Genomic DNA, 62,880 nt, shown 5'->3' on the forward strand with positions numbered 1-62,880 from the left:
CTCCTCCCGCACCGCCGCAGCTGTTGCTGAGAGCGAGGAGAGTACGGGATAGTTATGGCGCATGCGCGCGCAGATGCGCTCACCCGCACCGCCGCAGCTGTTGCTGAGAGCGAGGAGGGTACGGGGGAGAGACGCGCACCTGAGGAGTGAGCGTGTGGACGGCGCCGCCATCCACGATGGAGGACCAGGCGAGCCTAAGAAATGCTCCGCATTTAAAAGCTTCCCTTGTCGTCCATCTGCACCGGTTTAAATGGTTCATGATTTGTGTTAATGCTTGTCAATGTATATCGAAACATTTCGGCACCTGCCCCGTTCCAAAATCTTTTATCAGTACACTTGCTGAAACCTATAGTGGTTTATGTACACCATTTTCTTTGCTGTAGACTGACCTTATGTGCATGCATTCACTAATACATGCACCTACATCTGCCATTTTTAAACTATGAGGAACACCTAAAAAACTCCAAGGAGAGAAGCGCCTTTGCGTAAAAAGAAGTTATGAGGACGATGAGGAGACAGATGGCGAGGATGTTGTGGAGGAGGTAAGTAGCTTTAAAACAGCAAAATCATGACTGTCCATTTGCTCTCTAGCCGCCAAAACTCAAGAGGGAGACCCGGAAGGCCGAAATTCCAAGTATCATCAAAAGGAAAAAAAAGTGCCCTGGCCACCATTGTGGACCAGCCTTTACGCAAGAAACGACGTTCCGCAGAGAACACTATCGCAGAACTGAAGAGAAAGCTAGAAAAAAGGACGAAGAGATTGTTAAACTTGCAGCTCTGAATACGGGCCTGCAACGGGCTGTGATTGCCAGGTTTGGGAGCCGACGGAGCGCAGGTATCACCTTTTTTACTTCCTCAAAAGAAAACACTAGCCAAGTTTAAATGTGGAAGTTCGAATATTTTCTACTGTGATTTTTCATATGAAAAGCCTGTATATGGATAGTTTATATGAAAAATTTCCCCTGAAATTATCTTGCGGCTAACAGGGAAAATTATTTTTCTTCATTGGCTAACGGCAAAAATTGTTTGTAGCAACTCCTACATACAGAAAAACTAATACTTTTTGTTCGGCTTGAGGGCTTCATGCTTATTTTATTTTTGTTTCTATTTTATACCCCTATCACACGGCCCCTTTCAATGGCGATTGAAGTAAATCGAGATCGAATTTTCGAGCGCGCTTGAAGCATCGGCTCTGCTACACGGCACGTTTTAATCCTGATTGAGAAGTTGGTTCAGTTGCTCTCACGTACGCCATAGGCCGCCAAAAATTTATTTCGCTACCACCGCCTGGTAACTTCACGCGGTCATAGGTTTGCGTAGCTATATAAATCTGATCGCGCATTTACTTCGGTCAAGTTATTTGATACAATTTGTGGCGTTGAAGTTGTCACCTTCTGCGCCATTGCTCAGTGGAGATGAGAGCATCAAACGTTTCCCCTGATCGCGTTCGAAAATCTCAATCGCGCTTGGGTAACCGGGATTGAGTTCGAGGCGGATCGAAGTGTACCGCGATTGAAACTGCCGGGTACCATCGCCCGATCCGTATTGAGCTCGATCCGGATCCACTCAATCGCGATTGAAAGTGCCCGTGTGACAGGGGTATTATTTTGTTCGGATGGAAGGCTAAAAGAAAAGGAGCGCCCCTTCAGTGCCACACTGAGCCCTGCCACCCTGCCAGCGCAGCTATAGGGGCATCTCCACCGGCCCTTTTCTGTCCGTCTATATCCACCTGCCCTCCCCTCCACCTGCCCGTCCCTCTACCACGACTTGCACTTCCCTCCACATGCCTTCCCCTCCACCTGCCCACCCATCCACCTCAGCCTGCCCTCCCTTCAACCATATTTCCACCTACACCTGCCCTTCAATCCCTCGGCCCTTCCGTCACACGCTCCTCCACAGCCTTCTGTTCTATCAAGGAGCAGTTGGAATGTGCAACATGACACTGGTGTGCCCATGGAAGACCTGGTTAGATGGAGATGGAGGGATTACGATTTCAGAGTTGGTATTGCTGATCCCTACACTTTTAATTGCATGTTGTCCTCACAAATTGAGTGTTTTGATTGATCGATGAATTTTGTTTGTGACAGGACTGTAGGTTGCTGGTGTGTGAAGAGGCGGATAGTAGATGGGATTGGCAACCAGTTACTAAATCACACATGCCAGGCCACTGGCAAAACCGAACTGGGCTAATGTGACTGGGTACACAAGTGTGTCCGTATGCACAGCTTCAATATCACAATGTGGAAAAACACTATTCTGTAGTTTAGCATATCAAAAGTTCGGCAGTGCAGAAAAGGATATTGCATGTTGGCTTTGCAAACTGGAGCGACAAAATGCGCATAGCATAAGCGGAGGGGGGGGAATGATGGAGTGGTGTTCCCCTAGGCTCCTATGTGCCCTGGCATTCAGGTCATCCTAGTATCATCCTTCTGTTTTGGGGCTCTCAATGCTTTGTAGGGTTTAAGTTGAGGATGTACATATGTCTGAAGGCCAGGTGTTTAAATGACGTACACACTGCAAATAAGTGCTCTTTTTTAATCTTTTTGTACCAGTTGGGCATTTGATATAGACATAGCAGGATTTTTCCCAAGGTGGAAAGTGGTAGAAATGCCACCCATTCCTTCACTTCCTTGCCCCCCTGCTTTCTGTACACCACCCACTGCTCTGGCCAAACAGTTTGAAATGAGTGACCGAGGAACTAAACATAGCCACTGTTCTAGAAAAATGGCAGCTGTCTGCACTTTCTGCCACCTGGTTATGTGCAAAGGAGTCTGAACAAGTGACGTGGCAATCTGAAACATTATTCAGCTGCAGCAGATTCCAGAATGAATGCCTTGAGCTTATAGTTTTTTTAATTGCAGAGCATTTCAGTAACTCACGATGTCACCCGCGTTGACATCCGTAGTCCGCACCGCACCCCTCCCTACTATATGAAAAAAAAATACTATCCGGCGCCCGGTTTCGGTCCCTCAACCCTGCGGGCGGAACGCAATGTACATGGTGCTCTACCCACTGCGCCACAAAGCCGACACAGAATGGGACGCTACGGACGCGCCTTATATCGTTGACTCATTCAAATTACTGCTGAAGAGCGCTCTCTCGTCAGCAGTTGCCACAAGTGCAACAACATTGACGTAACGCAAACTACTTAACGTCGTGCGCCCCCGGAAATGCTCTGCATTTTTTTATTTTGATATAGCTGCCACTCTTCATTATGCTGCAGCACCACAATATACAGTATTCTACCAAAGTTTTTCAATTTGTGTGAAAAAAATAAAATATTAAGTTTCACATGTTCTCCCTCCCACCTTCACCTTGTTCTGAAAATGTCCACCCTTCCAAAATTTTGAAGAGCCATGTAAGCTACTTAACTAACAAGTTTAGTTCCAGGAAACAAGGTGGAGGGATGGGGAAGGAAATGATTGGGGCTCAGCTTACAAATGGTTGGAGCTGCCAAAAGCCTCTTAAGAGGAGTTGACGTAATGCTATCGGTATAGAACAGGTGAAATAAAGATGATCGTGTATTAGTAATGTTTTGCGAAGCACAGCTACCTTTGTGAATCACTTTTGTCTTGTGTGAATTTGTCTTGTGTCAATCCACCATCAGTTGGTTGCTTATCAGTGTAGCTTCGGAGGATTTCGTTTGAACGCATGCTGTGCACTTGTTGTGTTTGTACAGCGACAAGTTTTTTGTATTTCTTTGTAACTCTCACTTGCCTTGATTTTCGTGCAGACTTACATGTTCTTGTTGTTTGTTACACTTCTTTAGGTTGACATACAGCAGGGTGTAGAAATTCGGCAGGAAGTGTGGACCCGAATTGAATTGCAGCGAAACGACTCCCTCGATGTGAAGGAGCTTCTTGTGGCGATCTGGGAGCCATCAGCTTTGTTGAACCGGTCTCTTTTTGGTAACGGGCTTCTTGTGGTGTTCATTTTGTCACCTTGATGTGAACATTATTTATCACTTCATTTTTTTAGGCAAAGACAGCCCACGGTTCCCAGGTCGACCCAGCAAATAGGCAATCATCAAAAAAGGTGGAAGCATTGCGCTGCAAGTGCAGTTACAAGAATAAAGCACTTCTCTAACCGCTTGTGAAATACCTCACTGCTTGCTCTCGATAGTATTCATACCGCAAGATACAAGCTTCATTTGTAGCCAACCCTTCGTCCCGCTGTTAACCTAAATAGGCTGATTATGGTGATAAAGCTTCTTCACAGGGCCTAAGTTTCTCAGAAAAAAGAACGGTTTGCTCTTTCAAGAACAGGTTGCCAAATCTTTGAGGTTTACCTTTGTAGGACCATTGAAATTAAATTGGCCACAATTTTCAATGCTTCCTGCTATAAAACTTAATAAAGCTTTTGTTAATGTCAGCTAAATTAACATTTTGCCTTTTTAATGTGCAGTAGATAGAGCTACATCAACTGGCATATGAGTGGTAGGCCTGTGAGATGACTTAATTGGTACAAATTAAAATAATTTAAAAAAGCTCCAAAAGTAAGAGATAAATTTAAGAAAAATGAATACCCGTAACGACCAGACCGACCTCGGTATTCTGCACAAAAGAAAACCCTCCTAGTGACTTCTCCTAAACTAAAGGGTGTCGGAAATGTGAAAGGCGTAGCTGATATGGGAAAAAAGAAAGGCTGAAAGAAAGGAAAGCGTAAACTGCTGTTGGATCGGTTTTTATAAAAAAAGGAAGTGTCTGTAACGGTATTTCCTGTTACAGTGATCATGTAAAAACGTGACAGTGTTACAGTTGCAAGCTACAGAAAATAGTATCTAGTGGCTGGTAACGTATTACTATTAACTAGTTACCACCGCTGTGGCTCAGTGACTATGGCGTTCCACTACTGAGCACAAGGTCGCGGGATTGAATCCCGGCCGCGGCGACAGCTTTTCTGATGGAGGCATAACGCAATAATGCCTGTGTATTCGTGATTTAGGCGCACGGTAAAGATACCCAGGCGGGGAAAAATAATCCAGAGCCCTCCACTACGGCACGCCTCACTGGCTGCGTTGCTTCAATGCGTTAAACCCCACAATGAATGAAGTGCCCAAGACTGCTTCTCAGTCTCTTTAGTTTCGCCATTATGGCCACTGTTCTCAGTTTCAGCTTCGAAATGGCCGATATTTGTGGGTAGCTTGTGGTAATCGTGCAAATAATTCAGCTTTCATATTTTGTATCTTTGGAGATTTTTAAGCACACTATAGATTAAAATGGTTTCAGAGATCAATGTTTTTCTTCAGTTGACCATCAATTCTAATTTGCAGCCAAACAAGAGACTTGTGTCTGTTGGGGTGAACTCCTGTGCACATGTGAAGATGCATTGCAAGTTGCAACAAAAGGGTAGCCGTTGCTATCGTCAAATTTTACAACCATACTAGCAGTGTGCACTGTGAAATGCTACATTAGTTCAGTCACATTTTGCGGAGAATGTGTGTAATAGGAAACATCCTTGTTTGCTATATAATTGTGATTTATTTTAACTCTGTAAAATGCAGACTGCTATATGGAGCTCCTAAAGAGAAGGGAAACTCTTCCAGGGAGTGAGTTGTTCGACATGGCGATAAAAAACGTCAACGGATACGTCATTCAGAAGCTGTAAATTCAACCCTATTGAAATGGTGTGGAGCCAGGTTAGGGGTATATTGCTGCCAACACTTCATTCACTCTCGCTGCAGTTGAACGACTACTCAACGAAGCCATCGCCCTCGTGACTCGCAAAAACTGGGTCCGGGAGTGCGCTTATGTGCAGCGTCTTGCGAAAAAGGATTGGGTGCGGGATGGTGCAATTGACACCAGAATCGACAACGTCGTGATTCCGCTAGGTTCCGACTCCAGCAGCTCTAGTGACTGCAGTGACAGCGAAATGAGCGGTGTAGAGGAATTGTGATGAAATCGGTGTGCACTGACGTTTGTGGTGCTGGTCGTCTGTGGCGAGTGACAAGGTGCTTTGTTTACGGTTCTGGTGACCGGAAGCTTGGAAGTACGCTGTTTGTTTATGTGGTGCTGCTTTTGTGTGGCAACATACAGGGACCCCGTTACCTTTCCGATGCCCAGCAGCTTGGAAGTACGCTTTGTTGGTTATATGATGCTGGCCTTGTGTGGCAAGTGACGAGGTACTTTGTTTTCCTTTGTGGTGGCCAGAAGCTTGGAAGTACGCTTTGTTGGTTTATGTGGTGCTGCTTGTGTGCAACACCTTACAGGACACCTTGTTTACCTTTCTGATGCCCCGAAACTTAGGAGGTAGCTGCGCATACGGTGCTGGATTTGCGTAGAACCAGGCAATCATTACGAGTGCTTGTTTTCAGTAGGCGCATTAGTGTTCAAGTTGTCGGTTGTGGGTGGCAGCGACGATGCACTTGCTGTACCATTGTCATGCATAAAATGAAACCTGATGATGAACGCTGGTAGCAAGCAGTGAGGAGTGGCACGTCACGTATTCTGCTTCACCCAGAAGAAATGCAATGGGAAAATTTGATTACAACCGAAGAGGTTGTAAATAGCTTCTGCAAATAGCAGTTACCTGTGCATGAAATGACAAGACTTAAAGAATTCTTTTACAAGAACTGCGAGATGGTAGTGATGATGTCCAGAAATGCAGTGTTGAGTTGTCTATCATTTGTAATTGTTTCAGTCATCTGGAAAAAATATACTACCAGCAGTTGCACATTGTAAGTGAGGCAATCATTGGTACTCACTTGCTCAAGTTTTGTTGGTCTTTTCGATTACAGAGGGTAGATTGCTTAAGTAAAAGGCCATTTCCTGCTCAGATAATGTCTTTTAAATGCGTATTTGCAGGGTCAAATGGCGAGGAGCAATACGTATTGTCAATGGCTCACTTTCAAATGTCGAAACGCTGTGGATTTCCCTGATACGAGCCTTAGCTTTTGTCAAAATACTAGCTTTTCCAGGCCCTGGGATATGCGATCGAACACCCTTAAGGTGACGGCACGCTCTCATGAAAAATAATTTACAGAAATGTTAACTGCCATGGGGATGGGCACTGTCACTTTGTCATGTTTGTGGTGCAATGTCTGCTACATCTATGTTGTTTTTACATTTATTATGAAGAAATTACTGTATACCTTACTCAGTGACGGTGAATAACTGCTAACAGAGCCAGACATGCTTGTTTGGAAATACGTGGCTGCGTGGCTTTGAGTGCTCAAGTGGGCTTGAAATATTGGGCCACGGGTTTAAAGGTTTACTCCTGGGACTGGCGTTCGTGTGCATGTTTGTGCTTTTGTGACTACTTGGAGTGGCTTCCAGATTTTGGCCAGCTGATTATGCAGAAAATAAATAAATGAAACAAAACACATTCTTTCTTCTGCTTCAATTTTTCACGTAGTACACATTATTCTTGGTGACTAATGCTCACGGTGTACTGATGTCAAACTGATTGCAATTGGCGGCGGCAGCCCTGAGTGTCTGAGTTTTACTGCTGGTTTTGGAATTGTGTGTGCAAATCCTGGCCATAGCCACAAAATTGTACATTTTTTGTGAAATTGGAGCACTTTAGCGATGGTGGTGTGCCACGTCACCGCCAAAAAAAATTGGTGAATTGGACGGGGAGGACCATCACTGGTAAACCAACGTTTTGGGCTTGGGAACAAGTAGGATCAAGGTGACGCCAACATTAAATTTACAGCCATGAATACCAGTCAACTATTTTTTAATGTAAAGCCAGCCATGCTTCCACAACATTGATGTAAGTGACAAAGGAAGAAGCTTTTGCAGCCAATTTGAATGTTGAGGGGGAGTTAGCGCTGATACACAGCCAACGCGAATTCTGTCTCCTGGTTTGGAAGGCAATTGAAATTATGCAGACAGGCCCAGTTGCGGAGTTCTGGAGACGGTGCTTTTTTTGGTAATTGAGCTGAGAAATGTGCGAGTGATCATACCTTAAAAATGGAAAGGGAGTGGCTAAACCACCAATCTTAGAACGGCTCGATATATTAGCGTTTGGCAAAGTTATCCAATGAAATGTACTTTACGATGTCAGTGACCACATTACTGGCAAAATCTTCAGTGACCAATTGTTTTTAAACTTTATGAACAGCGCTATTTGTGCAGGTGTTTAGACAGCGTTACGTATTTCAGCCATCGAAGTGCTGACACGCCTTGAGGCTGTAAATAGGCCACTTAGCCAGTGCACTACTACTGCTATCCTCAGGTATGAAACCTGCGACACGCAGTATAGAGAGACACGCCACAAAAGCCTGCATGATGCTCAACAAAGATATTGGAATAGGAAGGCGTGGGGATTGAGCGCACGATTGATGGGTTCTGCAGCGCGAGCTTCCCCTATACGCTTTCCGAGCTGCGGGTCGCCGAAACATCTTGAGGCTGCCTAACTCAACACGATCAAAATGGGATTTCACTTCACGTTGTAGAGGCGAGTGGTGCCCTGACGGTATAGCAAGCCTGGGCTATGTCCGCACGCTACATGTGCCCCTTGTGCTGCCCAGTTTTCGGCTAAAGATGAGCTTAAATATCAGTGCTGCCCTCAAAACTGCGGCGCTGACAAAATTGATGGCGTTTCTGGGTGGTTCCGAATTCAACGGTTCCGTCCCCGCTATATTATATTAGGTCGGTCCGAATTCTCAAGTGAAAGCATTGGCTTTTGGTTAGAATCAAATGAAACGTAGAGAAGGACACGTCCATATGCCTGCATGAATGGTGATTGCGGTTCAGCGCACTCAACCACAGAGCTCATGCAAAGAAACGAAATGTAGCAAATGCGTATGCGTCCCGCCGAAACCAAAACCAAAACTAGTTTACTGGAAACTACTTTGGCGAAGAAACAAAACGCTGTTCACCCCCACAATCCGCCGCGTAGCTTTGTCTCCATTGCCACAGAAATTTGTCCCCGATTATAGAATACCTTTCGGTGCTGCTGCCTGTACTCAGCGATCTGACGAAAGTACCTCTGCCCCCAAATCAGCACGTCCGGACGCTCGATCATCATCGAGTTGCGTTCGCGTTTCTGGAAGACGAAGCTGGTATCACTCAGGAGGCGGAAGATGATACACGTTCGAAGGCTGTGGAGATGCTGACTTATCCGAAATTTTTCAGAAACCTGTGCAGTAGGAGGCTCGTTGCGGCGGAAGAGATTGGGCACAATGTTTCTCAGCGCGCACAAAGTGAACCCGTCATTGTGGCGTCTGCGTTTCTCGCTTCCGGGCCTTTTCTGCGAAAGTGCTGTCAGCTTCCCGCCCGTCGCCCTCGCTTTGGATTTGATTTCCAAAATCTTCCGGAAACTGACACCGGTGTACTCACTTGTTGTGCGGCAAGTTTCTTTCACGCCAACGTGCGGGTACTCCTCTCGCAGCTTCATGTAAACGTACAAAACTGTAGGCTGAACGTGGCGACAAAGAATAATGCCGCTGCAGTTCTTCCTGTACAGATGCTTCGGCTTGATGGGCTCTTTTGGGTGGGTGAACTCGCCCCAGACCGCAAACGCGAAGAAGAATCTGGAATCGAGGAAACAGTAACAAATGCGGCTGCAGGTGGCACTGCGTAGTCATGCTCCGCCAAAAAATCGACCTCGTACGAGACGTTCATGTTGGAGAATGAGATGGTGGAAAATGTGGGGACACAAATACAATGCGCGGAGCAAAAAGGCCGTTATAGGCTAATACTTCGCAATTTCAAAGCTAGTGAATAATGCATACGTGTGTAAAATACAACACGTGGGCCTTAAAAAGTAAACTGAACTTTGTTATTTTTTCCTAATAATGTTCTGTATTGTCATTTTCGAACCGGGTTTTGACTGGGAATGGCAATTTTTATGGTATTTTTCGTTTTCATACACGTTAGTTGTGGTAATGTATCTCACATTAAAGTTTTAAAATCGCAAGAACATTAAGTTTACTTGTTTTGTTTTGGGTGTTTCTTTATTTTGTGCTTCCAAAAATATTCGCAGTAACGCACTCTTTGCGTCGAGCGGAGGAACAGCAGGTTGCGGTGAGCAGGCGCAAGAGCAACTTCCGGTGCCGTTCTTAAGCTGTATAGTCTTAAGTATAGTCTCACCTCGTCATCATCATCGATACTGTCATCATCGTCTGTGACGGGCTGGGGACGAGGGGCGGGGGAACTTCCTCTAGAGCTCCTCAAGGCGGGGCTGGGGGTTCCCCATTTGCTGTATATATTTTGTAATTTTGTTATTTTCTTCGTTTTTAGAAATTTCGTTCGTCCATTTATCTCCATGTACGTTACTATAACAATATAATCAGGTGTGAGGGAATAATAACCTAACTTCCTCCGCTGAAAACTGAGGCACACTCGCCTTTGTTCATCAATCCAATTTTCGGCAAAAGTGTGATTGTAATAAACGCACGAAAATGCATTGTTTTTAAGGAACGTCAGCCGGGCATAAAAAGAAAAAAACGTGTTAGGAAGAAAAACTTATTATTCTGAATCGGCATAATACTACACTGTATATGTAATGACATGTGACAGAATTTTAACCTAACTCTCTCCTCCGAAAACTTTCGCACACTCGCCTTTGTACATCAATCCAATTTTTCGCAAAAATGTTATTGTATTAAACGCATGAAAATGCATTTTTTCTTAGGAGCGTCAGCCGGGAATAAAAATAAAAACGTATTAGGAAGAAAAACTTAATATTCCGAATCGTATCAACGAAAGGGCATAATACTACACTGTATATAATGACCCGTGGCTAAATATTAACCTAACTCTCTCCACCGAAAACTTACGCACACTGCCCCTTCTTATAAAGGCTACGCATAGCAGGCGGAAACATCGCTTTGATAGCCCAAAACAGCCCCTTATTGCGAGTATTCCGAGTGACAAATATTCCGGTAACACGAGAATTTCTTGTCCCAAATGCCCTATAATAAGTTGGAATTCCTGACCAGTTTACCCGTCACGAGTTGCTCTATAACGAGTGCCATTATGACGAGTGCGCTTAGACTGCCCCAGTGTATATAGACAGTGTGCTTAGACTTTCCAAGTGAAGTGGTCACAGCCAACATGTGATCTCGCAATTGAAAACTCCCACCTCCCCTCGCGGTAACCCCTGTGTAGATGCGACGCATAGGTGGTTCACGTTGCAGCGTAGGACAGCGGAGGAACGGCGCTGGAACGATGGAGCGGAGCGGCGCAGGCACCGCGTTTTATAGCGCGCATAACGGCGAGGGGACGCGCCGGCGCCAGTGCGTCTGCCACGGCTATGACGCAACACAATCCACTTTAATCCAATCCAATCCAAGTCAAGACAAGCCAAGCCAATCCATTCAAATCCAATCCAATGCCCCTCGCAAGAGAGTGTTCGCTATCGGAGAGGAGAGGGGGTGAGCGGCGGAGAGCGCAGCTGGCGCGGCGAGGAGAATGGGGGAGCGGCGGACGCCGACGACGCCGGATGCAGGGACAAGGCGGTTGAATGAGATGCGGTCGCATCTAAAACATGTAACCTATGGCAAATGGAGACTTGCCCCTCTGGTCAAAATTTACGTTTTTTGTCAAGCATGTTCACATGAACAAAAAATTGAGGAATTCGTATAATCCTATACTTATGCGTAAACATTTTTAAGACCGCCTTCGCTTCACCAATCATACAGTTCTTTTGGTGGCATTGGGGGAATACGCCAGAGCAGGCAGCGTACTTTGGTGTTTTCTGCGCTTTGTTCGGGAAATCGCGAGAGGCCACTAATTAGGTTCTGTTGGGTGGTTTTGCGTTTTTTATATTTTGCTTCCTTTTTTTTTCGGGTGGTGGGATAACGGGAGACGCCGCTGTATGGAGTATACCTTGGCAATTTGGTTCTGCATTTTTTGTTTTTGATATTTTCATTTTCTTTTTTTGGTTTTTGCGTTTTGCAGCCAGCGTTGACAGTCAGTTCTTAGAATTAGTACCTCAATTGGGCAACTTTCGTTCCGTTTTAGGCGCGGAATACCTTAGGACCGCAAAAATGTTCATCCGCGTCCGGGCGCTTAGCATTTCATGTCCAGCTTTCCGGCTCATGGCCATTAGTACAGGCTTTGGCCACCACGTGCCGCATTTCCTTCAGTTTTTAAAGTTCCCTGCTTCATCGTAAACGTGTGTTTATCAAGCATAAATTTTGAAATAAACGAGCCGCATTCTTTGTGCCAACGCGATAGTCGAGCCCCGCTCAGGCGACTGCGAATGATAAGGCAGCTCTAGCGCGGCACTGCCAAATAGTAGCCATTACGCGGCGTGTTGATAACGAAGCGTGGGTAGAGATGAAGTGTTGAACGGACGAAAACGGCTGCTTTGGTGGTCAAAGTTTTGCCATGTTTTGTTTATCAGGAGTAAGAGCAAAAGGGCACACAAGGGCCAACCTCGCATAGATAATGCACGCAATTTATAAAGGGCCCCAGCTTGCCTGATGCTTGGTTGAGCATAGTTGAATTGGGCTGTTCCTTCTTGCTATCGATGGGCTAAGCCTGGCGTTGCCCTTTTAGAACAAGATGGTTTTTGTTGTCCAACTTGCTACAGGTCACTGGCAGAGTCCCGGGGCACCGGTTAAACCGCGGCAAGCGCTTTCTAAGGAGCACTACGCGCTACCTCAGTTGTCTTGTATATAAGCTGTGTACAGGGTATTAAAGTTAAGTGCACAGGTATTTTTAAAATTAGACGCTTAGATTTGATTGATTGTAGGGTTTAACGCGCCGACGCAACGCAGGCGATGAGGCGCGCCGTAGTGGAGGGCTCCGGATTAATTTTGACCCCCTGGGGATCTTTATCATGCGCCGAAATCTCGTACACACGGGCGTTTTTGCTTTTCGCCTCCATCAAGACGCTTAGATGTACATGACGACCACCGCTACAGTGAGATTATGCACCAAGGGGGACACACAACGAGGTGGTAACTCTTGACCCTGGTGGCCTAATTAATAAAATATATTAAATAACTTTTTAGTGGCTGCAGTAAGCAGGCATGTTTGTATTTAAAAGTTGGAGGGAATCGTGTTTGCACGCAGCTCCATTTCGCAGAATTTTTCTAGCCCATCCGTGCTCCGAGATATCGAACTGCGAAATTTAATCGCCCTTGGCATGATTCCGCATGCAAGACAGTGAAGACCGGCCCAATGCTCCTCCCTTTTGTGACGCGCCTGCTGTCTACGGTGTTCGACAAAAGCTCGGAGGCACAAAAAAATAAAAAAAATTAATGCCAATCCACTCTGTAAATGTGTTTGGAAAGCAAAGCTGTGAACGTCACCCACAATGCTTACTAATGCGACGTCACATAATTTACTCACTTCGCTCTACAAATATTGAAACCAGAGAGAAGTGAAATTCACTTTGCATACCCTTACCCTCTACTCCTTCAAACAGATATTCTTGGTAAGGTTAAATTATTGCATGAAGCATGAACGGTGGTTGGTTGAGTTGTATTGGTATAGCACATGAGTGGAAACGGCTTTCACGAAATTAAAGCTCAAACCCGGTATTAGGCGATCTCACTTCTCCGTCTCTGCCGTCGCGAACGGAGGCGAAGAGATCAGCGGCAGAGACGGAGCAGGATCAAGAGGAGGAGTAGGAGAGGCAGAAGGGGGAAATACTTCTATTCAGATTCCTGAATGGCCCAGAGTGTGGTCCAGGGGAGTGGTTCCTCCTTCACTGTAGCCCATATTCAGTCCGCGCCACGTGTGCTCTCTCTACCAGCTGAAGTTGGGTAGGCAGAGAGGGGCTGGACAGCAGCATCTCTCATGGCTCTTGTTCGGTAGTTGACGGAAGGGGGGGAGGGTGCTCAGGGCTAAAGTCACACACCCCGATTATGTGGCAGAGTGTTCCTACTTCTCAGCAAAGTTTACATTCAGCGTCGTAGCGATTCGGGTGCATTAAGTGAAGACCCGTCGGGTGTGGGAATGAGCCGGATTGTATGAGCCGTAGGGTAGGTTGTTGTTCTATGGAAAGGTCAGGGTAAGGCGAAGGTAGGGTCTGTCTCAGAAGGCGATAATGCTGGGTTACGTCCCTGATTGAGACAAGCGGGTGACCGTCATCATGCAGCTTCATAGCCGGGGGGGGGGGGCTAAAAGTACGGCTTGGTTGACGTAATCGTTGCCTTCCATGGAAGCATGAGCGGGCACCAGATGAGCTGAATGGAACCATTTGGGGAGTGATTTTTTAGCACACGCAGTGCGGGTCGGGACACCAAACTCGACAGGTAATTCCGGTAAGGTTGTTGGGAAGTGGTGACTACCTTACGAACCCATGGTTGAGTGAAAGCCAAGGCGATGGCTGCCTCCTCTGCTGCCGTAATGTCTTCGGTCTTGAGTGAGGCACAAGCAAGGAGGTTGGTTCTGAATGTAGCCACGATGATGGCGTACTGCTGCCCTCGATGTTGGGAGGTGTCTGTGTAGCTAACTGCATGAACCCCACCGAGGGTGGTGTTGAGCGCTTGAGCCCGTGCTTTTCGGCGACCCGTGTAGTCTGAGGGGTTCATATTTCTAAGCAAAGGGAGCATCTTTGTTTCTTGTCGCCAAAAGTCCAGGAGTACATCAAGCGGAGTGACATTCTGTGCTGTCCAGCGAACCTCGTGAAAGATAAGGCGACCCGCCGCAGTTCTGCTCATTCGGAGCTTCTGGATAGAAAGATGGCCCTCTTTTATCTCTTCCACCGTGTTGTAGAGCCCCGTGCTAAGCAGGCTCTCTGTGGACGCACTCATTGGAAGACCAATGGCTTGCTCAACCACCTTTCTAATCATTATATATGGCATGTTTACGTCCTGCTTGCCGAGAATAAGACACGGGGTTGACGTAAGTGATTCTCGAGAGGACAAAAGCTTGAACTAATCGAACGGTATGGGATTCCTTGAGGCCTCGCTTCTTGGTGGCAACTCGCCTGATCATGTGTATGATTTATTGATGGTGTGTTTGAGGCGCTGCAAGGATACGTCACTCTTGGTGTTGGCCTGAAGATGGAGGCCCAGGATCTTGATGCTGGGGCTTTGAGTGATGGCCTGGCAATCAAGGAGTATTTGAATGTGTTCATTGAGGTATAGGGGGGACGACAAGGAGCTAAGATTTTTACGTGAACACTGGAAGACACAGGCCCATTGGCGTACTAGAAGTGAGATGCCTTGGATTGGTGTGAGCTTCCTTTAATCGCTTTCGCGTGGCATTTAGCAGGAATGCAGGGCTTATACCCCTAGATGTGCTTGGTGAGTGCACCACTTGTCTTGCCCGACTCCGCGTGAGCTCGTAGCTTAATCGGTAAGGCAACGGGCTCTTGCTTTGTTGCTCTGTTAGTTCCAGGTTCGATTCCTGGCGGTGCAGGAAATTCTTTTATTTCTTCTCGGGAGTTTTCTGGTGACACCAACGGTCGCGAAAGAACCCTTGGGGGGTAGAGGTAGAAAGCTTTGCTTTAAAAAAGTGATAACTGGCACCCTTTCAGTCTCGGTCGACGTTATCGCAATATGCAGTACTCAGAACCATTATAGAAACTGAACACAGGGGAGGAGCTTTGCGCTGGTCGTCACTGTCTCCCATGCGTAATTTCAAGAACGGCAATTAAACTTCGCTGTTCGATATCTTGGAGTACAGATGCGCTAGAAAAATTCTGCCAAATTGAACTGCATGAAAATATGATTGCCTCTAACTTCTCAATACAAACATGCCTGCTTACTGCAGCCATCAAAAAGTTAATTATTCAATTTTAGTTAATTAGGCAAGCGACATCAGTTGTTAGCACTTCACTTTGTGTCCCCCTGGGCGCATAACTTCACTGTAGAGGCGGGCTTCACGTAAAATTAAACGCCAAATTTAAAAGAAAACCTGCCAACCTAACCATGATCACCCTGTATATTACCGTACATAAAGTTTACATAATTTGGAGATCACCATTTGCCACATCCCTCACGGTGACACAAGAAACGGCAGCGCTTTCCTGGAGGAAGAAAAGACCTGAAATTTACTTTTATGTAGACACGATGCCGGATATATGATGGATATAGGTCTTTTCTCACTCGTCACAAGGCCACTCGTTTTAGGCCAAATCGTCATAACTAAACTGGTCGCGAAAATAATTCAGTAAAATGTGCTGTTGGGCTATTTGGTGCATTATGAATTACGAAAATTGCGCTAAATGGACAGAGGAAGGAAGACAGACAACGCGCAACTTACAACTACTTGCGCATAGATGTGAGTTGCACATTGTTGGTCTTCCTTGCTCTGTTTGTCCATTTAGCGCAATTTTCGTGATTCGGGAATACAAGGTTCTCATGAAGCATTTCGGCAGCAAGACTACTTGTGTTTCGCGAATTGTCAGCACACGGAAAACTCTCATTAAGAGCTTGTTTTCCATACTTAAAACATTGTTTGCGCCTGCTATCGCCTTTATAAAAAGGTATAGGCGAGTGTGCATCACAAACCAGGTGTCTTAGTCGCTTTATGACAGCCATAACCTGTTTACAAGAATCGGTTTCTATTTAGGAGGACTCATTCAAGAGCACACCAATGCAGGCAGGCAGTTTCCGGAAAAGTAAATGTTGTAAATTCACGAGACGTGTTCTGTTTACTTTTCACGGCACCTGTGCACATTTTCCAGACGCCTTTACTGTTCCATCGGTGAAGTGAACCCCAATTCTGCCTTCTTAACAAAGCGGTCAACCATTCCGGCATTGATAACGTAGGGTGGTAATACGTTCCAGGTTTCAATGCATTACGAAACAAATTCTTACATGTATTTTTACGGGCATTACATGGCCTTATATGTTTTCCCATGATTGGCCCTTGTCCAGTTCCGATGTGGAGGTTAGATGCAAGCACAACGACGTCACGATACGGTTACAATTCGTGCTCGAATGCGCAGTGAAGTTACACTGTCGTGTCTAGAATATTTATTGTAAATAAAAACACTGCCGAGCACGACGACACGGTTCGGTTCTCGGCCTTGGTGGATGCTTTTCTGATGGAGGCGAAAAGCAAAACCGCCGGTGTGTATGAGGTTTCGGCGCAGGTTAAAGATCCTCATGTGGTCAAACTTAATCCGGAGCATACGGCGTGCCGCAGTGCCTGCGCTGCGTCGGTGCGTTAAACCTTACAATCAATCACCCACAGTAAATAAAACGAAGTCCCTTATTCTGATATTTTCTAATTTGTGTACAATATATTGTTGCTATGGGTTCCAAACAATACTGCCATACACGAGTAAGGGTTTAGGAACGTTTTATATGCTGTTAATTTGACGTGAGGCCTTTCTGCCGAAAATTTTCTACGGAGAAAGCTCCATTGTCTGAATGCTTTGGTACGCGTGTTTTCAATTGGAGCATCCCGTTTAACATATGCGTGAAAGTTATAAGTCTTAGAAAATTTGTTCCCGACATGTCGAAGCCATTCAATGTGCAGGTAAATTCTAGGGGTGACCTTCTCTGACTTATGCTCATAAAGTTTGTTTTACTAGTGCTAATATACAGGTTCCAAGAGTATCTCTCTTCCAGCTTAGTGTTAAGACCAGGGTTTTATATTTGTCAGCACTAAGTTTCAATACCCACCCAATAATGCGCAATGAGTCAGAGCAAAAAAAATGATACACTGATTCAACCACGTTTAGAGCGTTCAAACACATTTTCAGGAGGAACCGTCGCTTGCTCACAAAGCCCTCTTCACGTTTTCCGCAAGCACAGCTGTAACCAAAGTACCATTCTTAAAGCAAGCTAGGTACCCAAACTCAATGCGCCTGTAGGATGAGCGCTTCAAACAAATGCAGGTCGCGCTGTCATAATCCACGATTCACCACCCTAAATTCCGCAATAAGAACTGTAGAAGTCCGAAGCCAGAAACTACGCCAAAGTCCACAACCAACGCGTGCGCTATGACCGCAAATGAACTGTGTATGGACCCGAGTGCGATGGTAGCGCAAACGGATAGACGCCGCTTTCATAGCACGGGCGACCCTGCTTCGATTTCGAATACGGGAGGCGTTCTTTATTCTTTCCAATTGGCTACACATGTTATTCTACCTTGCCGCTAGTAAACCCGTGCCCCTTGCGCCTCTGAGATGGACCAATGGTAAGGTTGCCGGTTTGAGGGAGCGAAGTTCCCGTGTTCGATTCCCCGGATCCCCCCAACCGCACTTTTTTCTTGAAGCGGCACTCCCAACAACTGCTCGTGGGCTCCTTGCCTCCTCGCCACATCCGCGCGAACAGAAGGATGCTGCTACAGCTCCGCTGTTGCAAAGTAGCAGCGAGCAGTTGGCATGCCAGCTTTGTACGTCTAACGGTAAATGCCTAAATCTTGCTGTGGTGAAGCAGGCCAATGAATTATTGTCAGAAACTTTGGGCGAGTGTTGTAACGTAACTGTATCGTCCTGCTGGTTTGTGACCGTATTATTAAATGAATGTGCAACGCTCGTGCGATAATCAAGCCTTACTAGAACCGCTAATGCTGCCGATGCTCGTTTGTGCTAAGAAATCAAGGAAGAGTTGCAGAAGAAATTTTGCTTCATGAGATTTATGAAGCGATAGCGGTTTTTGACGACCAGGGAGCGTTTTGGAAAGGAATTATTACTTAATTTGAGACGCGCTTCACGAGCACTGAGTCATCAAAGATAGAAAGACTAGCAGGAAGGGCTTTAGGGGCGAAGCCTCTAAGGGGTTGGTGGTGGTGGCGTCTGCAACGTCGTTTTAATCGTCGTCTTGTGTAGTCACGATACTAAAACACCGGGAAACTTGTTTACGTCTCTCTCTAGAACGCAACGCCTACTAAAAAACAGCGGGAAACTCGTTTACGCCTCGCGCTAGAGAGTTTCGTGCTTTTAAGGCAACATACACTTACAGCAAAGCTGTATACCTCTACCCCACAACGGTTTCATCTCCGTTTGCAAAAATGCCAAGGCGCCACCAAGAATACACCTATACACTGTATGCTTCGCCTCTCACCAGGTTTCGCGTTAGTGGAGATGGTCGGAGATTTCTAATCACCGCATCCAACGAGAGACTGAGGCCCTCTGAGGTTATGCGGCGGAAGGTTTGATCGTGAAAACCCCCGGGGTGGTGGTAAATGTAAAGGCAAAAAACAGGGTAATCGTCAGTTTAAGCGAGAAAGCGGCATTGTCAGTATTTTAACTTGTTATGATCAAGAGAAGGGGTGTCCCTTGATCATGTGCAATCGGCGACTGGTGTGCAAACTGTCGGTAAAGAACAGGCGCTGTGATGTGACCAGGCATTGTTTGTGATTCAGTGTAAAAGTGATAGAGCGTGTGCGAACATTGCGGTGTTTCATTCCCGTGGAATCGTGCTTGTTTGGTTGTTTTTTCGAATCATGTACATATATGCGTGCTTTTCTGTTCCCTTTTGCATAAACCCAGTTGAAGTCTAGCGTGTGTTTCGTTTTTTCTTTCTTCATCCTGTGTTAAAGTTCGCTAGAAGTATGAGTTCATTAGTCAGTAACCAGCTCGCCCAACTCTCCGCTTTAGTTGTCCGAGAGGTGATCTATGCTGCTTTATTAAGCACTGGCAGCTGGAAGAGCACCCTCTTCAGTTTCTTCGGCAGGCACGGCAACGGCAGGCACGTCTACGGCAGGCACGGCAACGGCAGGCACGCCAGGCGTTTTCAGGCGCATGAGCCTGCCCCTTTCAGCGAAGAGGTCCCGCAGGGCCTTCCGTCCCCGTGCGATCCTCTTCGCGGGTGGCTCATCACACGGATTATCGTGTACCACCTTTTGCACGGCACCTGCAAAACGGCACCAGATACTCTGTAGTTGAACCACTAGTACTGGATTTGAAAATGAACGCAGATCAAAATGTCTCACAAGCATTTGCAAAACCTTGTGGTGCTCACAACAAAACGTGAAGCATTTAGGGACTGTCCAGTTACACAGCCAGTTTGCTGACCCACTTGTGAGACTTTGCACTAACTGAGAGATTGAGGTTTAACATGCCAATGCTACACAAGCGATGAGGAGCGCCATACTTGAGGAGTCCGGATAATTTTGACCACCTGGGGATCCGTAACGTGCGCCGAAATTTCAAACACAGAGGCATTATTGCTTTTCACCTCTATCAAAAAAGCAACTGCCAAGGTCGCGAATCGCATCCATATCCTTGGGCTGAGCAGCACGTCTTAGCCGCTGAGCAACCACGGTGGTTGTTGTACTAAACTGACATTTATAGTGATAGCAGAGTCCTTAAATGCTTTTCTGGTCATGAAACTGTGCCGTCACGCTGTGGGAGAGCTCCGTGCGCTGCCCAGGGAGGCTGCACCACGGCACTGGTGTTGATCGGAGGGCAGGGCAGCAGGGGAAATGGTCAGAGTGCGTTTGGCAGGGAACGGACGCTCGACGCCTTGTCAGCAGTGCGCTTTCGCTTCATGCGTCGTGGACTGCTGAAATGGACTTGTCATTTTGTGAGTGACGAAAACATTTGGCGTAAACAGACATGCTGCTACTGCATTCCTGCCTGCCGGACTGGCTACAGAGCAGCGGCGGCCGAGCCCGATGCCCTCTGATCTGTGGTGCCCCTCGCCGATAGCATCTGTCCCCGTACAAAACTTGGCTGGAAGTTTCATGACCAAAGAAGCATTGAAGGACTCTGGTGATAGGGTAGGACACTGTCAAGACAGGCACACCCGAGGCACATACACAAAACTTTATACAAAGTCCTCAGGACATAAAATTCCCTTCGCTCTCAGAAAGCTTCATTAAAAACAGGAATTTACTCTCCCTGCACTGCCATTCCAAAAAGAGAAAGTGGTTACCAATGCCACCACTGAGCAAGCAAAAAAAACAGGGCGCAAGATAAACTGGGATGTTGCCCAGATTCTGTCCATAGAGCACAACGTATAAGCATGCCTTCATTTGGAAGTCTTGGTTATCCAGACTGAACTACAGAAAATCAATAGGACTGGTGGCTGCAAGTTCCCCAGAGATGCCAAAACTCTGACAAGATCACTGAAGGCCACACAAATCGGTGCTTTCAAGTTCATTGCGTAAAACTAGCCGCACTGCTCCCAAACATCAATTTTTATGTTGTTACTTGGTCAGTGATCTGCATTTCATATTTTCTGCAGTTCGTACCATTAGGCTTCGATAAAGCGAAACCACAAACAAACCAAATTGATTGAACGCAAACTGTATGTTGCTTGTTTTGATTTTCTTTTTCATAGTAAAGAAATGAGCAAGCAGAGCTTGTTTTTTTTTCATGTAAATTATCTCGGGTGTATAATCTCACATTTAGCACAAGGTTGTGCAAAATGTTGGAGGGCATGCTGGTGGCATGTGACACCTCCCGCAAGATCCCAAACAAGCAAGCCCCCCCCCTTCCATCAAAGCCCTTCTCCCCTTAATCAACAGCTAATTTCAAATTTCCGTGCTGTTGTGGGATTCTCCCTTTGCCCTATAGTGTCCACACCCCGAGCTACACTGCATACAGGCAACATTGGCATGTGACGTTCAGTCTATAATCCAATCCAACTGTGGTTAGCAGCCCAATAGCATATGTTCGATTTTGTTGCTGGGGCATGGGCTGCTGTACCCGAGGATACCGCGGCATGGTTTTTCAGGGGCTGTGCCATAAGAATGCACTGTATGGCCCGGGGGAAGGCGACCTGCATGGAGGACTTGCAGATGTTGGAGCCAGGACACCAGGAGAACAGGGCAGACTTCAAGCTGAATTCTGAAAACTTTTCTCTGAGACTGACTCAGAGGATTTTTTTCTATTTTTGAGATTGATGACTAACACTCGTTGGCAAAATGTTAGGTGAATGTGGATTCCGTCTTTTTCCTGGCGAGGGATCGTTGCCGCCACCATCGTGAATTTTTGTGTCGTTTTGGGATAGAGCACCCTCCGCACTCTGCCAGTGATCTCGACTTGCATGCAGGGGGGCACCTACTCGGAATGGTATGGTAGTTTTGGGCCACCTGATAGGGTCAAACCAGCTTGCTACATAACTGCACTGCCTGCATGGTAACATTTCACTGATGCAGATCAACCTTACCTCCTTCAAAATGCCCCCTTACACATTATAGCCTCCACTTTTGTTGGCGTAGCTGGCAGAGAGGCCACTCCGCCCGGCTCCTGGCGGTGGGACTGGCCAGTCAACGTCCGAGCCTGCAGCTCCTTGGCTGACCAAAAATTGCGGGCCAGCTCCCGAGCCACACGTGCCGGTGCCCGACTAGCCATGATGTAGCCGAACTTGGCTTCTTTGACTAGGTGGCCGGACCCAAGGTGAACCTGTAACAACAAAATACACACAACATAGGAACAAAGGCTATTCCCAAATTTGGGCGAAATCTACCAGGAGCTATTACCGGCAGGCTTGGAAATAGGTTGCAGGAAGTCAACAACAGAAATTGGTTAACATAGAATAAACTGAATTTAAGTAATACCGGCAGCTTTGGAGATGCAGTCTTCAAGGAACCACGCAGATAAAATACAACTTTGTTTTATTGGAAAGATTTGGTGTTTTAGTGCCTTGAGCACTTACTTGGTTAGCAGCAAATGATGCTTTATTCAACCATGAATTAATCCATGAAATCTAAAATTTTGATTCTTCTGCCCAATCACGTTTTGTGACGTCTTCAATGACGTAACAGACAGGTCTTCAAGTAAATGTTGGTATGCCATGTAGTCTGCAGTGGACTGTAGGAACATCCAGTTTACCTCAGAAGAGTTGAAGCTTGAGCTGGTTGGTACATAAATTTGAGAGTAGAGGGCGGCGCAACGAACGGGACGACGCGAAGATGAGAAACAGAAGCGCTTACTAACAAACAAAGGATTTATTGCATCGGGATACATGCTGGTCGACCACAAAAAACAAGAAAGAAAGAAGAAGGGGTAGGGGAGAAGGAACAAGGGAAAGCAGCACCAAATTGGTTGATAAAAAATGCACAGCAATGGTGACAGGAGACACGTGTCAAGTTCTGAGATAGTGAATCCCTTTTTTGATGAGCGAGATGTCCGGTGGGCTAATACAAACTTCACCGCGCTGAGAAATGCAAAACACCTCATAAATCTTGCGTGCCTTCTGCTCCCGATAACAGCCCAATACACCGCATTTTTCAAGCAAAAGTGTGCAGCCACAACTTTTGCAGTGCGCAGGAAGGTGCCCGCCAACAGACCCATTCAGTGCTTCAGCGTGTTCACGCAAGCGGTCATTAATGCAACGGCCTCTGTCTGGCCTATGTAGCACCTTTTGCAACTGAGTGGGATGCTGTACAGCACTTGAGATTCGCATTCAACATAAGGCCAAGCATGTTTCTTTTTGCAGGTCTTGGCTGGACTGGGCTTGCAACTAACTCTTCTGCACATGCGTCGATCGGCGCAGTGAAAACAACGCAAACGCCGGCTCTTCCAACTACTTTCTTGATATTGTGTGACATCTTATGTAGTATCGGCCGGAAAAGTAACCGGACCACTGCTCAGGCAGCCGGAGCGGATGCTGGGCCCTCATGCGATTGTTTGTCAAGCGTCAAGCACCCGGGCGAGGGCGAGGGGAAGTTTGGCGTCAAGCGTGGCACTCTCGTCGTGAGCGAGCGCAGCGAGATAACAGCGCCGCGGTGCACCCCAGCAGCCGCTCCGGCTGCCTGAGCAGTGGTCCGGTTACTTTTCCGGCCGATACTACATAAGATGTCACACAATATCAAGAAAGTAGTTTGAAGAGCCGCCGTTTGCGTTGTTTTCACTGCGCCGATCGACGCCTGTGCAGAAGAGTTAGTTGCAAGCCCAGTCCAGCCAAGACCTGCAAAAAGAAACATGCTTGGCCTTATGTTGAATGCGAATCTCAAGTGCTGTACAGCATCCCACTCAGTTGCAAAAGGTGCTACATAGGCCAGACAGAGGCCGTTGCATTAATGACCGCTTGCGTGAACACGCTGAAGCACTGAATGGGTCTGTTGGCGGGCACCTTCCTGCGCACTGCAAAAGTTGTGGCTGCACACTTTTGCTTGAAAAATGCGGTGTATTGGGCTGTTATCGGGAGCAGAAGGCACGCAAGATTTATGAGGTGTTTTGCATTTCTCAGCGCGGTGAAGTTTGTATTAGCCCACCGGACATCTCGCTCATCAAAAAAGGGATTCACTATCTCAGAACTTGACACGTGTCTCCTGTCACCATTGCTGTGCATTTTTTATCAACCAATTTGGTGCTGCTTTCCCTTGTTCCTTCTCCCCTACCCCTTCTTCTTTCTTTCTTGTTTTTTGTGGTCGACCAGCATGTATCCCGATGCAATAAATCCTTTGTTTGTTAGTAAGCGCTTCTGTTTCTCATCTTCGCGTCGTCCCGTTCGTTGCGCCACCCTCTACTCTCAAAATCTAGCCTACTGTGTGCTCTCATTTTGCTTATGACTGTATTTGCACCTGGCTAGTTTTTTCTACAGCTAGAAGTAATCACAGCGTAAAACGCTCGGTATGCTCAACAAACAGGGTCGCGTAAAACACCATCGCTTATACCAGTCGGCCAATGCAGTTTGAGACAACCCCAAAGTGCCAGGCTGCTGGGGAGCTATAACATAGTGCGTGCAGTACCAACAGCAGTAGCACTGGCGATTCTATGTTCGCATGTACTTTCATAAGTTCCATTGTCTGCCCCACCATTCTTACTGCTATAAGATGAGTACGCAGTACATTTAAGCACAACTAGCTCGTTCTGCAAGCTTATATTTCCCTGCCTAACTTGCATTTGCTTTTGCTGGCCTCAGCCAAACACTCAGCTGTGCATATTACATCGTATGTTCTGTTGTGGCAAATGAGCTGTGAGTCGCGCAGCCATTCCCTTTTTCCAAATTATATAGCTTACTTGAGCGAAGTGTGCGTTAAACGTGGTGTCAGCACGATTCTAACACGGCAGGCTTTCGAATGAACCAAACTTGTGTTTTCTCTGCATAGTCCTTTTAAGACAGTGCCCCACATCGCTCATTTGCATTTTCAGCACGATTAGTGGTAAGTCTGTCACAATCTTTAACGTCTCCACTGTCACCCGTTTCGCAAAAAAAAAATCCCTCCTTTCACTAACTTCTAAATTGCGTTTAAAGAAATGTCAGTAAGGTGAACTCACTTGCATATACAGCTTCAAGTTGTGCCATTTGTTGAAATAGTGTGTAGCCCCTGCACACAGAAGTGAGCTAACTTCTTTTTTATTTGGTGAGTTAGCGATGTCCCTACTTCGCAGAGTCCCTCCTTAAAAGCCAACTGCACTCAAATTTTACCTCAGCCAAATTTACTGTGAAAGTACAGTACGTACCACCATACCAACAGGGACATGACTGGTAGTCCCATGCAATGCGTAGTTAATCAGTTACAAATGTTAGTTACAAATGTTTAAAATAGCTCTGTCGCAGGCAATGCTGCATCTGCCAGCGAAACACGCAAAACAGCCATGAAATGGAAGTGACATTGCGGCCAGCCAGTAGAACTGATTGAGCTCCGCTGGGCGTGCTTCTTCTCATAGGGCTGGTGTAAGCGTGAAAAGTTGTGCACAGGTTTGCTCCAGCAGGCCGGCTTGGGCCGTAATGACTGTGCTCATCTCAGTGCGTTCCAAAATCCCAGATTTTTTTATGGCCCTTCACGCCGTAGATACACCTATATCAGTTTTAATATTTTCTAGCTTGAAGTCTTAAGTTTTCAAGGGGTCGAAATTTTGAGTGCAGTTGTCCTTTAAGAGGAGGAAGGGAGTGACATTAGAGGTAAGTGGATTAACATCGCTCCTAAATACGCTACAGCACTACTCAATCCCATGGTCTTCTACACTGGTAAAGGAATGATCCTTCTCTTCTCCCGAGAGGAGGATGTTTCTTCTCATAGGAAGAAGAGTAAAAATTAACTGATAGTAAATGCCTCTGATTATCTGATAGAAATTATGATTTCGCAATAATGCATTACTTGCATTTGCTGGGCCATCAGTTGATCAAAAATAAATGTGAGCTATTTTATTTAAAAGGAGCACAACAGCAATTTCTTTTTTGCAATTGCCCAGAGACTAAAATTCGCATGTATTATTTACACATGTGTACAACACAATTACCCTGCACTGTTTTTTGTCTGTAAGCATATATTCTAGTCGTGGTGCAGTTTCCAAATGTACTAAAAAGTGGCAGCACTGAATTCCCAGTCATTCAGGAAATACTACACATATTTAAATGCACATATTTTATTCAACTTAATTGTACCTGTTCATTTTTACACCCGTTCAGCATGTCTGCTTAAAGGAGTACTGACACGAAATTTTCGTGTTAAATTTTTTTCGCTGCTATGCGTGCCTACCAGCTCACTAATCATAGAATGACAGATTATACGGTCGAGCGAAGCGTAAACATTCATTTACGGCGTCGTTTATTCGTACCAGTTTCGGTTTAGACTGAAAAACGCCGAGCGGCCGCCATGGCAGGATGTATCACATGACGTCACCATTCTTGCGCATCGCTGCCTCTCTGGAAGCACGCGCGAGCGAGCGCACGCGCGCGCCCAGACCGGACAAGGTTTTCGCCGTCCCCACAGGACCGGGCAGCATGACGTCAGTCCCAAAACCATGATGTGTACACACGCCTGAGCAGCGCGCGCCAACCACCGCCAGCGCGTCGGCTTCGTCACGGGAGCCCCGACGTCAGCAGTTTGGGGCAAGTAGCACATGATGTCATGCCGGGCCGCTCTGGGCATTCTCGTGAGGGCGAAGATTAAAATGGATTTCAAATATGTTTCGCTGAACGGTTGCTGTTGAAACTTGCTGGGAGATATCTCCTGATAAAAAGGAAGCGTTTTACATAGTTATCTCAGCTTTGAAATTTCCTGTCAGTACTCCTTTAAGCTTTAAAATAAAATTCCATGAAAGATGGTATGGTACAATCATTTTACTAGTAAAAAATGCGTGCCGGAGGAGAACAAAAATGCCTAATTTCCAAATAAAAGTCACGTAAGCATTCGACAAAGAGCACATGCGTACTGAGGCTCATGCGGTTCAAGACCAGGCCTTCATTGTGCGTGGCTGAAATCATGTTTTCAACTGATGGACTACGCTCCTCAGCATATACACACCTCGCCATCTTTAACTGCAAACAGTGGTGGCAGGCTCTCCTGCTGCCGCTCAACTGAGGCTGTCCTGCTGGCGGCAGGCAGTCCCACTGCTTCAGCACTGGTACCTGAAGAAAAAAGGACACCAATGACACATTTCATAATGACAACACACGAACTCTGGAGTGCACAGCTAGGGAAAAGCACTGCACTGTCTGGCTGATCTTAAATGTTGGTCAGAACATGCACTGCTGTTGACATCAACAGAACTTCATTGGCCGTGGGCAAATTCCAGATTCGAATTTCTTTTACACCATGCATTGTGTGAAATGTCTCTTCCTTTTACAAATTGTATTAGTACTTAAACCAAGAAAAATTACGGGGGAACTTCTTAACATTGTGAAAATGAGGGCTTAGTTGGACGTTCTGCTAATCTACTGTTAAACTTGCATGTTGCTCTCATGGAGCTTCTGTAGCTGCCACTTCCTTGCAATGGCAATTACAATAAGCAGCATTTCAAGCTGCTTTAGCCCCATCTGCCATTGCATACTTTCTCGGCCTTCCTCACTGGTCATTAGGGTCTAATGCCCACGCAGCGACATATACAAGGCATGTCCAGAACATTCCACTGTCGCCTTCTCTACCAGCTCTCATTTGGCGGCTCCTGTTTTCCTTTCCAGCCTGTGCTGCCCGCCTTGTGCCCCAATTTTCTGTGATTCTGTGTGCCTTACAATTTTTTTACCTCACATGTGCCATAGAACGAAGATCTAGGCCAAACCATTACTGTGCACTCAATTTATAACAAGTTTAGATAACACATACGTAGCAGATGATGCGCGACTGCTCCTGCCTAGTGGGATCAGTGCGCAGGTGTTTGCTCCTGCCGAAACTCGCCATTTCTCAGCATCGGCGCTTCGTAGAGCGCAGTTGCCACACACTCAATTCCCTTTAACAGTGGACCACACTGCACATTTGCATCTTCAAAGTAGAATGTTTCAGCTACTGGATTATGTCTGTCTGGTGCAATACACATTGCATTAGTGCTGCAGTAGTATGTCAGCCCTAGCACTCACCCCACATAAAAGACAAGGCAGTGCGCTGCCAGCAGACAATGGTTTCCTAGATAGACAAGTTATACCTCACATTTTTGCCTGCGGCACTTAAATTAGAGCAAGTCTCCTTAATTTACCACTCCTAAAAAGCCTGCTGGCTGTACAGAAGTGACATGAAGCAGCTGTCATCCAAAAGGAAGCAGGAATCAAGCAAATATACAACGTAAAAGCTGAATCCATCAAAGAATTACATGACAAAACAAATGCAAGAATGTATTAGGCAGCTTTGCTCCTACACTGGTTACAAAGCCCAGCATAAAACTTTTGTTACTGCCATGTTCTACCTTTATCCACGCAGTAAAAGCATATTTGAGGCCAAGCAAAACGTAATGTATCAATATCACGTCTTGCTTGTCTATGCAAGAACAATTTTTGAATGTAGAAGCTTTTCCAGCAAAGCGGACTGATTTTTTTTTAAACAAGGAAGTAATCAAAAGATGCACAAAAATGCAGAAATTATGGCTCACCACCATCATGCAGATGACTGCCTGATGCCACAGCCTTGGCCGCAACAGCAGCTCGGTCTGAAAATTAGGGGGTATCATAGCATGCTTTTCAAAACTAAGTACAGTCTGCAAAAATAGAAAATATTTGTGTCAAATTGAAAGATAAAGCTTATTTTTTAAATTATTTGTGGTTGCGAAGGCTTAGGATTGGCATAGAAAATTTCAACACAGGTACATCTAACTATACCAGCACATCATCTACAAAAGCGATACCTACGAACACTGCCTCCCAGTACACCCACTGCTGGCACACCACATTGGTGCAACTGAGCAAATCTGATTGTCCTTGTGGAAGAGAATGTGCGAGCACAACAAGCTATCACACATAACACACGGCTGGCCTGGCAAAATGTACTGGTGTAACCATGACATGCTTCAACAGTGGTGAACCTGAAGGAAAGGTAAAACAGGGGCAGCCACCTGTGGCCTCCAAACATTATTCACGTGCTTTGGTAGTTCCCTAATGACGCTGTGCCCCCTGCATTTGTAGGCCTCTGCCGATGTGGTGATCAAGACATAACTGCACTCCTCTCTCCTCCCTCTTCTGTTCCTTTCACTCTTCTTGATACCCCTTCAATCCCCCACCCCCCTTGATTGATTGATTGTAGGGGTTAACCGCCGACGCAACGCAGGCGATGAGGCTCGCCGCAGTGGAGGGCTCCTGATTAATTTTGACCACCTGAGAATCTTTATCGTGTGCCGAAATCTCGTACACACGCGCGTTTTTGCTTTTCGCCTCCATTAGAACAGTGGCCGCCGCAGCCGGGAATCGAACTCTCGACCTTGTTCTTAGCAGCGAAACGCCTTAGCCACTGAGCCACCGCGGCGGGTCCCACTCCCCTTCCCAAGGACTCGGTTGCATGCACATTAACTTTCTGATGAGCTCAATAATACCCCTATCCATTTCTTTTTGTGTTTTCCTCAAAACTGAATAACAACCCCCTCACCCCCTGCATTTGGTTTGCTCTCTTGGTCGGCTGCACCCCTTCCCGCCTTTGTGCCTGAAAATGTGACCCTCTCCTTCTTAGCTCTCCCCAGCAGCTAATTAGCTAATTTCCTCTAGTCTGCAAGAGCAATCACATACCACATCATGTAATGTATACTTTGCGGTGGAAGCTGGGACCCTGCCCATTTTATTTCTGCATAAGTTTTTGATTTGTCCAGCGTACAAAAAACACCTGTCCTTGCAACCCACAACAATGAGCACAAAGTTCCACATTTTCATTTCAATGCCTTATAATGATGGCTGCACACTCTAGGGAAATGCCTGTCAGCGTGATGCGGTGACTAATGTGCATGATACAACTTTTGCATTAAGCTCATCCCAGATGTTCGACTTGCCCTAGTACGCTCATGTAATCGTGCATGAAACTGGCAGGCGCCAAAGAAACTGTTGCTTCCCTGGACTCTGTTCGAAAAAACACTCGTTAAAGCAAACTAAACAACAGGCAGTACAACTGGCTTGTCCACTGTCACGAGAAAGGGTTGCACTGTAGCGTGCCAGTAATGCTGGGTAACAATTCTCATTCATCATGCCATTACCACTTTACTCTGTAAGTGGGGAAGTTTTAAGACACTGCTCATACAGTAAAGACAGTTTTTCAACTTCAAACTGTAACAAAAATATAAAACAGAAAAGGCAGAAACTAGGACTAACCTCGCTCACTCCGCTCACTCCATGACGCCGCACTGTGGCCAGCTGTCAGGATGACGTCCTCCCCTGAAATTTAAAAGTCATCAATTAACATGCTCCTAGATTAATCGAAAAGAAACTAAACGCCAAGCAACTACTAATTATGCTCACATAAAATAAATGTAACTCAGTGGCCAATGCTCCTTCCAGTGACCTGCAAGCAACATTAGCCCCTCAAAGCTCCCGATTCATAGCCATCCCCCCAGCAGGTATGTGCAAGAAAAAAAAACACTTTGTTCCATTTCCAGCAGCATCAGCAGATAGCTAAGACACTTAAGGCTTTTGCTTTCAAATACTGTTTCGCTGCCGTATCCAGTCGGCTTCATTTTTCTAATTATCGTGCAAACTGCAGCGATTGGCGATTTGCCTCAAAAAAGACTCTTCATACACGCCAAAGCATTATTTCTAGACCTGGTGAGCAGCAATAATGTACAGTGGCTTTTCAGAACATCGATGCACTCTTAACCTCTAAAAAGAAGTTCTCCTCGTAACCATCTAAGCCAATACATGAAAGATGACACAAATGGCGCAAAAAAATACCAGACTGCAAGGCACAGAATATGCAGCACAAACTGAAAACAGCTATAGAGGAACTTGCCTTCAAAGGAGCAGCTGGCAAGGACGTCGTACGGGCCGGGCTCTGTACATAGAACAGTTCCATATGCATTGGTACGCGAAATATGAAGGATCCAATCTACATGTCACCTGTATGACATGCATGCACACAAGCTCGTAACAGTTCCCCATGTAGGTAAATACTATGAATACAGTGAGCTTGTGGTATGCGAAATTTTTCTGCCACATGGAGAGGGATCAAGGGCAGTGATGAAGGTTGCCACAGCAACCAATGCATTCCAATAACTGATGGTAGACAATGAGAAAAACTTGGCTCAAATAAAAATTTCGCAAGGCTATCATGCCTTGCTAAATGAAACTATCATGCCTTGATGTGCAATAAATGTATTAGCTATTGTTAGGAATAATTACTGCTCAATGAATACTGGTTTTCTAGGTCAAAAACCGCACAAAATATAAATGGAACATATAGCACCCTCAGTTCTGACTTTAAACTAGTTTCATTTAATAATGCAATGAGTATATACTAGTGGTTCACAAACAGAAGTGCGTCCAAGCCCCCACATGTGCAGCAATGGTAAGACATGTTCATGCAACACCCCTGTCTGGACATGCACACTTTGCCGCAAGACAAAGAGGTCTGATGAACTGTCTCTGCCCAGCAAGGGACAGTCTCCTTCATGTGCTCACCCCCCCTCCCCACCCAATAATCAGTGCAGAAATAATAAAAGCTATTCAATTATAATTAGGTAAAACACAATAAAATGTGGCACTGGCTATGCCACACCTGATGCCTCGAGATATGGCAACACCAACAGGGACTTTATGATTGGCCGAGCTCCCAGTATTTTATACATGCCACTGTATTGACCAAAAAGGCCTAAACAAGGAATGCTTTATTTCGTATTCTTTAAAGTAACCATAAAAACTAGATTATCGACTCAAAAAAGAAAATAAATGGAGATAGTAATAGGGGGCTTGCTCGGTCCGAGAGCTTGTGTGCTTTTCCACCGCATGTTGCAATGAACCGATTAAGCATCACTCGGTGTCTGCACACTTACCCAAGGTGCATACACGAGAACTTGCCCATCTACTAGTTTTACATGGATGTCCACTCTCGGCATATACCAGCATTGATGCCAGAAGTGGTGCAGATGGTAACATCACAAAGTGTACGCCAGTTCAGTATATCTTGAAGTTAGGGGACATGCTTTAGGAATGGGGAACTCAATTCCATTCCCCTAAAAACAATCCTTTTTTCTATAGCAGTAGTCGGCTGTCTTGAGACCAAGTCAACCAAGCTATTTGAGGTAGAAACCTATTACCCAAGACAACTGCAATACTAGTGACGCTTCCCATTCATGGCTACGTTGGTTTGCATAAGGAGGATTGCAAATCTGCAATCACTTTCTATACAGCAAGCTCTGGCTACACTGTTATAGCGCTAGGATGATGGGGCCTGTCTGTAAAGATTGGTGCTTGACAAGTGCTATCACTGCCAGAACTTCTCTAATATGACAAAAAATACACACCTGAAAATATGTGTTGACCCCTTGGCTTCATACACTGAATTTTTAAAGCATCTTCTATCGCCAGAATCAAATTAGTGTAACGCACCCGATTTGTTTTGAAGGTTGGTAGTTGTAACCCCACCAAACTTTTTTTTCTGTGTGCGCTTTCATTTTTTTTAACCACGGTGTGCGAGTTTTTTGCCTTTCTATGAGCTTGCAAGAATTGTCATGTCACGTGAAACCTCAGCATAGAACTCAGCTTTGCACTTTGAATTAAAGCAGCACTCAGAGGACAAGCTCAAAATAGGTCTTCCTATAAATAGAAGCCCAGTTAGCCCAAAATAGCTTGAGGGGTGGTAGGGAGTTCAGAGAAATAAGCCTAGCAAAAAAAAACCAATTCAGAGCCAGCACGTGAATATGCCAGCCTCTGGTTACTTGTTCTCTCTTGTCGGCATAGTGCTGTCAATATTGCCGTCAAGCATAAAAAGGAGCTTCCCAAGTCAGGACATTGTGGGTATAAACTTCCAGAACTTCTCATGTTTCACAATCACTGGTACTGCCACACGCCACCGGGGACAGTAGAAAAGCAAGCAGCAGTCCCCAAATTTTTTAGAAGAGGGCTGCAATTCATTTGCTTGTTTTTTAAATCTACAGATTGAATAGCTCCCTTATTTCTGCACAGATCTTGATCATTCTTTTTGTGTCTGTTTCTGCAACAGAAACTACCGAATGAAAGAAAACCGTTCCAAGGATGCTTTAAGACTGTAAGCTCTGCAGCTAGGTGCCTCCTACATATTCACTTTTGGGCAGATTCTACCCAACTTATTTAAGGTGAAAACATAACTTGCCCAACATACCACACTGCCCTGGCAACAACTTGTCGATGTATTGTATGGCACAAACCTTCTAACAAGCCACGTACACTCATTTGATATCTGGCCCACATACGAAAACAAAAAGTTTAAAAATAAAAGAAGAAAAACCATTGCATTAGCACTAAGAAATGGGCTTGCTCACACAGTTCTCACCTTCTTTGGAATGCTTAGCAATTCAATCTCATTACCTCAGCCCGCATTTGAGCGAGAAGATAACACGAGTACTCTTGAAGGACCAAATACAGGGGCAAGCAAAGCACTGCAAGGCAAGGCCTGGTACTTGGCCTTGACATAAACTACCATGAAATCCCGAACAAATGCTCCCACCCATGTAAGGGTCCCGAATAAATCCACTACTAATTTCAAACTTCCGTGCCGTTCCGGGAAAGCCCCCCCTCTCTCTGCACGGTATCTACACCCCAAAATTCACCCATTAGCAAGCAGAGAATGATATTAGGTTTGAGGCTTACATAACAGGCACGTTTTCATGCTGATTCGAGATGTGAGAGCATTTTTTCTTTTACATGTGCAAGATACCAGCCGACATAATTTGGATGTTCGGTAGCCCTAAGCAGCACTTCAGTATTGTTTTGCAGGCAACATTGTTCTCTGACTAAACTGGTTGGCCCTTGTCCAGAATGTTGTCCTTTATCTTGGCTTGCATCATCTTGTGCTTATTTATCAAAACTGAACTACAAGCTGAGGTGTGAGTTTTAAGAATTTCTTCTCTTACAATATAGGACTGACAAGCACAGAAACATTGTCACTCATTACCTTGTGTTTGTGCAGTTGGTGTCGAACTGCGAACTGCAAATTAAGCAAAGGAAATATAAGCAAGATAGAAAGACTACAATGAATAAAATGTCTCCAAAATAAAGGGAAGTCAAACTAACCTGTGGGCTCGTTGTCGGGCAGTGAAAATTCTGCCACCACGTCCGGCCCAACAGCGTCCCGAGCGATTTCTGCAGAAGTCACAAAATTTTTTGTAGTCACAAGTAAATGTGGGATAGGTGGTTCGAACATTGAAACATGGTTAAGAGAGCACAGAGGTCTACCGGTAGTCCCGAGTGGTCTCTACTTTTGTCCCGTCGTTACCACGCTACTTCACTATGTTTTTTGTAGTATTTTAAAGAATAACATTTTAAATGTCTACTTATAAGCATGACAATCATTTGAGAATGGCTGCCACTTACCTATCCTTTCCAAGAGGGCATCGCACAGTCTGTCCGCCCGGCATCGCTGCTCTCGGACCTGCTCCTCCAGAGCAGCAACTTCTTTTTTGTGCCCCTCCTGCTGCTCAAGGAGGGCCGCCTCAAGTGCTGCGACCTTATCCTGGAGCCTCCTCAGCTCCGCACACTCCTCAGGGCCCATACCGTCCCCTTGAGCCATGGATGGCGCCGCCACGGCTAGATCATCACACTAAACAAAAAAATTATGTCATAAATATGTACTTTAGAAACAATACTGAAACCTAGTCTCAGCACAGTAATGAACGCAGTACCACTAACACTACCTGCTTTACATTGTCATGTATTGTTTCAGTGCAGAATACATACTAGTGCATGTAATGCCTGCTAATGTAGCTTCAACAAGCTTTCAATACAGATGATACCTTTTTTCGTCTCTTGGTCACCCACATTTTAGGTTAAAAAAGCTACAGCGTTAAGCCCAGATTTATGGGACTATTGATTACACTGCGTTAGAACGGTCGTTTGGGCTAGTTGGTGGTGCATATTGAAATTCGAAACAGTGTGAAAAGACGGGACAAGAAAACGACGACACAAGGCGCTGACTAATTGTTGGTTAGTCAGTGCCTTCATCGTTTCCTTGTCCCATCTTTTGGCGCTGTTTCGAATTTCAGTATTGATTACAGCTGACTAAATTCAAAGCAAAGTTTGTTTTTATTAATGCTTAACTTTCTACTTCTACCCAGTAAGCATCCGGTTTATGGCCTGCCCCTTTATTGAATGAGAACAGCCATGTCTGCCACCATCCTAGACTGCGCGATGCAGGGTCCTGGCTGGGCTAAGCCAAGCCAGTACCAATCACGTCTCAGCCTTTAATTTTCTGCCACGTACGATAGCAACCAAACAAGTGAGTTAGACATTACACCTCAATACAGAAGATGTCCTGCGTAAAAAGATAAAGAAAAAAAATATTTTGTTTTTAAAGTGAAAAGCAAGGTGAAATTACAAAAGCTATAAGACGGCATCTGCCAAACTGTGGAATTTAATAAACTTTCTACAGTTACAACAAAAGGGGGGACAGGAGCTTACTTATCTTGTTAACAAAACTTCGTTGATTGTCACTGCAAGGGAGTCACTTTGGTTTGCGGTCGGCTAAATGATTCTGTCCCTCTCACCATCCACCGTGGACAGAAACACATTTGTAACACCCAAAATTTCATCCCTTTTTAACCATACTTTGGCGAAAAATCTTTTAAAATTTATATCACATTGATCAGTCGTGGTCATGCTAATGAGATATTGCTGCAATAAAAACTTTTTTTTCACAAGCACATTTGCTGGCTAAAAAGGTTTGTTATGACTTATTCGAGCAGCGCTAACTTAAACAGCTGCTCAAATATTAGTCATAATTAAAGTAGCCACAATAAAACATACAAACAGCAACCAAAATACTTTGCTAGTATAAGATACATGTAGGCTCCCCAACGAAAGCTAAGATGAACGAAGGGCAATCTGCCTCCTCTTTACTAATGCTCTGAATGTCATATTTTTGGCTGTGCTTAAATAGACCCTATGTACTGATGCTTCTGTAGTGAACAGGAATCTCATGTACGAGCCAAAACATATGTAATTAGTGAAATATTTTGGTGGGTGTTATTTTGCTATTCCATTATACCATGACCTATCCTGACCAAATGAGCTTCCTTCCATCAAACCGGAGTTCAGAACTACCCCATTAAATGTCGGTCAAATTCTGGTAGAATAGATATATTGCAATACACATAAGTTGCAGTGAAACTTACGTTCGGAAGTTCTAGGCTGCGGTCAGAGGCGTTAAAAGCCTCGATGATGCCACCTAGCTCCCTCCTTGCAGCTTGCTTCCTTTTGGCGGCCCTTTCTTTTTGCGTAAGGCTCTTAGGTGGCTTCAAAAAGAAAGCGATAAGTTATATAGGTCATTAATTAAATGAATGGTAACCACACATTGACCACAACTTCACTACCTTGTAGAAAACACAATGCCATGCAAACATTTCCACACTATCAGGACCACATTGAATAACAGTGATCACATTAAAATTTCCAAGCACATTGTCTTCAGTGCAGTTTACTGGCAGCCCCCCCTAACCTACTGTTATGCAATGTTAGTAGTCTGTAAAAATCGCGTAGATTCCCGCCGCGGTGGCTCAGTGGCTAAGGCGTTGCGCTACTGAGCACGAGGTCGCGGGTTTGATTCCCGGCCGCGGCGGCCGCTTTTCTGATGGAGGCGAAAAGCAAATACGCCAGTGTGTACGAGATTTCGGCGCACGTTAAAGATCCCCAGGTGGTCAAAATTAATCCGGAGCCCTCCACTACGGCGCGCCTCATCGCCTGCGTTGCGTCGGCGCGTTCAACCCTACAATCAAACATCGCGTAGATGCTAAAAACATGCATTACTGGAAGATTTTTTTTTTGGTTATAATGACATTATATATTTTGTACTCAGCAGAATTGCCTCCAACGTTATACATTAAACAAAGCCGCAGCAAGTAATTTACAATAAAACAACAATCCCTCAGATTTGTCAGATCAAGAGGCGCTTTATATTTATTACTTGAGTCATGAGGTCTCAAGGACACCCTACCATGGCAGTCTTCGTGACTTCGGCCAAAATCACTCTCGGCACAGCGAAGCGGGATTTTTTCAAAGCTTGAGTGAGCCCCGGCAGTGAGTCTAGAGAGAGAGATTAAAATCATTACTATTACGTTACAACATCAGATAACTCATACAATTTGAGGAAGTCGCTAAAGGTCGATAGAGAAAAAGCTCTCATCGCGACAAATTAGGAGAAAGCAGGAAAATCTGCTCTTTATAATGAGATTTTGCTTTCGGCGTACATTTGCTCTTGGCTGAGTTTCATTTAACAGGATACTTTTTCGCTATTCGCAACAACTGCGGTTTTTTTCAACAATTTTGTTTTAACAAAGCAGTTCCTCTAGCAATTCCTGTTCCAATAAAAGGAAAGCCAGCTCTTCTTGAGACAGAAAGAGTAATTTGTGTAACTAGAGACGCGGCTACGACCGAGAACGCAAAGGCCCTTGTGGCATCGAGAAGGGTCCATTAAACGCTAATAAACGTAAGCTAATTTGCTCATTACCATTCGTCGCGCACATCAACTTATAGAACAATATACTTTGGTACTATTTCACGGGCATATTCCAAGCAAGAAAACCTATTCGCTTACCTGACAGTGCCGTCACGTACGCGGGATAAAATCCCTCCACGTCGCCCGCTTCGCTGCGCCAGTACGCAGAAACTGTTCTTTGCCTCGAAAAATCGGTCGCGTTTTTGGGGTGAAAATCCTTAATCAGCTCCGTAGGAAGCACCGCACGCTGTAAATCCTCCGTGAACAGCACACACGCGAACATTCCAAGGATGGGAGAAAGCGAGCTGCAATGGAGGATCTCGCGCGAGTCGCATGGAGGAGTTGGAGGAGGAGGAGGAGGAGAATGGCCGGAATGGCGTTGCAAGTTGCATGGAGGCAGAGCCTTCTATACAAGTTGTATAATAAACGTTACTAAGGGGCACACTGCTCATTCCATTCCTAAATTTGAAGATATTCAGCAAGTGCAGTGACTCGATCTACATATCAGTGGGTAGAAAACCTGCTTGCTGCAATTGAAAGTGGCAAAGCAGCCTAAATTATGACATTATGAGCTCAAAGGCACGGTTCTCAGTGCTCAAGGGCACTGCTCAGAAATTGCCTCATGCTGTTTTTTAGCCAATTTGTTGAGGTAATCTGTTTGGGCTGGTGTTTTTGCGATGAGAAGCTCGTGGTGTTGGGTAACAACTGCAATGCAAGAACAAAGTAACAAAATACTTCGTATCTTGTGTTTGGACCAAATGCTCGCACCCGCAGTAAACATATATACTCACCAGCTGCCTTAGTGCATCATTGGTATGCACTAGCACGGCAGAAATTTCTTTTTTTGGGGGGGGGGGGAATTTTTCCGAAATCCGCATTCCTTCAGCTGTTTGTTCACATTCGCTACTAAACCTTGAAGCTCCTTCCTCCATGTTTTTTAGAGGTATCAGCAATCGTCCAGAGATTGTCATTTCCCTTTCCGATGACCACTAAAAATTGGAGATTTGTTCACGTTGTTAATCCTTAAAATGTGAGTCAATTCACTTTGAATTCAATTTTTTATGTCCAACTGGGGAAAACCAGCTGAATTCCCCCCCCCCCCCCACGTGTGGCAAGTTCTACTGGGCTCACACTCCTAGATACAATTTGAGAGCCCCTTGTGCAACGCTCTCATCCAAGGCTGTTATAACGCTGATCGTGGTCACGCAATTGCATATGACCACGGTTAATGCTCTCATCCAAAGCTCTCATAACGCTGTTTGGGGTCATGCAATTGTGTAGGACCACGGTTAGTCAGCATTAAAATATACTTATTTGTATATTTACACTTAGAGTATTGCGTGAGAGAGGGCCCAACATACCAACAATTCATTTGGCTCCACGACGAGTGAATTTGTAAGTGCATTCTGAACCGGTGCAGATTAGTCAAGTGTCATGCAGACCACTGCAGGAAAATGAACATACGCTGCACTGCTTACACCAGTGCAGCCAGTTCAGGTACAAAAAACGCCTCTGTTATTTAGATCAGCACGGGTGTCCCCCGCTTTGTGTGTGCTACGTCCACTACGCCTTCTAGAGATGCGTCCCTCAGGAGCGGTTTGGATCTTTTGAGCTGCTCTTTCTGAAGAGCAGGTGAGCTGCGGCTCAGTGAAAGTGAGCTGCAGTTCTTTTGGAGAGAGGGAGCCCCTTCTCGCTCATTCAGTGATCCGTGTCGAACGGGGCAAGCCACAGCAGAGCCAACCACGGAGGAAGAAGGGCCTACTGAGCCGAAAAGCCGAGTCAAATGAGCCGGCTCTTTGCGCCATCTATTATCGCCGCAAGAAAGCAACTGCACTGCCGGGCCAGGCAGGGCTAATTTTCCAAATCCCTCCAGCGCCACCTGTCGTGTAAGCAGACAGTCCGAGTCAGGAGAGCCGGATCTTCTGAGCCGTTCTTTGAGAACGGCGGTTGAGAGACCGCGGCTGCGAGAGGCAAATCGGGAGGCCGCAATGCCAGCAGTGACTGAACTGCATATGCATTTTAAAAGTAATTAGAAAATACACTCCTGTGACCTTTATGATTCACCGCACTTACATTTTTGCGCTCAGCTATAGTCCGAGTCAGGAACGAGCCGGATCTTCTGTGCCGCTCAGTTCAGCGGCGGTTCTTGGCTCCCTGCTCCGAGCGGTTCTTTGGCACAGTGGCTCTCTCTAAGAACTGCCGCTCAACGGCTGCTCGCTCGATCAGAGAATCATGCTGAACCAGATGGCTCTGGATGAATCACGTCGGCACGTTCCGGTAGCGTTAGTAGAGGCGTGTCGGCCGACCAAGCTGGGTCTGGTGTGCAACTTTTGCGTCTATTATCAGTGCCAAAAAGCAAGCCCATCTCGTTTCGAATAAACTGAGCAAAGGGTTGTTTAAAAACTACAGTTTACATTTCATGTATTAAAATTAGTCTCTTGTATCGTGTTTTCCAGAGTAATTTTTTCTAGTGTCTCAGCTCAATAGTGTGTTTTTTTGTGTTTTTTCTTTTTTTTGTGTTTTTTCTTCAAATATTGACAGAGTGATCTTGAAATATCAGACACATAAAAACCTTTGTAATGACGGTGAAGCCAGGTCTTTTCTGTACAAATACACCAGACGCTGTGACAAAAGAAAGGTGTCTATAGCAAGGAAAAGTTCCCGTACCTCAATTAAGCAATAATTTATATTATGTTTAACATAGGTTAATGAACCGCTCAGCCGTTCAAATGAACCAGTTCACTTCTGTGAACAGACCCATTCTCAGTCACTCAATGACGTGAGCCATTTTTCCCATCTCCAACGCCTTCGCTAACACATGTGCGCACACGAACACACACACACACACACACACAATTCAAAATGAGGGGCTTGGCAAACGAAAACAGAAATAAGGGTGTACAGTCATGAAGTGCATGGAAATCAAGGAAAAAAATGTGGTACGTCATTTTCTTCTTGAACCAGACATAGGATTTTTAAAAATGTTTGCAGGATAGAAAAAGTGGAGAGAGAGAGTGAGAGAGAGAGAGAGAGAATAAACTTTAATTCCATAAAGGAATTGCTTCACAAAAGTCTCCTCATTCGAGGATGCCTTGAGCTCAGGCCGCGTCGACAGCCCTTTCGATCAGGCGCAGCTGATCTTTGAGGCCGGAGGTGGCCAAGGCCTCTCCCAAAGCTCTGTGGAAAGGTGGATGTTAGGGGGGGTCTAGGGTAGACTTGTCGCAGCCGCCCACTGTGTCTGAGAGTCCCAGGCTCTCCACAGCAGCGGCAAAGTGGAGAAAAGTATGTTCGATCAAAGAGGTGAAGTCTGGTTGAATGTGGGAAGGCGTTGACCTGCAGGGCACGCAATACACGCAATAATCTTTCCTTATCCCTCAGTAGCGATTTGTGGGGTGAATAGTAGGTTTTACAGGACAGCCTATAGGGTTGCGTAATTTCCTGGTATGTGACAAGAGGTTGCATGCGCTCGGTCTCGGCTTCATCAGCACTGGCTTGGCGGGTCAAATCGCGAGCCATGAGGTTGGCGATCTTGTTGCCAGGGATGCCGCTGTGAGCTGGTGCCCATACAATCCTGACTGGTCTCGTTGGTGGTCTCTGATTGATTAGTCGAAGTGTTGTGACGTGCAAGCGACCGTAGGCAAAGTTGCAGCACGCGTGCTCGGAGTCTGAGATTATAATTTTGGCGTTGCTTTGGCTAAGTGCAAGTGCTATCGCCGCTTCCTCAGCTTGGAGAGGGCCGTGTCCAGGGATTAAGATGCTGCATTTGTGCTGCTTATTTAAAACTACAGTGGCTGCCATGGCTGCTCTTCCAGAGTAACAGGCTGTGTCCTTGTAGGCAGTAGATGATGCATCTCTGTACAACCAAAATATGGTCCAGGATTGGGCTTCTCTGCGATCCTCGTGATGCACAGGGTGCATATTGTATGGTAAGGCGGGCACAATTCAGCGTTGTCTAGTGGAGTGGGGTACATTACCAGTAAGGAGAGGTGGGTGGCTGAGTGGGGCTGACAGCGCCAGGCATGGGAGTATAAACCTCCCCGTTTCGGTTGCTCCTAACCTTAACCGTTGGCTAGACAAGTGCGCCTCTATTAACTCCTCGGCCCAGTTGTGGATGCCAAGTGTCGGAGTAGCCGTGCAGTTGAGGTGCTTGCCGGGAGACCCATGGCTTGCTTGTATGCCTTCCCGATAAGGATGTTTACTTTCTCGAGCTCTGTGGCTTTAAGCAGGGCGTAAGGCACAGCGTATGTAATCCTCGACACGATGAAGGCCTGGACAAGGCCTGAAGCTTCTGAACCTGAACCTAAAGGCATGAACCATTCTGCTGATAAGAAGGGTGTTGGAGCGGTCCGCCTGGAATATCATGCCCTGTATCTTAATTCACGGTCGGAGATGGCGCAATGATATGTCCCTCTAGGCGTAGAGTGATAGTAGGCGAACCTGGAGGGAGTGTTTTGCGTGATGAAACCAGGAACAGCTCATTCTATTACGGGGCGCAGCTGAGACCAGATGACTTGGCATAGGCAGCCACCACATCCGCTGCCTCGTGTAGGCGGTTCTCTAACTCTCTCATCAACCCTGGACGACCACATGGTTATGTCGTCAGCGTATAGGCCATGACAGATCCCCGGGATGTTGTCGAGGAGTGGCGGCAGGCCTAGCAGGGCAAGTGGGAAAACCCCCACCGGGTAACAACAATAACAATACTTTATTTCAACCCAGCAGGGCTGGGGTGTGCTGAAAAGGCCAAAGTCCCATACCGAAAGGCCCAGCACACGGGTAGATTCAGCTCACGATCTCCACAATAGGCGTCCGATGCGATTACCGGAGGGCCTTTCACTTTTACCGTCTTTCTATCTTTTAAACATAAAAAAAATGCTATACCTGTTTCGAGAAGAAATAAATGACGTATCAGATCTTCCCTGTTACCTTGCTTGACGTTCAACCCTTATGAATGAAAAAAAAAGAACATTACACTAATATACTGTGGTCTCGCTGGCCTAGTTTCCTAGGCTTCTAAACAATTTCTCAAAGAGAAAGAGAGAGAACAACTTTATTGTGTGCTCGGTCAATGCCTCCTAAAAGACTGGCCCTGTGTGAGGTCGAGGATCTAAGAGGTCAGCACTTACTGCACATATTCAGAGTGAAGAGAAAAAATTTCTGGGCTTTTTTTTTTCTCCATGCATGGATGAAGGTATATAGAAGCATAACTCTATCGATAGGAGAAACTGGAGAAACCATGGGTGGGAGCAGCGCGCGTGAGTCAGGTTAGCCAGCTGAGTGATCTATTTAGCTTAGGCACGAGTGACAGTGACGGACGGAGTGGCCGAGCCAATCAAGCCCGCTGCTGTTGTGCTTAAGTGATAGGAATTCGATTTTGCGCCGTTCCGCGACGTCAATCGACGATGAAAGACTCAGACTAACTGGACGTCTTGTGTGGGGTTGCAATGGCGACTGCTGAAAAAAGAAAGGCGAAGCTCGAGTACTTCCACGAGAGTGAGGACTTCCGTGTGCCCAAGTCTACGTACTATGACAGTCTGAAGAGGCAGCGGCGACAATCGGCGCCTCAAGATTGGCGCAATGACGGGGCCTCTACTTCTCGTAGCGGTGATTCAGATGGATCGGTGGAGGAGTTCCCTGCCGCGGACGACAGTTTTCCCTCCCATGAACTCGGCGATCTGCTACAGGACGGCACTATTCTTGCTGATGGTACGAACGTGGCCGACTGGCCCAGCGCGTGTGAGGAAAGTGCAACTGACTTGCCTCCTCAGATAAGCGAGGAAGAAATAGTTTCGTCGTCTTTTTCGAAACTGCCGACGGAAAAGATACCCACCATCGGGACCTCCAAAGCTGGCGCAACTGCCATGGCAATGTCGTTCTGTGTGGCGCACGGCCTAACCTGGACAGCTCTAGGTGACCTCGCCAAACTGGTTAATAACATTGCCGGTATGGAAGTATTGCCGCGCAGCCAGTACATGTTTAGAAAGCTGTGGGTAGCACAAAAGAACGACCTAGTGCAGTACTGGTAACGGTGCGTACAATGTGAATCTGTGTTGGAAGAAGACCAGAATGGTGACTGCGTATGCGAAGTCTGCGATACTAAAGTGCCAGCATCGGACCTGCACGCTAAGTCGCACTTCTTCATCCCTCTTGACACCAGGAAACAGCTACAGACGCTTATTGAAGGCACAAAGGAGGACCTTGCAGGTGGTCTGACGGCACGGAATGAGAAGTGCGACGATGTAATCACCGACATTACAAATGGGACGTCCTTCAGTTATCTGCAGCAGACGGAAGGACTAACACCGGATGATTTGACGTTGACCATGAACACAGACGGAAGTCCAGTATTCAAATCGTCCAAGACGTCCGTCTGGCCACTTCAGTTCACTTTAAATGAACTGCCACCTGCTGCCAGATTCAAGCATCCTGTATTGGCTGGACTCTGGTTTGGGCCCACCCACCCCAACATGCAGGCTTTCCTCTCGAGATTCGTGGCGGGTGTAACTGCAATGAAGCCGATTGTGTGGGAGCACGAAGCTTGTGTGCACAGCTCAAGGGTGTTTGTCCTGTGTTGTGCAGTGGATGCACCTGCACGAGCAGCTGTGTTAAACATGAAGATGTTTAACAAGCACCACGGCTGCCTTCGGTGCTTTTCGAAGACTGACCACCAAGAAGGTGAGCATCGGACCATGCTTGTAGGTTTTCCTAGTGTTTTGCTTTAACAAAATTACAGTGCCAAAAACATAAGTACAGAGCAAGTGCTCGTAGTTGTGTTCTTTGTGCATCAATTTTTTTAAACTGTGTGCAATAGCTTGCTTTAGTGTGATTAGTTGCACAGTTGTAGATGGAATTTCTGCTGGATTTGTGGCCTGAGCAGCTTTGAATTGAGCTTTAATAACATGTTACTATTTTCGTTTAGTGCAAGGCATTTTAGCGTTGGGTTGAAACAAACTTTTACAGCAGCCATACCAAAAGTGTGTGTTGCCATTGGAGGTATTAAGGGAATGCTAAGTACTATAAAATGTCTGCACTGTAGGGCTCTTCGATTTACAGTGTCGGACTTGCTGTAGATAGTCCGCGGGTAGCCCGAGGATTCTCTGAAGCTTCAGGGACGCATGGGAAAATCGAATGCCGGACTGCTTCTCACGGAGTCTACGGTGAGTTCGAGACCGTAAATTGAAGAGCCCCAGTTATGCTTGATGTAACATGCTTTGAGATTCATGCTTAACAGATAAAAAAAAGAAATCGTTCCTGAACAGTGACAGCTATAATCAGGAAGTTTTGTTTGGAATGGTCGTGGGAGAGGATGTTACAGCTGTGCAGGTCTCTTAATGAAGATGTGTATTATTTTTGTACTGTGCACGTAGCCACATTTACACTTAGTGAGAGAACTTGCATTAGCCACGTGCGTAATTGCTGCTCAGGTAATGACATGAGGTTTTTTTCTTCAAAGTTTTGGACTCTTTTTCATCTTGTACATTTTTTTGGCACTGAGTAGACAATTTTTTGTGTCATTTCTGCATAATTTCAGGTAGCATGCGGTATACCAGTCAACTGATGGAACCAAGAACACATGACGGCGTGCTGCGAGACATGCATCTGGCATATGTGACAGATGACTGGTTCAATGGCTTCAGAGGACCATCAGCCTTAATAAACCTTTCAGGTAGGTACTGAAATATGTTTTATAGTTGTGAGGAAGAATACAGTTTGGTTTGAAGCATACGACAAATCCTGTGGTGTGTGCTCTGTAATGGGGCTTGGAGGTGAAATCCCTTTTTGCTGTTTTTTTTAGACATTTTAATTCACGTGAAGTATTTTATCCCCCACTGACCTCGTGGGATTAAAAGCAAATGATCTGTTTGTTGAGAGCTAAATGTTGCGGCATAGATCATACTTTTTCTGCAGAATAGTACGACAAATTGCTGTCAATCTACTGTTAATTTCTAGAAAGCTACCCAGTAAAGCTGGGGATTTTACAAGTGCCAGCTGCAGAAACAAAACTCTTGGAAAAGGCATTTTAAGCGTAGCTTTCATGGCAATGCATATGCAAGTGCAATGTAATTGCTGAATACCTTCAATGTGTTTGAGATTAAGTTAGTTTAGTAGGACACAAAAATGTCACTTAATTGATAGAAGTCTCGCTGCAGTAGCTATGTGTCTGATGTTTGTAAAATCCAGAGTGAATGCCGTATTTAAAATATTTCACAAGATAAGGCCATAAGTAGACCGCATAAAAGTGTCGAGCCTCTCTGGTAGTTACCTTGACACATGCCATTTTAAATGTAAAATAACAGTGGGTTTGAAGAAACACTGGATACTCACAAATTTGGCAATTAGTGCAATGTTAAAAGGGCTATTAGGACGACATACAAGTTTGATGCTCTGTTGTTTTAAATGCAGCATCTTAAAAGACGAAAACCTTTCTCCGTTTTATGCATTAGACATAGCTCAGAATAACTGAATTTCAAAATAGTAATTTTCAAAATATTTTGATATTTAATGGCACAGCCACAGTATGTATGACTCACTGCTTTGCTTACCGGCTTTGAATTCATCTCTTTTAGGTTTCAACCTGGTCTCCGGCGTCAGTGTTGACTACATGCACTGTGTGCTTCAGGGGGTTTGTAAACAACTGACAGACTTCATGTTCAAAGGAAATTACAAAGGAGTGCCTACGAAGTCAAATGACAAAGCAGCGCCGACCAAGTCAAATGACAAAGTACCACCTACCAAGCCAAATGGCAAAGCACCATTTTACATTGGTACGTAATATGCTTTTATATGTTCCCTAGATATAATGACTACCTCAATGGACAGGAAGATTCTTACTTTTAACTTGAGTGGTCACCATTTCTTGTAAACGCATTGTGGGGAGATCCACCAGTGACAGGGTAGTAGATGTCACTCAGATAAGGTGAACATAATTAACACTGTTCATTATGGCAAAAAACAAAACGACATCACCAGAAGAATTGGCCTGTCTAAGCAGACGGTCAACTTCGTGTCAAAAACAAAAATGCCGCCAGCAAATGGGGCTCTGGTGAGATTGAAGAAGAGTGCTTTGAAATGCACGAAGCGGCGCACCCAGGGGTCGAATCTGCTCTCATCACGCAACATACTCTGTAATACAGAGGTGAAGTTCAGTGAAGTTTGGCATTTATTATTTCCACGCAGCATCGATTCTCTTCCATTTGATAAAAAGGGTAAGAGTTGTTTCAAATGGGAGGATGGTTCTCGTCCATTGTGTGCAATCGGCCGCTGGCAGTGCAGTCCGGCTGATCTAACTTCCATTTTCACAGCCGACCTTCATCAGATTTCGTATCAAGAGTTTTACTGGCCAGATGTGATCATTTATAAAAAACCTGCAAGCAGGCTTGAAGAACGTGGGGCAGCGATCCAAATTGTTTGAAAAACGGTTCTGGGTAAACCGGCCTTGGCATGAAGTGTTCAAAGGGTCCTTGGCAAATTCTATTGGCAAGGACTGATTTCTATAGCTAGGTAGTAATTACTCCTGATTACATTCTTGCCTTATTTGCCCAGCTTAGCGTGCATCTCCATGTACTTGACTGCATGGGCCAGGACTCTTGTAAGCAGCAGTGCCAAGATTTGAAAACTTTCATGCTGCATGTGGGTAAAAAGAGTTGATTATCAGTGGCATTTATAAGCAATACTGATTCCAGTTCCAATTTGATGCACATATACACCCCCCCCTTCCCCCCCCCACCCACCCACTTTGTCATTTGGATTCTGCATGCTTCAAGAACAGCAGACATATTTTTTCAGATTAAAAGGGTCTGTTGGAACAGGCATAGACTGTACTTGGTAATACTTTTTTAAAAACAGAGAAATATTATCGCTGAATGTTTTTATATGCAGGTGATCCACCGAAACTGAAAAAGGTCAATGACCGGCTGCTGGCCATCCAGCCACCTCATTGTATAACACGGCTGCCTCGATCCCTCGATGAAAGAAGCAACTGGAAGGCGTCCGAGTGGAGGAGCTGGCTGCTCTTCTATGCTCTCCCTTGCCTTGAGGGTGTGCTGCCGCAGGAATACTGGCGTCATCTGGCGAAGCTCTCTGAACCAATTACATTCTCCTGAAAGATTCGCTGTCCACAAACGACATTGCCCGCGCAGGTAGGAATTCGATTGCAAGAAAGGGCTAGATAGTGGTGTCATTTGAGGTTCACAGAATTATTTGATGTGGTTTGATTGTTTTTACAAAATTTACTTCAGAGAAAAGCAGGCTTGAATGCTACTGACAGTGAACTGTGTGTTCAGGTAATGCGCTCACCTGTTATTCATAATTGGAAGAAAAAGTAGGACGAGTGATAATGCAATCATCTCAAAGGAACTCATCTTAAAGGAAGCTCATTTGTTTATTGCCATTAACTAGATGAATCTGTTGTCTTCACTAAACCAGTATTGAATGACATACCTGTTGCTGTTGAAAACTAGTTTTATTGCTTCATCAGTACTATCACACCAGGATGGCAGCTGTAGGCATGAGTGACACTTTATGGTTGAATATTCAGTTTTCTGTACTTTATTTCTTGCTGTGTATTTTTCTGGGTATCTTTCCAAAGATATATTTGCTGGAACTCTATGCAATTAATGGGTTGTCTTCACAAGTGCATTGAACCAAACTGGCCATTTACGTTCTACATTTTCAAGTACAATAAACCCTTGCAGGACATAGTCCTCACAATAGAAAACTGTCATCAACAGGTAATACTACTTTGTTGATGATGGTTTGATTTTATTGGCGCAAGGCCGACACGGGCAAAGAGCGCCAAACAGAAAGTTATTTGATGAGGAGACAACACGAAATAAAATCAGTTAAAAACTATGAGTACGGCTGGTGTAAAGGGCCAGGGTGAAGAACAAGAGTGGTTAAAAAATAAATAAGGTGGCTGGTGTATAGGAATAGGGGTAAAGCTATGGGTGGTATGAGATGAGTTTTAAAAAGTGAACTTCTGATAGGAACTTAAACGTGCGCTGAACAGAAAACATGGCATCATCTCCTAAGAAGTATGATGGGTGTGGTGGAATATGTCGTGTGTGTAGTTGAGGGAAGTGTTTGCGTCATGTAGTGTCGAGTGCCTTACATTCTATGAGGATGTGGATCACGGATAGGGCCTCTCCGCACCTGCTGCACAGAGGTCTTGCGAGATCCAGTGAGCAGGTGCGAGTGCGTTGCGTGAGTGTGCCCTATCCGTAATCTAGCCAAGGCGACTTCAGTGTATCTATTGCGTGTGTCGGTGGTGTATGGTCCTAAGTGTGGTTTTATTACGTGTAACTTGTTGTCGGTTTGTTCGCTCCAGTGTGTTTGCCATGTTTTGCGAAGTTGTTGTCTGATGTGTGGTTTCACGTCGGTGTAGGGTAATGTGGTTATGTCTACTGTATTCGAGAGTGTAGCAGCAGCGGCCATTCGATCCGCTGCTTCGTTCCCGGCTATACCACAGTGGCCAGGGACCCAGCAAAGGACTAGTTCAAATTTGTGGACATACACAGACATAATACCCTTGACTATTAGATTTACAACGTGATTTTTTAAAGACTTTGTTGACGACAACGCCCGCACGACACTGAGGGAGTCTGTATATATATTGGATTGTGGGATGTGACTTTGAAGGATATGATTAACAACAAGAAGTACACCATAAGCCTCTGCCGTAAAGATACTCGTATTACTGTTAAGAGTTTTAGTGACATTAAGGCCGGGCCCATGCGCCGCGCAGGACAAAGAGGTGGCAGTTTTAGAGGCGTCCGTATAAAATTCAGAAAATTGATACTTCTGCTGCAAATACAAGAAGTGCTGCAGAATTGCACATGTGGGAGCTCGGTTTTTATCTACATGTGTGAAGGATGTGTCGCATGATACAGGGCGGAGATGCCATGGTGCTATAAAATCTGTTTGAGAACTTTGTATGGTGTCTAAAAAGGAGACAGAAAGCTCTGACGCTTCCTCTCTAACTCTTTAAGAGAAGGGCGCAGAGAACGATGGTCGGTTTAGGAGTAGTGCAGTCATAGACGTATCATAAAAAGCCGATTTAAAAGGATGGTGTGGCATAGATGAAATTTTAAAAGCAAAAAGGAGATCTGTGTATGCTCGCTGACGTTGTAGGTTCCACTTATTACACTCCACATAGAGGCTTTCGACCGGGCTAGTCCGGAAGGCGCCACATGCCAACCGCAGCCCCAGATGAAGCACTGGGTCCAGCATTTTGAGGGATGTCTTACTTGCTGACCCACAAACAACGCTTCCATAGTCTAACCGTGAACCTATCAGGCTGGTAAAAACACGTAAAAGAAGTTGTTTGTCAGTCCCATATGAAGAGTGGGAGAGAACCTTGAGTATATTCATGGCCTTTAAGCATTTATGTTTAAGTTGTTTTATGTGGGGAATGAACGAGAGCTTTTCATCAAGGACTACACCTAAAAACTTGTGTTCATTTCTGACTGGAATTGAGACACCATTGAGTTTGATGTCTGGATCCGGCCGAATGCCGCGCCTTTTCGAAAACAAAGCACAAGTACACTTCACTGGATTAAATTTAAAACCGTTCCTATCTGCCCAGCCAGCTATCTTGTTAACACCAAGCTGGACTTGGCGCTCGCAGATAGACAGGTTACAAGACTTAAAGGATAACTGCACGTCGTCTACATAGCTTGAGCAGGAAATGGTTGGTGGCAGAGCCTTCCGAAGAGAGTTCATTTTTACAATAAACAAAGTGCAACTCAAAACTCCACCTTGCGGAACACCGTTTTCTTGCACATGAACTCTAGAGAGTGCAGTTCCAACTCGCACGCGAAACGTTCTTTCAGAGAGGTAACTGGCAAGCGTGTTCCACATGTTACCCGACATACCAAAGGACTTCAAATCGCTGAGGATGCTGTACTGCCAAGCAGTGTCGTACGCCTTTTCAAGATCAAAGAATACTGTCATACAGTACTGCTTATGGAGGTAGGCATCTTTAATATACGAGTCTAACGCAACGAGTTGATCGTTCGTAGATCGCCCCGCCCTAAAGCCTGCCTGGCAGCTCTCGAGAAGACCGTTGTACTCTAAGAAGTACACGAGTCTCCTATTTATCATCTTCTCGAAGAGCTTACACAGGCAGCTTGTCAGGGCAATAGGGCGATAACTGGCGGGAGAGGAAGGGTCCGTCCCTTCCTTTAGGAAAGCCACTACTATGGCCTCCCTCCAAGAGCGTGGAAAGTGCCCCGAAAGAAATATTTTATTGTAGAGGTGAAGAAGTGTTTCAAGCGTGTCTGCATGTAAGTGTTGTATCATTGTGTATGAAATCCTGTCTGCACCTGGAGCTGAAGGTTTACATGGGGTCAAAGCAGCCTTCAGCTCATAAATTGAAAAAGGAGAATTGTAAGAAGTGTGCGACTTGTTGCTATCACGCAGTGACTTCTTCTCACATGATGCTTTGTGTTTAATGAAAGTGTTGGTGTAGTGTGCTGAACTGGACACGTGTTCGAAGTGTTGCGCAAGTGTGTTAGCCTGGTCTTCCAGTGTGTCCCCTGTTGTACTAACCAGGGGCAGGCTGTGTGTCTGTTGTCCTTTTAGTTTTCGTATTCGTGTCCAGACATTTTGTGTGTCAGTGTATGAGTTGATGGAAGTGATGAAGGTGCGCCAACTCTCCCTTTTCGCCTCACGACGCACTCGCTTCCCAAAAGCCTTTGCCCGTTTAAAAGAAATGAGGTTATGTGACGTGGGGTACCGGCGAAGGACACCCCACGCCTTGTTCTGGGCCTCTCGCGCCCGCCTGCAGTCCTCGTTCCACCAGGGCCTCCTTGGGGTGCGGGACCCACTGGAGGCCTGGGGAATGGACTTTTCGGCGGCGTCGACTATGTGCGCCGTGACGAGTTGGGCTGCTTCCTCCACGTGTAGGTGTTTTATGGTTGTGTGGTGTAGTTTAGATGTTTCTGTGAATGTACTCCAGTTTGCTTTTGATTCATTAAACCTGTTATGAGCAGATGGACTGCATGGGCCTTTACCTCTGTATGTTAGGGATGTGGGGAAGTGGTCACTACCATATGGGTCCGTGCCCACGACCCACTCAAGACATGGAAAGAGAATTGCAGAACCAATAGCCAAGTCGAGATGTGAGTACGTATTATGTCCTAAGTTATGGTATGTAGGCTGTTTTTTGTTGAAAAGGCATGCTCCTGAAGACGTAAGAAATTTCTCTATCAGGCGACCTCGGGCATCCGTTCTGGAGGAGCCCCAAAGAGAGTTGTGCGCATTAAGGTCGCCTGTTAGGATGTATGGTTCGGGCAGCTGGTCGACCAGCGCCTCGAAATCAGAGCTCGAAAGTGCATGATCAGGAGGAATGTAAATGGAGCACACCGTTACCAACCTATTAAATATTATTGTTCGAATTGCTACAGCCTCGAGGACAGTGTTCAGAGTGACAGGGTGGCAGGCTAAGGATTTCCGGGCGACAATTGCCACACCTCCTGAAGAGTGTGTGCAGCCAACCCTGTCCTTTCTGAATACCATGTACCTATTTAAGAAATTTGTCTGTTTGGAATTGAGGTGAGTCTCTTGGAGACACATGATACTTGGCTGATTGGCATGCAGGATATCATACACATCATCAAGATTTTTAAGGAGGCCTCTGCAGTTCCATTGAATGATGTTTTCTTTTCCCATTATTTAGGTTTAAGAATGAATGGAGTGTGTGTATGTGTTCATGTGTCGTCTTTCGGTGCTGTTACTCTGGGGTTAGGCTTTTTAGGCCTGTCTGTAGGCTTGAAAGTCGGTGGCCGCTCCTTGCGCTGCGTTGCAGGCAGGAACGGCCCGACATCCATCTCGTCGTCGGATGTCCGAGGGGTGCCCGACGGACCGGGCCCCCCAGACTTGGCCCCCCCTCGGGAGCCCTTCGTTTGAGCCGCCACCGCCGAGGGCGTCCGGGGCACCAGAGGTGGCACGGGCGGTGCGGTGACGGTGGGAGCCGGTGCGGGGCCCGTGGTGTCCATCACCTCGGTACCCTCCAACGGACTGGAGGACGGGGAGACAGAGGCGGGAGCGGCACCGGTCCCGACAGAAGTGGTTTGCACCACAACCGCTGCTGCCTCAGCAAGCGGCGTGGTGCCGGGTTGGGCTGCGTGGGGCAACCCAGCGGGGGGCTGGGGCGGGACCAGGTCAGACTCGCTGAACTGGGTCCCTGTGGAAACCAGACGCCGCTCCGCCCCCCGGCGAGCCGCGTCTGCGTACCTCCCCAGAGGGAAAGAGGCGAACCTCTTTCGCGCCTCTGGGAAGGTGATGTTCTCCGTGACCTTGATGTTAATTATCTTTTTTTCCATTTGGAATTTTTCACACTTGCGGGAGTACGCTGCATGCGGCCCCCCGCAGTTTACACAAGTGAGAGTTTCGGATGGGCAGTTCTCGCTCGGATGATCGTGCGCCGCGCATTTTGCACACGTCGTTCGGCCACGGCAAGAGTTCGTACCGTGCCCGAACCTCTGGCACTTAAAACAGCGCCGCGGGTTCGGGATGTAGGGACGGATGGAGCAACGGATAAAACCTGCGTTTATGTATTGTGGAAGAACTGCGCGGTCGAAAGTCAAGATAATGTGTTTGGTCGGAATCTCCCTGTCGTCTCTGCGGATAGTGATGCGTCTCACGGCAGTGACGCCCTGATCCTTCAAGCCGGCAAGGAGATCCGCATCTGTTTCGTTCAGGAGGTCTGTCTCGGATATCACACCCTGCGAGCTGTTGAGGCTCCGATGGGGTGTGACCCGGATGTCGAGATCAGCCAGTCTAGTCTGAGCAAGAAGCTTTGCAGACGGCTGCTTGTCATTTATTTCAATTAGGAGTTCACCAGACTTTTGTTTTTTGCACTTATACGATTTTCCTACTATGGCTTCAAGATACTTGGCAATCAAGAAGACTGACTGAGATGCAAGAGGGTGGGTTGGATTGATGGATTCCATGACAAGAAATCGAGAGAAATTATCTGGTTCAGGAAATGTCAAAGATGGCAATGAAGGAAAATATACTTCGGTGCGGCCCCTTTTCAGGGACCGATCACGTTTGGGGGGGGGTTTAGAGAATGCCATACATCATAGTATAGAAGCAGGGGACGGGGGTACTTTCTTCTCAAACCTTACCCTGATAGCCTGAGAGGTCCCGGAGCTCCCTGCCTGGTAAACAGACAGGGAGCCCATCCACCGGAGCTTGACCTGGGCTCCGACGGCCACCGTTTGAGGCTTCTACCCTTCACCTTTAAACACATCACCACGGTAGGTTACAGTTTATGTTGGGGGCTCGGGGTCCGCGGTGTCGCCAACACCGTCACCATGAATACTCAAGGTGCCCCATGCGGGGAATACTACTTTGTGTAAAGTGGAGATGGTTTGGCCTGTCTGCACTGCAGTGGGGGACTATTAAATACTTCAAATAAAGCGAGATTTCATATAGAGGACTACCATTATAAGGTGTGTACTGTAGTTGATCCCATCTTTAAAAGTTTACACGCAGCCATCCTTAAGAAAAATATGTGTATGGTGATTGCGTTAGAAGTATTTTTTGGAACGATTCCATGCTATGGTGAAAATTCTTATCTGCACATGTTAGTCAGTACTATACTAGGACCTTCAGCGTCTGAGGTGCCTTGTAAGATTTGTGATCCGAAACCAGTCATACATGCAAGATTTATTTTAGAAAGGTCTGGACCACCCGAACAGAAGAAAAATCTGCTAGAGCATAATAAAAAGAACAAAAAAGTCAGAACTAAACAAAACAAATGTACTGAATGCTGAAGCTGGGCCCTATTTTAAATAGCCAGCCTACTGATTACTCTTACACGGTGGCTCAGTGGCTAAGGCGTTGTGCTGCTGAGCACAAGGATGCGGGTTTGGTTCCCAGCCGCCGTGGCTGCTTTTCTGATGGCGGTGAAAAGATTTTGGCACACCTTAAAGATCCCCAGGTGGTCAAAATTAAGCCGGATACCTCCACTATGGCGCGCCTTATCGCCTGCGTTGCGTTGGCGCGTTATACTCTGCAATCAATGATTACTCCTAAAGGGGTGGTGAACAGAACGTACATTTGCCTTTGCTTAATTTTATCTGCAGGAACAATCTTTTAAAAACATCAATACGAAATGTTTTCACAATTCGTTGCTTTTGGAATTTCGGAGACACCTTTGAAATGCTCATTCTCAGGCGCATCGCAAGCAACCATGTGTGCATTGTCGGTCGGCAGCGCAACAAGCAGTGACGTCTTGTTAACAACATTTGAGAGATGAACGCTCTTTGTATATAATATTTTGTAAAGCTGTAAACTCAACATTTTAAAAAAGTTGCATCCTTTTGTTGGTTGCCCGATATACTTTTCCATTTTTCCATCCACACGATCAGCGGCGTGACTGCTTCAGTTGTCTGGCAACTGTTGTAGCAGAAATCAGACCTACTGGCTTATTGTACTCAGTTTCCCTGGCGTAGTTCACCACATTTTGGGGAATTCTCTTCCAAATATTACCTTTTTCATGTCAAACAATGCAAAGCCACTCTAGCAAAAAAAAAGCAGGTGCCTCGCGTGTGATTCGAACGTGCAGCCACCGGGCCAGCCTGCATTGAAGTCGAACACTTTGCTCACTGGACCACAGATGCAGGGTGCTCATGCATCTCAAACTGCAGCATAAAAGCCGTTTTATATTTAGCCCAGCATTCCGGTTTGCTTTCATAAATTCTTGTCTATCTAGAGCTTTAACTGCCAACTTACTGTAGAACGCTTCTGCAGTAAGCCATAGGGGAGGGTATTCAGTTGACAATACTATGTTCTTTCACTGCAAACAAGGGAATAAATCCAAGTGCGTGATGGTGGGGCTTGGCGACTCGCTGTATCACTGGTTCACGTGCAATATTTTTACACATGAAGGGTAAAAGATGGGTTAGTGTTATATATGTGACAACTAGGAGTTCCTTAGATAAACGTGTTCAGGCAGTAAATTCCCATTTTAAGCTTTAGGTCATTTCGCTCGTCATATGAGGAAGCTCACGTTTGCGTAACTCACATGAGAGGTTATGTGAGATAGACATCAGCATAGGCGTGTGCAGAGTTCTCGATTTAGGGGGGCAAAGTCTTACCGCTGCCCCCCTCCCTTACAGCAACTCCTGACCACTTCCCACTGAAGGCCCAGCGGTCCGAACGCCGTGCAAAGAGGGACAGTTATCAAAGTTTTATTTCAATGCGATGGAATTTCAACACACAAAATATTTCTGAGCAGAAATTTTTACTTTCATGTGTTACATCGGCAAGGTATGGGGCAAATTTTGCGCCCCCCTTCAGATGATTAGGGGAGGGCTGCCCCCCCTGTGCGCACGCCTATGGACATCAGCAAGCTTGAGCAAGAATACTGGCTTAAAGAGCGACAGATTAGACTAGGGGGAAACAGCATAAACAGTTTACAAATACCCAGTTTACTGGTTGCCTCTGTCTGTGCCACTCACCCACATTGTTGACTGAGAGTTCGACCTTGTTGATCAGTTGTTTCAGAGATCAGACATTGCCCGTTCAATTGTGGGCAAATTCTATGGTTGCACCGATGTTGTAGCCATATCTGACTCTTTGCAAGCCTGCTGTACGCCCACATGTGCAGATGAGGGGGAGCTATGATTGGCTTCTTTAGTTCTTAACATGACATCACCTCACGACTCGAGGAAAAAATCCCTGGAGAAACCGTACCTGCGTGTTTCTACCCATTTGCCGATATTGTCCAGCGTAACTACTATGCACAGTTTGTTTATCAAGGTTTCACAGTTCGAAATACGCACACACAACATTATTATTTTTTTTTTAATCTGTTCACGACCCCTTTAATTTTTTTTTAAATGTGAAAGACTTAAGTGTGCCAATGTGTGAAAAACAGTCTTTGCTGTTTGGTCAAAGAAATGTCCTGCCACTTAAAAGGGGTAAAGAAATAAAAAAAATGTGTGTGCTGCGGTGGCATTTGATTAGGGTCTCCACGGTAGCACTGCATAGCAGCCCAATGTGTGACCAGTGTACTATCTCGGCACCTTTGCAATAGAACAAAAGTTATCATTATCCCCTGTTTTGTTGCGCGTTCTCACTTTAGCATTGGCCGGGATTCTGAAGCTTGCCTTGAGGGGCTGATCGGCCCACTTCACAAAGTTCACAACAAAACTATGAACAGGAAATGTAAAAGTTGTCGAATAGTGCGGGCCGTGTCACACCTAAACATTGTACATGAGTAAAAAGAAGCCAGTCGAAATACTGAATGCAGAACGGCAAAGAAATAAAAGCGAAGAAAGAGGTGCAAATACGATGTAGCTGTAAACAAGTGCGAACTTAGAACCTGTATAAGTTAATTGCGTGGCTTTAGATAAAAACATAGCCACCAATAACATTTCTATGATGATTGGCAGGGTTGGTGGCCTCGATAGATACCCTTTTATGACTCTCTCCCCTCCTCCTTCCCCTTCATAAAAATTCAGAAGGGGGCAACACCCCCTTTTTGCATACCCATGTCTCTGAAACATTCCTTTTTAATTCATTCCAGATCGGCTACTGTTGTCATTTGTTGAACGCCGCGAAGTGCTCTACGGACCTGCAGCACCGGTGTTCAATGTGCACTCTTTGCTGCATTTGGCGGCAAATGTTCGAGACCTTGGTCCTCTGTGGGCGAATTCCACGTTTGTATTTGAAGGTGGGAATGGAAAGCTTGTCAAGTCCATCACAGCAGCTAACGGTCTACCCCATCAGGTTGTTGAGCGTGTGGTTATGGGACAGTGTCTGGAGAATTTCGTTTCAGCTGGAGACATCACCGAAGATGAAAGAGCCACGTGCAAACTTTTTTTGGGCCATGCTCGTGTCTCCAATGCAATTCATGAGGAGGGGGCTACACTGTTGGGGCGCAACATGCATGCCAAGCTTACTGTTGCTGAAGGTGACTTATTGAAGGAGGCTGGCTATGGTGCCATTGAGTGCTATGACAGATTCATCTTTGACGACCAAGTCTATCATAGTGCCTTATATAAAAGGCCAATTAAAAGTGATAGCACTTTTGTGGAAGCATCCCAAGGTTTCTTCCACATCGAAAAAGTGGTGCGAGCATCGTTTATGGGAGGGCACAAATGCTTGCTCTTATGCCGAGAAGTTCTGTTTTTGGACACTGCGTCATTTCCCGACCACATTAGGCCATGTTTCTTGTCTGCTTCAGGTGTGCCCACAATCTTAACACCACGGGATGTGTTGAGAAGCTGTGTTTTTGTCGAGTTTCGCAAAGAAAAAAAAGCCTATTTGTGCTTGATGCCCAACAGCATTGAAAGGGATTACGTGCCCATAAGTTCATTTTCTTTGTTGTTTCTGTTGTTGTTGATCTTATAAGTGCAGAGCACTTTAGGGACTCAGCTTATTGTCATAGCTTGTCTGGGGTCACACTATCTAGCCACTGTAGTCACGCGGTGGTACGCGCCCAAACAGAGCCCAGCAGTTAATCGACCAGATTTAGGGGAAATCCCCAAGGTGGAGTAAGTTTCTGTGAAGGAAATATTGAAATCCACCTTAATGCAGCCATACGGCTACAAAGGAAAGCTATACAGCTTTCTCAGAAACTTCGCAGTTGAAGAAAAATTGTCCTGGTCCAGGATTCGAACCCGGGACCACTGCTTAACCGGAGCAGTCGCTCTACCAACTGAGCTAACCAGGAGGCTAGTCGTTAGTAGCGCGAAAGCGAATTGATCTACAGCTCGAAGTGAAGGACAGGTGTTAATCGACCAGATTTAGGGGAAATCCCCAAGGTGGAGCACGTTTCTGTGAAGGAAAGTTTGACATCCACCTAAATGCAGCCATACGGCTACAAAGGAAAGCTATACAGCTTTCTCAGAAACTTCGCAGTTGAAGAAAAATTCGTCCTGGTCCAGGATTCGAACACCCGGGACCACTGCTTATTGAGTTCAGTGATTTTTTTTGTAAAGAAATGCACAAGGAATGCACGGTAAAGAAATGCATGGCCATGGGAGTGAATGATTATGGCAGGACAGCAGATTTCAGCACTCGTACATTTCCCACTGTTGCCTTCCCCAACAACTGGGTAGAGAAAGGTCAGGCTTACTCTCGCATGCATAGAGTATATGCTCCAAATGTAGTTACCCTAAACATACACTGTTTTTGCGACCTTTTGCAAAATGTATCAGGGAGATTGTGTTGTAAATATTGTGTAAAATACCGTAAGTGTACCATATATGACTGTAAATGCTGTGATGAGTGTACTTTCCAGCAACCTTTATTTCAAGCCTGTGTGGCTGTAAAAGTGTGTTGCCATTGGACAAGGTTGTATTGTAAATATAGTGTAAAATACTGTAAGTATGCCATTTATGGCTGTGAGTACGTCTTAGCAACCTTGTCTTCAAGCCTGTGTGTTTGTACAAGTGTATTGCCATGGGAGATTGTAATTTAACTATGATGTCAAATTGTGCAAGTGTACTACATATGACAGCAAATACTGTGAGAGCACTACACTTTTTGGCAACCATAATTTAAGCCTGCACTTGAATAAAAATTTGTTTCCACAGAATGTAGCCCTGCTGTGTTTGATGGCCTATAGTTCCTGTTATGGACTTGTTTCAGTTGATCAGGGGAGTAAACAAATTGCTAAATGTCCTGTTGTGCTTTACTGGCTTCACATTCCCTTTAAAACGAAAGCCTGGAGTACCCCATTCTACGAAAAAGTTCTAATATTGTTGTTATTTGGTCAAGAAAGTATTGACAGGGAGAGTAAGTAAAAAAAGGCTCCAGCTTAGCTCAGCTAACCCTGGATTTGTGAAGCAAAAGCTTGGCTTGGCGTATTTAAGCGTTGGTTTCACTTTGTTAACCTTTTACTTAGCATAGGTATACATTCATCGTTAAGATAGGTAGGACGGCTTTGCCTATGTTGGTGGTCAGGCATGACTCATTCGGTAGGCGTGGGAAGACATGCATTGGCTCAAAGCCTGCGTCTCCGGGAAAGATGGTCCGAGCTCTAATCCATGGCCAAGTTCACACTAAGTGAGTGCGGCACTTATCTTGGCCGGGTGCGTGGGGAGTCAAAGGTGAGTCAATGTTCTTTGTGCTTCATAGAACAATGTGACGGAGAGGCTTATGAGGACTGGTCGGTTAGAGTGGCAGCAGCGATGGAACACCGACAACGCTGACACTGACTTCCTTCGCTGAGTTCCCAGCACGCTCACTATACCGCGCTGTTTTCCTCCGCCCAGACAACTCGCCTACATCATTACTGGACAAGGCCCTTCCCTGCACTGTTTCCACATGATCGACTTGATCCCCGAAACCAGGTGTCCATGTGGACAGCTTGCCTCTTGTGTGAGCCACTACCTTTGGGATTGCAGTAGGGAGCACCGATTGTAACCCAACTTAAACATGTCCGCTTGTCCCTTGAACCTCTACATCTGTGACAAGCCCTGGACCGGGCCGTGCAAATCCTCATCGAGCTTATCGATTTTGCGAGCAAGAATATGCTGGACGTCTCGCGCTCATAAACAGCTCTGAAGTGATGTGTGTTGCTTAAGGGTGTAGTGAGTGTCTCTGCGATTGTGGTCCTCATTTGAGGGCTCATCTAATGAAATTTAAGGCGCTGTGGGTGGTTGCTGCCTGTGATGAAGTTGCCCGCCTGTGCTCATATTCATATCTGCGCAGCGGTACTGTTCTTCGGGGTGTGCTTTTCTGTAGCTGGACCGTGCAGTGGAGACAGACTGCATAAATTCGGGAATACGGATAGTGCCTCTAGCAGCTATGGGTGTTAGAGTTTAGGGCCTCTTCAGACTGCAGTGCTCTTTTCGTGTTTGGATTTTCATGTAATTGTCATTTTTTTATGAATTGAGTAGTTCTTTTTTTTTAATTTACATTTTGGGTGCTTGCCCCTGTTCATTTATATCTGATTGGCTGTAAACGTGAACCTGCCATAGTTTTGGTGGTGCGGGTGTTGTTCACCGCTTTTTTTTGTTTTCTTTTAGGAGGGGGTAACACAGAAGGAATTGGAATTTGTCAGGCAGCCGCCTAGCTACGGAGAGTGCATGTGCCAAGAAAGGTGGTAGCGGCGGCTAGCACACCTGGCAGCAGTGAAGCTTGGTGCAGCAAGTGGTGAGGTGTTGCCTAGGCTACGGCACAGTTGTGATCAAATAAAGGTCAAATTGCTGGTACGCTGAAACTTGGCTTGGCACGCCCGTGTGTACGAGATTTCGGCGCACGTTAAAGATCCCCAGGTGGTCAAAATTAATCCGGAGCCCTCCACTACGGCGCGCCTCATCGCCTGCGTTGCGTCGGCGCGTTAAACCCTTCAATCAATCAAACTTGGCTTGGCTGGGTTAGTAAAACTTTGCTTTAAAATGTGTGTGATCTGATGTGACTTGAAGCTCAGTTTACATAGTAACAGCATGATGCTTCAACAACTGTGCCATCTCAGATCCCTGCACGTTGCCAGCGCTGTCGTGTTTGTCTTCGTGGCACATATGCACTTGAGGGATTGGCAAGGAATTCAGAACTGTGAGGCCTAGGCAGTGTGGAAGCTTCACAAAATTTACAAAACTATGAACTTGAAACGTAGAAGTAGTAGAGTGCGTGTCGCCTGACACCTCAATCTAATTTCCCGTGAGTATGTGCACCAGCTGGGCAGAACCCTGATTTTAGGGAGGTAGTGGCATGTACGTGTCGGTCTCCTTGTTGAATAAATCGGCAATATAATGCGAAAAAGTGAGAGCGAAAAGACATACACAGTGTAGAAGAAAAGGCGATTGAAGCATTTCACACGAAAAGAAAAATAAAAGCAAAGAAAGTGGTGCAGATGTGCTGCAAAGAAGTCACTAATTAATATTGCGAGTCTTCAACCATCACCGCACATAGACAAACTTCAGTGTGCCAAAATATTTTGTTACTGAGCTCATAAACAGAACTGCCTAAGTGGTATAGCAAACTCGAGCAAAAAAACCTTTCTTGACTGCTTATGTATGGGAACGTGAAAGCGTTATATATGCACTTCATTTTGAGCACTGTGCTGTCCTCTATGCATGTCCAGTTCTTATTGTCATCCTCCATAGCGACAATGTCTCTCAACTCGAATCTTGATGTTGGCAATTACGTAATAAGGGAAATACTAAAAACAGTGTTTAGTGGGTTTGCTACATTTTGGCATTCAAGGGATGCTACAAAATGAAACTGGCGGCCGTACTACATTTGTACAGTCATGTTTCCTAGCAGCGGCTGTGGTTGGCGGCTGCCCACAAGTCCCTGTCACATCGTAAGGACCTGTTCAGAAGAGGATCCCATTGCTACATTTGTCTCTCCTGCTATCTAGCTTAGCTGTTGGGAGTTTCTGTAACCATTAATGCTTAATGAATTGTGCAATCCTAGCTTTCAGTGAACTCCAGGTTAATAAGCCAGCGGCACCTGCCGCGAGAGAATGAATTGCGCCGCCTCCGCGTTAGGCATTTCACTGCGCAGCTGAGAAATGAATTGTGGCCGCTATCAGCTTCATTAGGTGCCACTTCCGTCTCTAGAAGAACTTGTTGTTGCGCGAGTTGGTGCATCTTTTTTAATAAACACGGCCTTAATTAGCGCGAAAAAGACACCACACACAGGAAGGACGGGACGAGCGCTCGATCGTCCCGTCCGTCCTGTGTGTAGTGTCTTTTTCGCGCTAAGGCGACTCGCTTCCGTCTCCTTCGCCTTCGCTGGTACGAAACTTTGTAGTTCGCTTTTACTTTCATTGTGACAGTATATCAGCCGCTCGCCCATCCTTGCCGCAATGGACCGGCCCTATCCCGTCCTATCCGTATTCATGCTCCGTGGTTTAAATTGACCGTCGCGCGTTGTCTGCCGGCGCAGGCGCCGTCGTTTGGTTGCAGCGATTAATTATAGACCGGGGCGCAACGAAGTGTCTCACGTACCACATCCTTGTGACCACGTGCCTACGCACGTGCTAAATTGGTAAGCGGCTGCTGTTTCCGCGGCAGCAATAAGGGCAGAGTTGAAAATTTTGCCCGTTTTTCGAAGTTTCTGCACGCAAAGCTTTTCTTTGCTTCACCGCACAGCACGCGCGCGCACACTGCAGTGCCAGGACCGCTTGGGGCCAGCGTTCCGCCCGCCAGCGGCATGAAAGCGCTGTTCACAAGTGAGGCTCGAGCGCCAGCAGCACATTTCAGCACATTTACGCCACTCCGGCGCGCGTGACGCTGCTTGACAGCGGAGCTGAAGCGCTGCTGAGCGGGGCTGAAGCGCTGCTGAGCAGCGCAAGCGGCTTTCAGCGGCGCCAGCAGCGCAAACCATCGCTTTCAGCGGATTTCAGCACAAAAATGGCGCTAAAATACACTGCCTTTCGGGATAGGGCGAACATAGC

General features: G+C 46.0%; 2 protein-coding genes and 1 pseudogene across 2 annotated transcripts; 1 reads left to right on the forward strand and 2 right to left on the reverse strand.

The window, feature by feature from the left end:
• Positions 1-19,162: 19,162 nt before the first annotated feature.
• LOC144166148 (uncharacterized) lies at positions 19,163-22,299 on the reverse strand. The gene is made up of 2 exons (XM_077695750.1): positions 21,948-22,299; positions 19,163-19,663 (listed from the first exon to the last, which is right to left on the reverse strand). Exons 1-2 carry the CDS (start codon positions 22,108-22,110, stop codon positions 19,437-19,439), a joined length of 390 nt encoding a protein of 129 aa, XP_077551876.1. The 5' UTR covers positions 22,111-22,299; the 3' UTR covers positions 19,163-19,436.
• A 4,640-nt stretch (positions 22,300-26,939) lies between these two features.
• LOC144166074 (uncharacterized) lies at positions 26,940-34,636 on the reverse strand. Its single transcript, XM_077695729.1, has 7 exons — positions 34,397-34,636; positions 34,097-34,165; positions 33,978-34,010; positions 30,840-30,881; positions 30,206-30,268; positions 28,510-28,566; positions 26,940-27,058 (listed from the first exon to the last, which is right to left on the reverse strand). The coding sequence occupies exons 1-7, from the start codon at positions 34,590-34,592 to the stop codon at positions 26,940-26,942; spliced, it is 579 nt and encodes a 192-aa protein (XP_077551855.1). The 5' UTR covers positions 34,593-34,636.
• An 8,319-nt stretch (positions 34,637-42,955) lies between these two features.
• Positions 42,956-59,856, forward strand: LOC144166075 (uncharacterized; annotated as a pseudogene).
• Positions 59,857-62,880: the final 3,024 nt, after the last annotated feature.

The sequence above is a fragment of the Haemaphysalis longicornis genome, unplaced genomic scaffold (assembly GCF_048455015.1).
Source record: "Haemaphysalis longicornis isolate Haplotype H1 unplaced genomic scaffold, Haemaphysalis longicornis Haplotype H1 scaffold_16, whole genome shotgun sequence".
Lineage (NCBI taxonomy): Eukaryota > Metazoa > Arthropoda > Arachnida > Ixodida > Ixodidae > Haemaphysalis > Haemaphysalis longicornis.

What these genes read in the sequence shown, in the direction of transcription:
- LOC144166148 (XM_077695750.1), bottom strand. Translation starts at nt 22,110, where the DNA reads ATGGCTAGTCGGGCACCGGCACGTGTGGCTCGGGAGCTGGCCCGCAAT. An exon ending in AAAAGTGGAGGCTATAATGT is followed by an intron (nt 19,664 to 21,947) that starts GTAAGGGGGCAT and finishes GCCGTTTTGCAG; the next exon opens with GTGCCGTGCAAAAGGTGGTA.
- LOC144166074 (XM_077695729.1), bottom strand. Translation starts at nt 34,592, where the DNA reads ATGGCTCAAGGGGACGGTATGGGCCCTGAGGAGTGTGCGGAGCTGAGG. An exon ending in TGCCAGCTGCTCCTTTGAAG is followed by an intron (nt 30,269 to 30,839) that starts GCAAGTTCCTCT and finishes TTTAAATTTCAG; the next exon opens with GGGAGGACGTCATCCTGACA. An exon ending in GAGTGAGCGGAGTGAGCGAG is followed by an intron (nt 28,567 to 30,205) that starts GTTAGTCCTAGT and finishes CCTAATTTTCAG; the next exon opens with ACCGAGCTGCTGTTGCGGCC.